The 61,094-nt window shown below is 32.1% G+C and overlaps 3 protein-coding genes and 1 pseudogene across 8 annotated transcripts; 1 reads left to right on the forward strand and 3 right to left on the reverse strand.

The window, feature by feature from the left end:
* Positions 1-1,077: 1,077 nt before the first annotated feature.
* LOC113849005 (methyl-CpG-binding domain-containing protein 11-like) lies at positions 1,078-5,930 on the reverse strand. 3 transcript variants are annotated; one of them, XM_027478539.1, is made up of 3 exons: positions 5,711-5,930; positions 5,512-5,604; positions 1,078-2,249 (listed from the first exon to the last, which is right to left on the reverse strand). In XM_027478539.1, exons 2-3 carry the CDS (start codon positions 5,596-5,598, stop codon positions 1,416-1,418), a joined length of 921 nt encoding a protein of 306 aa, XP_027334340.1. In that variant the 5' UTR covers positions 5,599-5,604; positions 5,711-5,930; the 3' UTR covers positions 1,078-1,415. The 3 variants fall into 3 exon arrangements, with proteins under 3 accessions (XP_027334340.1, XP_027334322.1, XP_027334332.1); XM_027478531.1 differs by having other exon boundaries at positions 1,184-2,249; positions 5,512-5,608; positions 5,717-5,930; XM_027478521.1 differs by having other exon boundaries at positions 1,119-2,249; positions 5,512-5,930.
* Positions 5,931-15,901: 9,971 nt separating this feature from the next.
* LOC113852382 lies at positions 15,902-18,502 on the reverse strand. The gene is made up of 6 exons (XM_027482606.1): positions 18,445-18,502; positions 18,083-18,307; positions 17,852-18,001; positions 17,540-17,785; positions 16,601-17,275; positions 15,902-16,512 (listed from the first exon to the last, which is right to left on the reverse strand). The coding sequence occupies exons 1-6, from the start codon at positions 18,500-18,502 to the stop codon at positions 15,902-15,904; spliced, it is 1,965 nt and encodes a 654-aa protein (XP_027338407.1).
* A 4,520-nt stretch (positions 18,503-23,022) lies between these two features.
* Positions 23,023-26,662, forward strand: LOC113852798 (annotated as a pseudogene).
* Positions 26,663-36,477: 9,815 nt separating this feature from the next.
* LOC113846789 (nuclear pore complex protein NUP1) lies at positions 36,478-53,451 on the reverse strand. Of its 4 annotated transcripts, XM_027475441.1 has the most exons (9): positions 53,138-53,442; positions 50,413-50,468; positions 43,615-43,781; positions 42,908-43,121; positions 42,488-42,790; positions 42,324-42,401; positions 40,964-41,074; positions 40,400-40,933; positions 36,515-37,232 (listed from the first exon to the last, which is right to left on the reverse strand). In XM_027475441.1, the coding sequence occupies exons 1-9, from the start codon at positions 53,382-53,384 to the stop codon at positions 36,789-36,791; spliced, it is 2,154 nt and encodes a 717-aa protein (XP_027331242.1). In that variant the 5' UTR covers positions 53,385-53,442; the 3' UTR covers positions 36,515-36,788. The 4 variants fall into 4 exon arrangements, with proteins under 4 accessions (XP_027331233.1, XP_027331250.1, XP_027331242.1 ...); XM_027475432.1 differs by having other exon boundaries at positions 36,478-37,232; positions 40,400-41,074; positions 53,138-53,445; XM_027475449.1 differs by lacking the exon at positions 50,413-50,468 and having other exon boundaries at positions 36,478-37,232; positions 40,400-41,074; positions 42,908-43,025; positions 53,138-53,451.
* Positions 53,452-61,094: the final 7,643 nt, after the last annotated feature.

Raw genomic sequence — 61,094 nt, forward strand, 5'->3', positions numbered from 1 at the left:
TAACATTCAGAATAACACAATGGACATGTACATGGTACACTCACATAAAATACTTAAAGTTGTAAAGTTTGGTCGAAGATGGTTAGTTGGTGCAAAAAGTTATTGACTAAATGACTAATGAATTAGGAACATGAGTAAAATTTTTTTAAGTCAAATAACTACTTTGTGTATACTATATAAATTTCATTTGTACGTACTAATAAAGTGAGAGAGATCAATCAATCAAATACATTATAACTTATTTTTACTTTTACTCTTCATTTACTTTCTTATATTTTACTTTTATTTATAGTCATTTTCTTTATAATTTTAGTCTTTACATTTATATACACTATTATTTATGTTTATTTACAATCTTTTATCTTTATATTCTTTAGTTGATTATAATCTTTACTTTGAATTACACTTAATCAAATTTTTTTTTTGGATATCTTGAAAATGCATAGCTAGAAAATAGATTTCTTACTTTAACATAATTGTCTAATATCTTAAAAAGATCATTTGTGTTCAGTCATTAATTAATTTATATTAATTAATATAACTAAAAACTCTTTCTGTCATGTCAGCCCAATTTAAACTTAACCCAACCAGCCAACAATTTTTTACGATCGACATATTGTTTAATATTTTTTAATTTTAATGTTCACTGTTATTTTCTTTCTCGCCTTTGTCGTGCTGAACGCGGGACTGCATTCTAGTTGCAGAATTGAAGTTTTGGCGTAGGAGGATGGTTAATACAATTGGATTAATAACACCGCATCCATGTTTGACGAGTGAATCCTGTTTCCCTTCTACCTGACGACTATTGCAATCTGGATTCACACACGAGTCACACATTCATTGATTTACCTCCAAATCAACTTTACCTTATTGAGCTAAAAGACATGAAAATAACAGGGCAGTCAAATGTCTAGAATAAACCCATTCTTTTGTTTCTTTTACCCCCACCAGGACCCATATTTAGTCTATTGATTTTTCTCTACCAAAATATTTCCTATTTGTTTAGAAAATATTTTTTTAAAATTTTTTATTTTCACTTTTATTGGACCGTACTTCGTACTGGAGCAAACTACTTGACAAGATCTAACGTAATGGCATATGGTAAACAGAACTACTTAGTATCACTGGCTTTACATATATGATTACATTACAGGTCCATACCACATAATGTTTGCGTATGTCTTACAACATAATGCTACAACGGCACCTATAAGCTACACGTCTGTCCAAATACACCCGAGGATGGTACATTACAGGGCTACTCTATAATTGTATATAGTTTCAATAAACAATGAGATAAATAACATTAACAAGAGCTACAGTCATTTTCAAACAGATCTAAAAGGGTCAGGATGAGAGGAGAGCCACCGAGAGCTTATTAATTTATCCCTGCTCCAGGCTTTGATCTCACCAGTTCAAATCCCATGATTGCCATTTTCGGTCAACTCTGCTTCAGCTGTCTTGTTTATCTCTTCAAGCTTGTGATGTTCTTCACTATTCACTTTTGTTCCTTCTATTTCCTTGATATCTCCTTCAGATTCATGAGTACTTCTGTTGTGTTCCTCTTTATTCATTTCTTCCACGTCAACCGTTTTATTAGCAGTAGTGCATGTTTCAGGTTTCTCTGGCTCCTTAGATCCACAATATTTTTCTGTCTCTTCCTGTGGTTGGCCAATCTTTTCTTCATCTTTTCTCAGAGAAATTTCAGAACCCTCAGCTCCTTTGTCATCAACTTTATCTTTCAATGCATGTAGTTTTCCATCAGCAGTATTGGATTTCTTCACATCAATAGGTACCCCGACATTTTCTCTAGCTTTAGCCTCTCCAAAATGAGTGGATTTGTTGACTTGGGTATCCTCCACACTCTTTTCATCTAGATTTGCCTTTACAACATTCTCTTCCTCCTCTGTATCTTTTTCATTCTTGACGTTATCAGCTTCTTGAATTTGCATTTCCTTAGTCTCTTCTTTCTCTTCCTTGGAAGTTTCCTGTTTTGAAACTGATGATCTTTTTCCGCGTTTCTTTGGGGGCTCAAATTCTGGTGGAGGAGCTACCTTGGCCTTCTCACTGATTCTTGCTGATCTTCTTGGGGTCGCACCGGTGCCCCAATCAAATTCTGATACAGGCGGACCACCAGGGTATGCTTTCAAATATTGTTCCAGTTGCTTCTTGTTATTGATCTCCTCTCCTGTTGGTGCAGTAAAGACAATCTCATTTTTCTTTGGGGTACCAGCCTTCTTTGGGAAGAACTGCAATGAAACACACTGTATGATTAATCATCTAACATAAAAAAAGGCAAGAAAGGTTGAGTCATTATTGACTTTTAATGCCTAGCATGAAGAATGAAACTCTCTTCTCCTACTTTCACATCACAATTACATTGAAAGCCCTTGAATATGTCTTGCAAAAGAAATAACATTTATGATATGAATTGCATATACCTTCAAAAAGTCGAATAAAAATATTGTTTATTTCTCTTTTATTATCTTGTTTTAAAGTTATTAGATATGTCAGGCAAACTGTAGTGACTTTAATGGTTTCACAAAATTTGAACTATAAATCTTGATTTCACGTTCAGTTTCACCCATTACAGAGAAAAAATTAGATTTCATAGCTATGCAAGTTCTATACCAAATGTCAATTTCCATCCTTCATCTCTTTATTAATCTTTTTTTTATTTCAAATCATAGAGTACAAGTAACATCTTGCTATTAGAGGGCAGAATCATTCTTTCTGGTGTCTAGCCAAGTATCATTGGCTGTTACAAACTGTTTTTTCATGGGGGTGCCTCAGAGTAACAGTGTGGAAGAGACTGGTGAAGGTATTCAAGGCTTTTACTGAGATCAAGAAACCTAGAAAAGAACAAAACAAATGGACACATACGGAATAAAGTTATGAACTGTTTGTCACTCTAGGAACTGCAACAATTAATAATTAAAGGAAAAGAGGACTTAAAAGTTTTCTAAGAAAATAAAGTAAATTACACTGATTTTCTGTAAGTTTAGAAAACACACACACATCCCCCCTCTAGTTATTGTGCAGTCAAGGATTGTAGTTGATTTTTCAGGGGTATTTAAGTGTTTCTTGAAAATAGGGTTAGTGTACAGAGCTTGAAAGCGCTTGACCTCTACGCCATTAGATCACCATAAATATTATAATAAATTCTTATATATATAGTAATTGGAGATATCTTTAAGATAATGCAAGTAAATGATGCGAGTGCAGAGATAAAAATTCTTATATATAATCTACACAAGTTGTATGTCAATATATAATTAATATATAATCATTTTACAGTAAATAATTGCATCAATGTTTGAGGCACATAATTATTTTCCAATTTAAAATTACAGTAAACTATTTATTTGCTTAGTCTAATACAACTTGTTAAGGAGATAAAAGTCCCAAGCTCTCAACAGACATAACAAAAAAGGAAATCACATAAAGGGCGTTTCTTCACACATCATCACAAATCACAAAAGCCAATTTTATTGTCAAACTGATATACTCTGGCATTTCAGAAGTATATTACGGAAATCACTGAAGGAGCAAGCACCCAATTACAGAACACAGCAATAGAGAGATATGAGAAAGGTTTAATTAATAGAGAAAATATGGAAATTGTTTTTAAAAATTGATCACTACCAATAGTTAAAGTTATAATGGCATTAGACTTTTCAACGTTGTTTGGAGGTTTTTTTCATCTAGGTACCAAAAAGAGGCGTAGATTTATTGTGTATGGCCTAAAACTAAAAATAGTGTTGAGTATAAGGACCAAATTTTTAATTTAAACATCAGGTACCAATTTTAAACATTTTCTTTAAGTAGAGACAAAACATGTTTTGTTCATGTAAGGGACTAAAATGAAATAAGGGTGTTTGGTACAGGGGACAGTATTAACCTCTAAGAAAGAAGGAAGAATACAGATACAACAAATTGCTTTCCGTGTCCAGATTCTTCCTACCTCCCCTCTGCACCCTCTCAACACCCCCATGATGTCTTCTTGCATGATCCCAGGCTCTCCATCAATAACCCCTATGCTTCTCCAACTAAATGCTTATTCCCATTCCTGTCCCTGTTCCCTTCTTTCTCTTGTAGATTGGAGGCTCATCTGTTGTGGCCCATTACAAATTCTTTTAATGATGTGGCAATACATTAATAATGTAAACAACTTCAGACAAGCAGTGTGGCATACAGCACCCCTAAATGATTACTGGTGAGGCAATGACACAATGCATTAAAATACCAGAGTCAAGAATAGCCAGTTGAATGAATTGATGCCCTGTAAACTTTTTAAGATTGATTCAAGAAAGAGAATCAGATTTTTTTACTCACTATTGCAGGGCTTGCATAACATCTTAAAATCATTAATATTAAGAACAAAACATGACATGGCATTCTGTCACAAATAAGACACTAAACGATTCAAGATAATTTTTCTAACTTCTGCCACTTTATTTTTTTCACCTTCTTTTGAGAAAAGGAGCCATTAAGCAATAGGGAATGATAATATAAAAATAAAACAAGTCATACACCATGAAAAATGGAAATTTGCTAAAGATATATTGGAAAACATAAAACGATGACTTCACTCACAACTCACAAGCCTAATGTCTAACATCACCGGCTTAAAGGAGCTGATCTAGAATAACACGCAGCTTGCCTAAGATTTTCAACATAAACAGTTATGCAATTTATTCAAAATTACTAAATTTAACAACAGCATGACCTGCTGAATTTTTTTATGCCCAAAAATTTCATTTGAGATCAAAGCTAGAAAAAAATCAGATAATTTGGCCAGTATAATAGAGCTAGCACATAAGCAGAACATCTTAAAAGCACAACATTAGGAACCAGAACATCTAAGAAAGTCTAGACCGGTGACTTTACTCAAATGATTCCACTTAAACTGCTTTTTCATTCCTTTGAAAAGCTGTTCTACATGTTCATCAATCATTACGTAAGGGAAAACTTGGAACTGCCCCTGTATTTTGACCCATGTGCCTGTGCTTTGGTCCAATGCTGAACTGAAAGCGAGACTACTTCACAAAATATTACCAACTTCGAAATTAAAGGCATTATCTGTATCAATGGAACTATTAAATAAAAACCTCATAGAGTCGATCAAAACTCATTTCCTGATATAGAAAAATATGGGAAACGCCCATAAAACCCTAACTAATACTCCACACTCGTCTGCTAGATAACTTTTTAAGATATATTTCACGTGAATTTCAAAGCACATGCGTTCAACACGACACAATTGAAAACAAACTAGCCAAATACACAAAAGACCTAATTCTTGTATCGTCAGAAAGGCAATAATCACGCAGTAGAGACAGAAAATCGAAAATAAATAAATAAATAAAAAAGAAACTCAAGTGGACGTCAAATCAAGGAAGGGTAGCATATGAACAACAAATTGTGTTAACTTATGCAGAAACTTCCCACGAAATGAAATAGTCAAAGCGAAACAGTTCAAAACTAACAGAAGGATAAACAGTGGCGAACCTTCTTCTTCCAACCAGGTGGAGCAGGTAGCTCCAAAGAGAAGGTTTCGTCGCTCGCAGAACCTTCCTTCTCCACTGAGCTCGTCATTTTTAACTGCAAAATTCAGCAAGAAAATTTTCCAATATTTGTTAAAATTAAAAATATTGAAGAAAATGATAAAACAGGAACGCAGAGGAGAGGAGAAGAAATTAAACATTACTTATTATTTAATTATTCTGTTTTTCTATTTTCCTGGGTTCCAGGGGCATTGGGCTGTTGTAACTTGTAATGCTTGGTTTTGTGTTTCGAGTTCTGAGTAGGAGAGGAGAAAGAAGAATTGAGAAGCAGTTATAGCACACGTTGTGGAATCGCCAGAAAATATTAAAAAAATGTTGAGAAGTTCAGGTCGATTCCATTTGGGTGATGGGTACATAGTAGTGTCACGGCGCTTTCTCCTGCTGCCACCTGACCCCGGTAATACTGTTACTAGTAATTATTAGGTGCTCGCTGTTGTGTCTTGGCATTCCACGAAGTGTTTAATTTTTTTTCGATTTTAGGAATTTTTTTTCTTGTTAATTGATTTGATGAATTTTATTGTCAGATATTTTAAGTATAAATTAGATTGTTGGATTGTGAAATTCATATCATCTTCTTCTGTAACATTAGAGTTAATTTAATGGATAAGATAAGATAACATGATAACTTATATTTTTTTTTATATTATAAAAAATAATCATTTTCAAAATATAATTTAAATATTTATATCAAAAATTATATGAACATTTAAAAATTATATATTTTTATAAATTTATAATTTTATAAGAAAGTATATTTTTATAAAATAATATTTAATATTATTATTTTATAAGAAAATTATAAACAATAAATTTTAATTCTAAAAATTTTGAATAAAAGTGTTATAATTTAATATTAAATTTAAATATTATATGTACATGAAAATATTTTTAAAATTTTGATACATAAATATATATTGAAAAAGTGAAAAAAATAAATAAAATTTATTTTAATTTTAATAAAAGAAAAATTTTCATTTAAATATAATTTATATCTTATTTTATTATTTTTTATTTATCTCAAATGTTAAAAAATAATATAATTTTATATATTTTACTATTGCAATATACGTTAAACATAAGATAGAACAAGAACTTAATTTTCTTTTATCATATCTATCTTTATCAACTTCTATCCTATCATTTTATTATCCTATCTTTATTACTTTAGAGCTTGTTGGTTTTAGTGACTAAATATTAATCTAATTGCATGTTTAAAAAGAAAGAAGACATCTATTAACTAACTTTATCTATGATGAGAAAGACAAATTCACTATAATGAAAATTTGATTGAGCTCAATGATTAACTAATTCCTTGTAACATTTTTAATGGTGTATAAAGTAAATAACATAAATCCATATAGAAGACTCTTTCTTAAATAAAGATCTTACATCATCTCATATACAAAACTCACTTCTTATTTAAAAGTCAAAGAATAATCAACACATATTATTAAAATCATGATAATTAATAGCAACCTCTTCATCCAAAATTAAACAACTCAAATTTAAACAAAGAAAAAAAGTCACATTGCATCAAAATAAAAAAATCATATTGAAGAGTACATTAGCACCATTTCTTATAAGATATACACAATAGCAAGGAAGAGAAGATTATGATAACTGTGATAATAATGAAAATAGTCATCAATCTATTAGAGGAGGTTGTAGTAGAGGAAGAGGAAGAATTAGATGCAATTTTAGTAAGATAAATGATAAGAGATATGATAGTGTTGAATATTTCAATTGTCAAAAATATTATTGTTATTTTTAAGAGTGTAGAACAAATGTTGTAGAGAAAGATAATCTTATTGAAAAGAAAGAATAAGATGAAGAACCAACATTATTACTAACGCTTAGTAATAAATAGAAGGATGACAAATGTCTATGATATCTTGATAATAAAGCAAGTAATTATATATGTGATTATAAGGAAAAGTTTGTGGAGACAGTTAGATGAGATAGTGAAAGAGAATGTTTCTTTTGAAGATTATTCTAAGGTGTGAAAATTCAAAGAAAATATATTATTTTAATTTTTTTAAAAGATGATACTCATAAATTAATCATAAATGTTTATTATATTTTTAAACTACAAATTAATATTTTAAATTAAGATTAACTTGTTGAATGAGATATGAAATTTTTATAAAAAATTATTATTTATAGTTTAGAGATCAAAATTCTAATTTTATTACTAAAATGTTTATGTCATTAAATTTTATTGGGACCTAGATTTTCAAGGAGAAATTCAAAATTAAAAAAAATATTAACATTTTAATAAGTTTTTACCATACTGTTATTTTATCAATATAAATATATGATGTCATCAACTTTATTTTAAAGACACATAAAAATAATGAAGTAAAAATTATTTTAAAATTATGCAACTTAATAAATAATTAATATCTATAATTTAAATAAAATAAAATAAAAATATTATTTGTTTATAATTTGATGTAATAATTAATAACTATTAAAATTAACATATTTATTAATAATTTTTTAATGATATTTTGATATAGTCATAATTAAAAATCAAAGCACAAATTATTAACTCTTATTAATTAATAAAGAATTTTATTAGAGAGAAGGCAAAATAATAATAACATTATATAAAGGTGTGTTTCTAAGAGTGAAACTATCGTTATTCTTGACTATTGTCATTCTAGAGTGACAATAAGGCACTTTGCCCCTACTAAGACTCGCTCAAAAGGTCTTACAAAATAGTTTTACAAATGTCAAAGGTATGATAGCGTGTCTAGAAGACATAACATGCTCTTTAATAATATTATAATTTATGAGTTGTTTGATGTATGTGGTATAAATTTTATGAGACTCTTAACTAAGTCCTTTAATATATGTATATATTAGCTATGGATGATGTTTCTAAATGGGTGGAGACTGTGGCATTACCCACTGATGATGTTAGAGGAATTACAAAGTTATTTTTATATAGTTTAAAACCTTTAAAGCAATCATTAGTGATGATAGCACCCATTATTATAATAAATAACTTGAAAACTTTTTTGACAAAATATAATGTCATTGACAAGATTGATATCATATTAAATGATAGCTTAATTATATTTTAAAATAATAATATTACAATATCTTAAAACTAGCTTGTTAGGAGAGAAGATGATAATAATAATTGTATTTCTGCACGTATCCATATAAACACTTTTATTAGAAACTTATGTTGTAACTATGCTAGTAGGGAGAAGAGAATTTGGTCACATGTATGCTAAGGTTTAGCATCTAATGCTAAATTTTTAATAAAAAAATTAATAAGCATTAAGTAAATGGATGGAATCATACCTTATTAGTCTAACCCATTTATGCAAAATTCTACTTTAACTATAGTTTAACTTTACTAGTAGACTTGTTCATTGTATGTGAACCCATAAACTTTTCTAATATTGGGTCATGACATTAAATATAAATATTTTATATTTTATACTATAAATAATGATTAATATTTAATAATCCATTACTATTACGTGAACATTAAGAATGTCATTGATTTGACATAACTTATCTTAGTGATAATATATTATACGATTGATATTTGTCCAAATATTTAATTAAACACAAGACATGTGATGTGTTACCTTATCTAGTCTAATTTATTTCCATATACCCGAGTACACTTTTCCAAAATAAATATTTCATATTTGTCTTATTTAGTATGGTTATACATTTCATAGTTTAACTTTATAAAGAGGCCTATAGATAATTTTCTTATTTCATTGAAAAGACAAATTCCTTGTAGTGCACTCACAATCCTCAACATGATTCATTTTATATCCAACCTCTATCTTTATGATCACCTTGTTATAAATGATGTTTGATAAGATTAAAATAAAAACTACTCGTGTAAGAATCATAGTGACTTTTAGTCAAATAATTTTATACACCAATATTACATTGAGAACTTTTTATATGACTAATGAAACGATTCATATAACACTTGTTAGTGTATGGATTAGGAGCATTTATGGTTTGAACATACTATTTATATTATGATTTTTATTTCAATAAATAGAGACATTGTATATTTATTTCTTTTGAAAAGAATATAATGACGTCCTTGGAATATATAATAGATACAACTTTGTATAATATCAAGTAAATGATTTGATTATGAGATCTTAATTAATGTTATTGTTAAAATGTCTATGGTCAAGTCTTATATTAGGATAATGTAATGCATTAAGACTAGTGTGCAAGTGTACTAATGATTAAATATAAAAGGTATTGGATATAAAATATTAAGTCCTAAGGCACACAATTTAGAAGTAATGATATAATGTTGTATGTGAACCTTTGACCTAAAGTCACTATTATTCTTACATAGGGGTTCTATGTTCTATGAATCTTGCATGCCCTACTGCCTTATCATGCAGTTAACCCAACATAGAAACACCAATGTTTGGGTCTTAGTTTGAACACTAATCTTTGACATGATTATTAGGAGTTATGAGTCCATTTTTAGAAGCTGTGAGAGGTTGACAATACACAGTCACTAATTGAAGTCATTTTTGGTAAATAAAAATAAAAATAAAAATAAAAATAATGCATTACTAAATAAGTTAACCAAGGTTATGTTCTTAGAGACAATAATCATTAAACTAAGTTGAATTAAATGTTTCCTTTTTGTCAATTTTTTTGGCTTTAATCAACTCAACTTCATCTCATTCATCAAATTTTATATGATAATAATCTTTCTATCAAGCATAACTTCTATTACAAACAAGAGATTGAAAGTTGATTGATTATTATTAAAAGTGTGGAACAAAATAAGAAAATTAACAATTATGACTAATAGATTAAATTTTCATTCAATTTAATGATGAAGTATCATAGGTTATTAATTATTAAATTTGATATTAGATGATTAATTAAGTACTAACTAGATTAAATGAAATTTCCATTGTGAATAGCACACAAAATATCCATTGAATTAAAGTTAGTTAATCAAGTATTTTTTAATTCTAATTCAATTATCATTAATCATAGAAAGAGAATACAATCAGGAAGAATGAAAATGAGAACTAATGCTAGAAATTCAGATCTTGAATTCCATAATAACAAAGAAAAATGAGGGTAATTCAAAATCTAATTCAAAGGTATTGAAGAAGACAAAAAAAATAAGTTATTTATAGTAATCCTATTTAGGTTTAATCTAATTAATACAATTTCAAAGTATAATGCATTGCAATACAAAAGATTTCTCCGTGCAGGTGTAGTGGTTCATTGCATAAGCGATATATCTCAGCCCCCAAAGTCTTATTTCTAAGAAATTATCCATCATATTAAAGCCTTGGAACTGAACTTTCTAATAAAACCAAAGTCACCTCAAAATTTGATTTGTAATTTAAGATATCTTCAAAATATTAAACATAAGTAAAATATGCTAAGAATATGAAATTAGCATATTTTGATCTTTCAATTCCAATTAAGATCTTATCAATAAATGTAGTAAACTCAAAGTAATTAAATATTAGTATTATACTATTAAGTTGTTTTACAATTTAATATGTGTGATTAAGATATGATTCGTTAAATTCTCTCTCACTTAAGTTTCTGCATTTCCAAAGCAAAAGAAAAATTTAAGAATAAAACTTATATGTCATGAGAATAAAAGTGCATACAAATTATATTTAAAAACTTTCAAATGGATCTTAAAAATGTATAATTGTGAACAAAAGAAGGAAATTATAATCCAAATTGTTAAAGGAGATAAAACAATTAAAAGTCTATTGTAAAACACACAAGTAAACAAGAATTATAAACAAACCATATCATAGAGAAAAAAATATAGTAGAAACCTCTTAAAATATGTACTCCAACTCTTAAGTGTTTAGACTTGTACATACACTTAAATGCGCATCATCAAAATAGACACAATCATAAATTTGATAGGTCTCTAATTTCCTCTCCCTAGAGTACATATATATAAAGATTCAAAAAACTTTTATTAGGGTTTTTTGCCTGTATAGGGTTTAATCAAAAACATTTTATCCGTATGGGGTTCTTTGACAAAAAATTCCCTGTCTAGGGTGATTTGTGAGTGTCATCAAAACTGCTGGCGACACATGATCAGGTATCGGCTGAAAGAATGCCGACACAGGTGTCAGACCCGACTACTGAGAGCGGTTCAAAAGGAACCGCTCTCTAATATAGACATCTTAGAGCGGTTACTTTCAAACCGCTCTCATAAATCAATTTTAGAGAGCGGTTAGAAAGTAACCGCTCTAAGAAGTGAATTTTAGAGAGCGGTTGTTACGGAACCGCTCTCTAAAATGGACTTTAGAGAGTGGTTCAATTCGAACCGCTCTCAAAAGTCATGTTAGAGAGCGGTTCACACCAGTGTCGGGTTGTTCAGGACCGACACACACTCATTGGTCCAGGCCCTCCATCTTTGTTCCGTTATTCATCTTCTTCGGTGAAATTTTTTTGCAAACATACTGCAAACGCAGAGGTGGAGGTGGAGTGGAGAAGCAAGGCAGATAGATTGCATATTTTTAAAGCTTTGAAAGGTAAGAAAAAAACATTATAGTGTATATTAGATATAAATATAAAATATTTATTCTTGCTTCCGTTTTTGGTCCCAAGAATATTGCAATCGGTGGTGGTCCAGGGTATTGTGAGAGGGACTTTCGGTGGTCCAGATTCTTAGCAAAAGGAGGTTAGTAAAAATTTATATTTATAGTGATTTTGTTATGCATGTAAAAAATAGAAAAATAGGATTATAGAAAAATAGAAAAATAAAAAAATAGTTAAATTAAAATATATAATTTTCTTGTTACTTATGTAAAAATTAATTAAATAAGAAATATAAAAGAATTAAATTGAATAAATATATGAGGAAAAATTATGTGTGATTATTATTATAAGGTTAATAAAATATAAAATTATGAATAACAAAATAAAATTGAAATAATAAGAATGAAAAACATTAATTAATAAATTTATATTATAAGAATCTGCAGTTGTTAAATTTGTAATAATATTTCAACAAATATTATGTCACATAAATAAGAAATAGTAAATAAATTAAAATTGTGAAAGATTAAAATATAGTTATGCATCAAATAATTATAAATTAGATTAATTTAAAAAAAATTAGAGTAAAATATAAGGAATTAAGTGAAATAAAGATGAATATATAAGCAATGTAAGTTAAATAAAATTGAAAATATTATTTTAAAATATAAATGACTGAAAATAAAAATATTTGATCAATATTAATTTAGACATTTGAATATTTTAAAAAGTTTGTAGTTATTTAAATGATTTTAATCAATAATAATAAATTACAATTTTATGCATGTAAAAAAACAAAAAAAGGGAAAGAGAAAAATAGGAAAATAATAAAATTAAAATTAATTTTTCGTTTTATTTATGTAGAAAACTGTATTTAAAAGTAAAAATGATGATGATATTATTATTGTTATACAAATATTATTATCTTAAAATAACAAAAAAATATAATTAGAAAAATATTATTTGAAGGTACAAATTGTTTAATACTAAAATGATATTGTTTTTATTAAATTTGGTTGCTTATATTATAAATTTGAAGTTAATAGTTTACTTGTTTATATAGATTTTAGATGGCATCATCTTCGTCTCGTAGTAGGGTGTTAAATCCCGGCCCCGAGGATGGTTCATTACTGCGCTATCAGTCTATTCATGTTTCAGAGCATATTTAGGATGGTCGTGAACACCCAATATTGAGAGTGAGAAGAGGTCATTTCATACATGCTGGCATGGAGGGAGTACCAGTAGAGATTATTTCTCATTTGACAGTAGCAGGATTTGCTGGAGTAGCACAGTTGGCTAGTATTCCTATTGACCACCAATTGATTACAGCGTTGGTAGAAAGATGGAGGCCATAGACCCATACATTTCACATGCCCCCTGGAGAGTGTGCTATTACTCTCCAAGACATTGCTATTCAGATGGGTCTTCGTATTGATGGAAGACCAGTTATTGCCCCTACAGGAGGTGACAGGGCACAAATTGTTGAAGATTTATTGGGAATTAGACCACCTAATTCTGCATTTATGGGGAGCAGCTTGAAACTTACTTGGTTGGATGAGCATTTTTCCCATGTTGGGTTGCACAACCAAAATCCCATTCAGCTAACTCGCTTTGCAAGAGCATATATTTTAGAGATAACTGGACAATATAGTTGGGGAAGTGCAACGTTAGCCTTCCTATACAGAGAGTTATGCATGTCCACGAATATTGATCGGTCTGGTATTGGAGGATTGACTCCACTTGTGATGCTGTGGGCGTGGGATAGGTTCCCATTTCTATCTCCGGGTGATCCCCCTTACACACAGAATAATCTTCCTTATGGTGCACGGTATGTCTATAATATTAAAACTTTCATTCAATATTTACACAACAGTATTTTATTACAAACAGTCATGCTAATATTTATGTTTTTATAGGTGGTTAAGATTTCAAAATTTTAGGAAGGGGAGAAAGGATCTAGCTTACTTTAGGTTCAAATTTGATCATTTGAAACGTGATCAGGTATGCGTTATTTGTTTATGATATATGTTATCATCAATTAATAATTATGAATAATTACAATAATATTTTGTACACTTGCAGTTTGTGTGGCAACCATATAGTATAGATTTGATGCATACTTTGCCTGCCATATGCACTGAGGGCATGCATATATGGAGAGCTATTGTGCCGCTTATTTGTTTCCAAATATGTGAATGGCACCAGCCCGATCGTACCATGCGTCAATTTGGGATGGTACAACATATTCCTCATGGTCCTTATCAGCCAGACCAGTTACATGACATTACTCTTAGAGGGAAGACTGCTGACAATTGGGAGTCAAAGTTCAGGGGCGTACTAGAGCATTGGGACAGGAGATTAGATTGGGTTGTGAGTAATGAACCGCAAATTGGTCTATTGAGTTTGAACTCTGAATACATGCGGTGGTACCATACTTATACTAGACGGTGGATGAGCAGAGATGCTGCAGTGTTTGCATTACTTGTACGTATAGATCATTCTAGTAAACGATTTTGTTTGTTTAATAGAATCTAATATGAATCTAATGGTTATGCAGGGAGATGCTCATGAGAGGGCCTATTACTTGTGTAATGATGGGAGGGACACATTTTCATTTGAGGAGATGAAGGATTTGTGTGAGACGATGTTAGCCTTGCAAAATGAGCAGGAACGTATCTTAGAGCCTTCATCCTCATGTGATCCTCCTATCCAGAGTGGAAATCTAGATGAGCCTCTGATTAACATTGGTATTGGTGAACAACATCGGGAAGGCAAAGGTTTGCAACGTCGGCGAACGTCATTTCAGGTATTGTTACCTTATGCTTCATTGGGTCATTTTACTTAAATTATAACATGTTTCATTTGAACATACTTATGTGTTTAAAATTGCAGGCCACAGATTTTACATTGCCCCCTTTTCCCGAACGAGGAGATGGTGTTTATTATGTCCCACCACCTTTTCCGTTTCAACAATCACAATGGACACAGTCATCTTATGTTCACTCATCACAGCAATCAAACGTCCCTCCTGCATCTCCATTTTTCAGCGGTGAATTTTATGTTCCTGACGCTAGCCTTTTCATGACACCTCCTCCATATGAGCCTATGTTTTTCACACAGAGTGCACCCGGTGTAGGCACTCATCAAAGTGGATGTAGTGAGCAAACAACATCATTGGTACCTGGGCATGACTGTGGAATTGATCTTAATGCTGAATTCATTGCAGCCTCAGATGCAGCAGGAGCTGATGTGAGACGTAACCCTCACCGTGGAGCGCGAGATCGTCATCGACAGTGCATTCTCACACCTCATGAGGAGGGACCTCACGAGCAGTCATTGAATTCTGATTGAGACTATGTTATGATACTGTATTTAAAAACAAATAGATGATGTTAATGAATGTTTGCTTTTGTTTAAATGCACGACTCATTTATAATTTGCCACATTCTACACATTCGACATCAAACAAGATTAATCAAACAACATACATTAATAAGACAACATACCACAATAAGACAACATACATTAATAAAATCTAGCACACTTTTTACAATCATACGAAACTAGTCATGATTAATGTTAGCATTGCTTTGTTGAGTACAATGACGTTGATTATGACCTGGTTGTCGACATAACCTACATCGTTGTCGCGGTTGTGACTCAACCCAATCCATTTCATTTCTAATTCTACAAGCCTTTGGTCTTCCTTTACCTCGTGCTCTATCTTGATCAGGCAACAACTTCTATTCATCATTTTGTAAAATGTTTGCTTCATTTCCAAGCGGCCATCACTGAGATGAGTATGCATTCACAACATACTGCAGAGTATATACAGGATCAACATACTGCCAAAAGTCTATACTTACAGTAACACAAGCGGCTATGACATGTGAACAAGGGTATCGGTATGCCTGAAATTTGCCACATTCACATTCACGTGTAGATAATATCACACTCCACTTATGACCCCCCCTTTGTGTCATTGGATTAAAAGCCTCTTCAATCTCGAACCTTGTACTTTGTATGTCGTAACGACGAACCTGATGTGAAGATGCTTCTTCTTGATTTTTTTCTATAGCTTCAATTAATTTACGACAATACCTTTTACCATTGTTCATGTCATTGATTGCGCTTTCACCCCGTTTGACAAAATATTCGACCAATCTACTATAGGTTGCTTTCACAAGGGCAGTAATTGGGAGATTTCTTGCCCCTTTTAAAACTTTATTCATTGACTCAGACAAATTAGTCATCATGTGACCATAACGCCGCCCTTCATGATCATAAGTCAAGCTCCACTTTTCCTTTGATATGTTGTCAATCCATGTTTGAACTTCAGGAGAATGCGAACGAAATTTATTAAGACCAGCTTCAAATCTTTGCTTGCAAGGTGTATACGCTACATTTAAATAAGTTATATAGTTAATGGTGAAAAATAAATATATATTCATAGATAATGTAAAATGTAATAGTGATAACATACTTACCTAATTTCATAAGCATACTCTTCATTGCGGAATTTTTGAATCTTCTATTGAAATTGCTTGCAATGTGACGAATGCAATAAACATGGTAAGCATTAGGAGGTTGCCACCCAATATATGGATTAGACACAGCACTTTTAATACTTTGATGACGATCAGATATTAAACAAATTCCAGTTTTATCAGTAACATTTAGACGGATCATGGCTAAGAACCATTCCCATGTTGATAATGTTTCTCCTTCAACAATGGCAAATGCTATAGGAAGCACACTGTTATTGCCATCTTGAGTTGTACCAATAAGCAATGTTTGCTTATACTTACCATACAAAAAGGTACCGTCTACCTGTATTATAGGCTTGCAAAACTTGAAGGCTTCACGACATTGCCTAAACGACCAAAATACTCGATGAAAGACTTTGAATCTATTATCCATTACATTACCTCTCACATAATCATTGGTCTCAATTTTGTAAACTGACCCTGGAGCATGTAATTGCATGTATTCTAACCATCTTGGTAATGTTGCATAAGATTCATCCCAATCACCAAATATTGTCACAATTGCTTTTTGCTTTGCTTTCCATGCTTTTTTGTATGAAACTGAATACCCAAATTGGCCACTTATTCTCTCTTGGATTAATGAAACGGGAACAGAAGGTTCTTCTTTGACCATACCTGTCAATAAAATTAAACAATACATCTCAGCTAATGATCATATCCAAATCATTTTAAATACACAAATAAATATAATCTCAATTGAGTTTCACATACCAATAATGCATGAACAAATAAAATTTGAATCTAACTTTTTGTGGTCTTGAGAAATCATAGTATTAACGCAGGTATGCATACCACCCCATCTCGTAATTTTTCACTTATTTGAATTTTTGGGTAGCAATGCTCTTACTTTTCAAGGACACCCGGAAATATGATTCACACACTTGACAAAATGAGTTGATGCTTTTGACTCAACCACAAAAAATGTTTGATGTTTCTTCATTGCATAATGTTTTATCGCCATCTTTACCTCCTCTTTAGAGTCAAATAGTTGTCCAACATATAATGCATCTCCTTGTACCCATGATTGTGACGAATGCAACTCCAAAAAATCCAATTCTTGATCAGGATGTTCCCAATTAATAGCAGTGTAGTGTGAACTTATGTTCCAAAAAAGTGTTATAGAATCTGTATTAAACTCAAGAAATGTTAGTTAAAAATATTTAACAATTATTGTATTATATAAAATTATACCTGCAGATTGTCCTTGCATAATGTTATTTCTTTCAGTGTTTGGAACTGTCATCATTGAATCGAACCCATCTTCCAAATCAGTATCAGAAGAACTATCTAAAGGAATTTCTCCTTCATCTTCATAGTCATCATCGTACTCATCTTCGTCATCTGTAGATGCAGCAGCAAATACTTATTAATAAATTATAAAATTTTAAACATCATATAATTTAAATAAATATTATACATTACCTCCTCCAATTGCATACTCTTCTTCATTGTCACTAACAGACACAGTTGGGAGTGATACATTTAAACATAACAAACTTTCACCTACATGAGAAGTTTCACCAACCGCAATATCCACATATAACTCAACTACTCTTTCATGCCGTTCTTGACAAGCACTTATCATACAATCAATGTCTTCATCATCACATACATCTAAAATTGTGTAATTTCCACTCCTTGAATCAACTAAAATTCGTGAAATTAGTCTAGAAATTACATTACTATTGCACAATTTCAATTTTGTATATATTTTTTTTTCAACATCTCAAAAGTAATTCTACGTTCTATTTTAATCATTTTCTTATTCCCTTCAAATATGATACCCTCATTTTCTTCGTACACTCTTCCATTCCAGTATAAAATAACCACAATTTCAGTCATCCTGTGTATCAAATTAAAAAATACAACCAAAATTATTACAAAAGTTTACCTAAACAAATAGTAACAAAAATAATTACCACAATATTAAAATAATATATTTTTACATTTATATTTTCAATAATATTATATTAACATTAAATAAATTAAATTTATTACTACAAATATTTTTATTTTTATTTATTTATAATAATATTAAAATTATTAATTCAAATTTATTTACAATAATAAAAAAATTTAAAACAATAAATTAATAACATTCTAACCTTTTTTTTCCAGCAGAACAGCTCATAATTGCGTCTCCTCTCCTCACAATTGCGGAATGCAGCAGCAGAATACACCTCGGCGTTAGCCTCTATATATTAGGGTATGAGAGATAGTGTCGGCATTCTTTCAGCCGATACACAAGTGTCGCATAAATTTAACTGACACACATGACTTTTGAGAGCGGTTCAATTCGAACCACTCTCTAAAATGCATTTCTTAGAGCGGTTCAATTCGAACCGCTCTCAAAAGTCCATTTTAGAGAGCGGTTCCGTACAACCGCTCTCTAAAATTGATTTATGAGAGCGGTTCCTTTTGAACCGCTCTCAGTAGTCGGGTTTGACACCTGTGTCGGCATTCTTTCAGCCGATACTTGATCATGTGTCGTCAGCAGTTTTGACGACACTCACAAATCACCCTAGACAGGGAATTTTTTGTCAAAGAACCCCATACGGATAAAATGTTTTTGATTAAACCCTATACAGGCAAAAAACCCCTTTTATTAAGTATAAATGGAATTTAGATATGGGTGGATAAAAGAAAAGAATTATAGTTATGAACCAATGAAATCAAAGGAACAATGGGGAAAAAGTTTAAATAATTATAAAAACACACAAAAAAAATTATATATAATAGAGAAAAATAATAAATAATAAATAAATAAAAATAAGAGCATGATAAATGAAAAAATATTTATATCTTTTCAAGATGGACCACTTATCCTCACTATTTATTATACATATTTAATATAATATTAACATTAATTCCATGGGTATTAATAAATGCTTTCTATACTTGATCCTACATTGTAATTCATGAATGATAATTGAGAGTTTTAAGCTATTCATTGATAAAATTTTCTATTATTAATTTCATTTTATTCATATTTTAGAAAAAATGATCAAGAAGTGAAAGCCTTAAAGATGTTGAGAATTGAAGAAAAAGAAATCAGAGATATACACGGGCAAGTACATGCCCGTGTATATGAGCGTGTATCTTACTGGTCACGTCAATTGAAGTGTATCATCAAGACCAAAGATATACACGGCCAGATACATGGCCGTGTACATGAGCGTGTACTTTTATGGAAAGCTTTGAAAGGCGTCTATTAGAAAACAGAGATGTACACGGCCAAGTACTTGGGCGTGTACTTTTACGCGCGTCAGAAATTTAACTTTTACGAGAAAATTAACCCTAGGATAATTTCTATAAAAGGAGAACTGAACTCAAACCTAAAGAGAGGCAATTTTTGGAGACGAAAGACTCAGAGACGGCAGGAGGATAGGATCAAGCGTTTTAATTCATCTCTTTTGTAATTTTAATTTCAAGATGTTTAGGTTCTAACTTTCCTTTGAGTATCTAGATGTAATGAATCGTAATTGACTAAATTTTCTGGAATTCTTCTAATGCTATTTCATGTTCTTTTCTCTTGGGTTTAATTGAGTAGTATCAATTTTCTCTATCTTGTTTTCTTGTTTGAATTTGAGTAAAATTCCTGCATGAAATTAACATTGCTCAATTAAAAAGACTTGAATGTATTTCTAGAGATAGAAAGACGTGAGTTTTCTGTATTAGGATTAACCCTAATTATGGAATTCATAATGAACTTAATGCAACCTAGGGGTATTAATTAAGGAAGAGATTCTGATTAATCAACTGAGGGTTAGGAATCATTATCCTTGAGAAAGGTATTGATTTAAATTGGAATTTCCTGCAGCGATAAGGGTTTGGAACTAAGTAGAGGAAGAAGAATTTCAGTTATTTGGAGACTTAGGGGGATTTACAGTCTAGATACTTGCCTTTTTACATTGAATACCTTTAGTTAAAATTTTCTATAATTTATTTTCACTAGAATATCTGTTCCTTTTAATTTATTATTCTTTTACTTTTAGCAATTTCATCAACAAGGTTTATTTTTCATATTTATTAACAATTACGCAATTAAGGAAAAGTTTCTTAATAATAGTCCCTGTAGATACGACACTTGGTACTTTAATTTTAATTTCAATAATATTACTTCGACAACGGGTACACTTGCCCAGTAATTCAATTTTTACACACTAGGTATAAAATACCCTTTTAACCTTCAAGTTATTATAGAAATTACATTCTATCTATCTTTTTTTTTCTTTTTTTTTATTACACAAAGAAATATAACAATAATATCAATATCTAAATAAGAAAAAAAATAACAAATAACACTCTCGCACTTATTTTAAAACCTATTTCTGAAATAATTTTAATTTCTTTTATCCTTTGAGACTAATGTATCATAATTTTTCACTTTCTTCACTTGTAATGTGGAGATAAAAACTAAGAAAGGGTTATATAGGTTCAAAAGCTATAACAAATAACATAATTTTTTTTAAGATAGGTTAATATGGCTAAGTTATTTAAAAACAAAGAAGGCCTAAATTATCTCAATGTATAAAAATGTACAAGTAGTTTAAAAAAAGTCATTCTACCTAAAATTATCCAAAACTTAATTCTCAAACAAGACTTATTATACTCACATGCTAAGAATAAATTACATTAACAACAAAAAAATAAGAACAACATAATCCTACAAAAACAAAATAAAAAAATAAAAAAATAAAAAAATAGAACTATTAAATCTAAAAAAAACAGATATAGTAGACATGAAATAGAAATTTTGTAAAAATAAAAAACATAAATTATGAAAAAACAAAAAAAATTGCAAAAAGCAAATTAGAATTATAATTTAAAGATAATAAAAAATTATAAAAAACAAAAATCACACCAGAAAATCACCACCAACAACAACTATAAAAATTATAATTTAAAGATAATAGAAAAGTTTGTAGCATAAAAAAAATTTGTAGCAAAAAAAACAAGAATAGAAATCACCTCCCCTACACTTAAATCACACATTGTTTGCAATATAACATAAGTATAGAAAGATTAAAAAAAAAAAGAAGATAAGTGCAATAAAAAAAGAGGAAACGAAAAACTTTCACACTATGGTAACAAAACGGTAAACATTGCCAAAGAGATCTCCTTAATGTCTCTTTCAAGTGCAAGACTCCCATGTAAGGGCTTAAATATATATATGGTCATTTACCTTAAAACTCTTGTTAGCAGAGTTACTTTAATTTCAACAACAGTGTGAAAAAATTAGTAACAATAAGATGATTAATCCACTTAAAACAAAGTTTACCTAACAAATGTTAGTATTTCATGAGAATATATATATATATATATATATATATATATATATATGTGAGTTTCTTAAGTATTTCACAAATGCTATTGGTGTGCTAGTGTTAGATCTGAAAAGGGAGTAAGAATTGTTTTGGTAACGTGTTTTGCTGCTGGTGTAGTTGAATTAAGCTTTGGAGTATTTAAATTTAATATTAAATTTTAGAATTAAGAGTTAATTACATTATTCACATTGACTAATAGAGACGTATACAAAGTTCAATTATTATCAATAATGTGTGACTTTTGGAATTCAATACTAATTCCAATGGTACAAGGATTTTAGTTGTTTTGGACACGATCATTTATGTTAATCCCGTATCTAAGCCAAACTCTTAATTACTATGAATTTAAGTAGTTAATAATATAAATTTATTAAAGCTTAAATAATAATTTTGTTATTGTAAAAGCTGTCATATTTAAAATTACTCTTTAAAATGAAATTTGTTAGAATTTAATATTGAACAAATTAAGGTAATAATATTTTTTTTATACTTTTAACTTTTATTTATTAAATGCTAAGTTTGCTGATGAAATTCTAACTTAATGCAAATTATAGTCACATTTTTCAATTTACACAAATATTTAAAATAAAAACTTAAAAAAATAGTTTTTGTAAAATTTGTTTTATTTAATTTAATTTTTTTAAAAAATTATTAAGATTTAGTCACCTCCAAATAAATAAAATAAAAAATAAATTCCGACTATTTAATACAACTGATAGAGTTCAAACTTAACACTAACTTATGTCATAAACACAGGGCGCACTTATTCTAATGCAAACACACTTAGATTGTTTAAAATTATTTGACAAATTTTTTGGTAAACTTATACTAAATGGTAATTTAAAAAGTAAATTACGTTGTAGGGCCAGTAGGGGTGCAAAAGCTTCCCTTTCCTTTCTCACAAGTTTTACGGTTGCCATAAATATTATACATACGTATAACATAGCTCGGTATCTAAACAAGACTCGAGTTTGCTTTCCACATTGGCTTCTAACAAATTGCTAGGGAGAGCTTCTCATTTCTCAATCAGTTTCTTACAAATACGTTCTCCCACTTTCCCTTCTTTTTTTTTTCTTTGACAAAAACGAAGCTCGTGAGACATGTCAAGCTGCAGCATCGATGTTGCCCCTGAGCAACTCTGCTACATCCCCTGCAACTTTTGCAACATTGTTCTTGCGGTACCTTTGATTTCAGAAGCTGTATCTCTTATAATTTATTGAGATAGATCCACTTTTCATCTCTTGCATGCTAATTAACCCTCCTTATTTAAAATACACCTTCCTATTAATTATTGTCCTGCACATATATACAAACTTGATGTTCTTTCGCATCCAAGGAGAAAAGAATTCTTTTAGATCCTGAACAGGAATCTATGTATATATACTTTGTGTATTTTTTATGGTATTATTTTAATAAATTTCTATTCCCTCTTTTTTTTTTTTTTTTTTTTTTCTGGGCTTCCTTGTTTTTCTTACTTTACAGTCAAAGAAGTTTTCATGGCCACGCATACCCACTCTTTCCCACTGTGCAAGCTAGCCTTTCTGGTAACCATGGTGGTATATATCCTCTTGAAAACGCCAAGACTGATATTATAAGATAGAACTATTGATAGGACAAATCCTTTCCACTGTTAAATTTCCTATCTTGCCAACCTGTGACTTGAATTACTTTTCCGTTTTACTAAACTGAAGTATGATGCACTAAGCACATAGAAGAGAAGCCTTCTCCAATCGGCTTCTTTGGAAGAAAAGAAACATGAAAATGTAAATCTTTTCAAGAAAACCTTGGATTTGCAGCTTTCGATTTTAGGGTTTTATTTTCCTTTTTCAAGTAAACCAAGCTGCACCCTTTTCTCATCTGAACCACCCGTTTTCATTCTTCTTATAATTCTTCCTTTCTTTTCTCGAGATCGAATCATTACAAGCATGAAATCATTATGTGGTCTGTGTTTCATATTTCTGGGTTTCTAATATTTTTATATTTTTATTCTTTTGAACTTAGTAGGTTTATATATTTATGGGCAAATTTCTGATGTTTGAAAAGCTTGACAATACTATTTATGCAGGTGAGTGTTCCATGCAGCAGCCTCTTTGACATCGTGACTGTTCGATGTGGGCACTGTACCAATCTATGGTCCGTGAACATGGCTTCAGCGTTTCAGTCACTGTCATGGCAAGATGTTCAGGTGTTCTAATTTGCACGCACGCTCACACACTTTCAACGCCGTTTCTACTTATAAATTATGATCTTTTATGTTTCAGTTTCGGTTTGATGAAAATAATAAATAAATGTGCTTAAATCATTAGTTATAGTAAATAAATACAAAATATACACATTGCCTCTTTGATTTCTAAATCCAAGGCTTTCTGGAGAGTTTTCTTTTTGAGCAAATCGAAGCCTTTCAGGCAGGTTCTGTTTTTTCGTGTGCAAAATCGACCATTTCAAAGCATGCAAATTTCTCATGACCTAAAGAAAAAAAACTGTACATTTCTGCCTTAAAAGTGGTTCGCTTAGACCTGAGTCCTATTAGGGTACTGAAACCCTAGCTATACCTGCAGCCGCCATAAAAATAGACCTATTTCCTTCTTTTATATTTTCCACTTTTATTAGAGGCGTCAGGCCTGGGGCCTGTCATTACTCATCGAAGTAAGGCATATTAAATACATATATTTAAATTTTATTTTATTTTTATATTGTGTTGAAACTTGATTGGATAGACTGGCTAGTATGTGGGTATGTAGAGAGTTCTTTGCTATGTTTAATTAATGATTTCTTTTCAAGATCTTTGTCCTCCGCCACGATGCAATCATGGTGTAGATCCCTAACTCTTGGCCCTTCATTTTAAGTTTGAACAACAGTCAATCTGGGTTTCATCTGCTGCAGTAATCTGTGATGAGAAGTCGCATTCTCAGCTACCTAGTCAGAAATTTTAAAGAAGTTTTCGTTTTCTCTTTCTGAGAAAAGCATCATTTCGAATCTAACACTTCTTTTACTAATGCGTGTGAGATTTTTCCCCCATCTAACCCAGTACCAATTTTTGGCTTCTAGTCCCGTATACTTATTTATCCATTCTAGTTAATCTTCCCGTTGTTTTTTTGTTGCTTTTTTTTCTTATATTTGGGTATGGGTATTGATGATCCTTGCTAATTAGTTTCCACTTTTAGGCTTCCGGTTATTCCAACCAAGAGTATAGGATTGACACTGGCTCCACTTCTAAATGCAACGAGATTCAAATGCGTGCACCCTCCACCCAAGTAAATGAGCAAAGGGTTGTCAACAGACGTGAGTAAAAACTCTCTTGGATTTTCCCCATTTAACATACCAATCTCAACCCATCATAACCTCATAGTCTCTCTCATTTCTTTTACCTCAAATTTACCTATTCTGTTGTCTCCCAGCTCCCGGGAAGAAGCAGCGTGTACCTTCGGCTTATAATCAGTTCATCAAGTAAATAATAAATCCTGACTCATATATATATATATATATATATATATATATATATATATATATATATATATATATATATATAATTCAATTCAAAGGTTGACGTTGAAACATCTCTATTTATATGCAGGGAAGAGATTCAAAGGATCAAGGCCAATAATCCTGATATCAGTCACAGGGAAGCTTTCAGTACAGCTGCGAAGAACGTAAGTTGTAGATTATAATGAACAAAATAATTAATAAAACCAAATTTAATTAAAACGCAGACATCCATATCTATGACCATATGTAAACTACATATTGTATGTTTTGATTACTGAAATTATTTTGTTTTTAGTGGGCACATTTCCCTCACATTTTGGGCTGATGTTAGAAAGCAACAAATCTAGCTAAGATGAAGAATGTAAGTATTGAAGCAAACCTTTCATCTTTTTCACATTTTCTTCCTTTATATACTTATATTCTAAAATAATATGATATCCCCATACCGGTTATTTCTTTAATGGATCACTATCCTTTAGTATCAATTGAAGTATTTAAAAGTAATACAATTTTATTATTATTTTATTTAATTTTATATTAATAATATAATAAATAATTTATAATAAAAATTATATTTTTAATCATGTAAAATCAACATCAATCAAGGTTGATGTTATTCCCTCTATTTCAAATTTTGATGGTTATTAAGGTTTTTATATAATGACTAAGGACAGTAATGAATAAATATTTTAATTTGAAGATTACTTTTATTAAAATTTATTTGGTACAATTGTCTTTGTTTGCTGAAAAATATTATATACTAGATTCAAAAATTAGTACATTTATTGTTTATTTGTGACTGAAATAGAATAAAAAAGAACTAATGTTTTAATGGAATTTTAAAATGTCATTTAATATGAAAAAAATATTTTTGTTAAAAGGACACTTAATTTAATATAGAAGGAATAATATTTTTTTTATTTGATCTCTATCACGTGTTGAGCAAGAATAACTTCACACGCCCAGAAAAGAAAAGGAAAGAAATCAAAGTGTGACATTATTGATTGTGGTAATTAATACCATAGGATTTTGCATGAGCCTTCATCTGATGTGATTATGTTTAATTTGATTAAAAACAGGATTCAGAGAAGCATTTGATGCATGTCAAGGACGGTGCTGCTGAACAAATGAATCTTATTTTCATATCACTGGAGAGTTCGGTTTAATTTGAGTTTATCTTGTAAACATGGCCTGACATTTCATGTGTTTAAGGACAGTTAGCTCTTTTACTTTGTCAAAGTACTTGACACTTACTTTTTGAATGGATGCTTTCTACCTAAGTTGAAGAATGCTAGTTTTCCTTGTCACCTATAACAAGTTATATCTTCAATATTGATAAAAAAACTGCAGGTGATATCTTCCATAGCTGATTGAAAACGGGGCGAAACAGGTTATTCGAGTGTTTTAAATTCAATTTTTAATACTAGTTTTAGTGATACTAATGAGAATCTAGTTCGTTAACTATTGTGAATACATTTAAATTTCATAAATTTTATAAATTTACAAAAGACTAAATATATTTTTATTAATCATAAATATTTTATTATAATAACTAAGACTAAATTAAAGAAATAAGTTTTTTAAAATTAATAAATAAATTATAAAATTTAGAAATTTAAATTAAGACAAAATTAAAAAAATTAAATGTTTAATGTAAGAAAAGTTATATGAGAAAGAAAATATCTCTTCTTAAAAATGCTATTATTTAAGAATGAAAACTCATGGATGTATAAAAATATATTATTTGTAAATGTGCATGTATATGAAGAAAACACATTATATAACTTAGGTCATGAAAACAAAAATACATTGAAGAAAGTGTATGATTTTATTTAGTTAAAATATAACATAATTATAATTGATTAAAAATAAAAGTTCATGCCTGGAGAGTATATATTACGAAGTGCACAAGAAGGTTATAGCCCGACGCTGGCTACCAATTAATAATGCTGTATGGCTTGGTCTTGTTGATATATAATCAATTTAGAGCATCTATTGTCAATTTGTTGGTAGATGAAAAAGTAGTAATAACAATAAAAAATGAAGATTTATAACCTCTTATGATCATGATACGCTATTTAGTTTTTCATCTATCAACAGTTAAAAATAATTAACTATTACATACTTAATAAAAACCTTTTTTTTCCTATTAGAAGGTAATCAGAACAATGTTGTTACAGACACGTACAGGTGGTTTACTGTAAACTATCAATATACTGATTTGCGTGTGTAGAATATGAGAAGAAGAGGTTCTAATTCCTCTTCTTGCAAGTACAAACAAACTAGTATATATCTCCTAGAGAGGATGAAATTATGGATTTGCATTGTGAATAAGTATAAGAAACTATGATTTTCATCACATGACTCAACTGAAACAACTCAAATATAGTAGGGATGAGGGTCCCATAAGTATCCAATGTAACATTAAATCAGAAACGGAAGATAAAATATATGTTTCTGTATAACCTATCAGGCTAGCTACAAATCATATTCATATGTTGATGTATATCTTGAATGTCAAATCTTAAGGAAACAAATTCATTTTATTAAAATTTTATTTACAAAGAATGGTATGGTTAAAGTTTGGCCACTTGATTTTTATTATAATGACTAATTTTTTGCTCTAAAACATTTTTGAGGGACATCAGAATCTATTTAATTGATTGAATAATTTTATATAATAACTGTCAGTATGTTTGCTAAGATAAAAAAAATGGTTATCGTAAACGATTTTGAGTATCCTTTATATTTATGAAATAAACCTTTTTTTTCTTATATATATAAGGATATAACTTTTAATTTATTTGATTAATTTAAGATTTTATTTGACAAAAATAGAGTGTTTATACTTGCTAATAGTATTTGAGCTTATAAATTTTTAACTTGATATTTTTTATTTTACATTATCACTAGTGTTATTAGAAATCCTTTACACTTGTATTATAACCAAGTTATACATGTCATTTTGTCAGTCGCTAGTACCCGAAATGATTATAATGTATAATTACTTTTAGACACCCTATTCATGTATATCATTATCTGTGAAGGCACAACTAGGAGATACAAAGAATGAAAATAAACTAAGAAAGAGTGTTATTATTATTACTGGGTGCATGATAAAAAAAAGTGTTATATAAGCAAGTATAATAAAATATCATTAACAATTTTTTATTGGTCGCAAAAATCACCTTAATTAATTAAATAATTAAGTCAATTTGTGAAAATAACTTTAAAAAGTAATGTCATAAAAATTCATGAACTTAAATATCTTGAAAATGGAATTACAAAATGTTAATTGTTAAATTTTTTAATGTGCCTAAAAGTTATAATAAAAAAATTATATGTACATTTTTATATTAAAAATTATAAAATATTATAAAATATAATATGTTCATAACGTTTAAAAAAAGTTTATGACAAAAAATGTAATGAAAGATTTTATAAAATTTAATGTACTAATACATTAAATTTTATAAATTTTTAAAATTTATTTATTATATTTTTTTAGATACATTTTAAAAAAATAATTATTAATTTAATAAAATAACTTATGGGATGCTGTAAGACACCAATGCTTCGTTCTCGTGAATTCCTGAAAGCGTGAAAACATTACTCCCGAATTACGAAGTGTTGTATCGATGGTAGGGATTACGTTACCAGAAAATGTCGTCGCAAACCTAGGCAGCTGACAGTACAATTCTAAATGGGTCTCTAGTGGCACGGGGTTTGGTCGAGTTCGAGTTTTGAAATTCACAACTGATTATACTCTGTACAAGTTAATAATCAACCTATTTGATCATGCATTTATTGTTTATTTTAAGTTTCGGATACAATGATTTTTGATTTCTCAGTGGATTAACTCAATTAATTTGTCCTAAAATTGACCTGAATGAAGGCTTGTGGATCGTGAGGAAACGCATCGGTGACAGTTTCACGAGGAAACGCATCGGTGACAGTTTCACAGGAAACCACTCATTAGAGCGCATGTCACTTGTTCTGTACAAAACGTTATAATGTAATTCCAAAACTTTAAGACACTACATGAACTTTTTTTCTCTTTCATGTGGGCTGTTGGTCTACTCAATAATACCTTTTGTGCTCCACACTCTCTGTACGTAGGTGCTACTACCTCTCTTCTAAAGCTAATTTAGTGTTACTATTTTCTTGATAGTACACTTTCATACTAATCATGGGTGTTACACATTCAATTTTCTCTGCCACGGTTCATCTATTAAGCTGATCATTTAAATTGACCAAACTCTTGATGGGTAGGAGAATTTTAAGTAGAGATCTTCGTAATAAGTAAGACACTGTAATGCAATCTCTAAATCTTAAGATAATGAATATATTGATCTATCTTTTTGTAAACTCTTAATTTGTTCATATCACATTGCAGGTGAAACTAATTAACACTTGACTCTAACATGTTTAACATAAGAAGTAAGAGAGTAAGTAAGAAAGTAATAGCAAAAATGAAGAGCAAAGCCAAAAGGAGGACACAAGCTCTGACATGAAAGCAAGGCTTGCTCGCGGATGAGGCGAGCCAGCCATGAAAGGGTTTTGCTGCTCAGAGAATCACCTCTTCAGTGATTTGGTTCTCATGGAAGCAACTATTCTTCATGACAAAAGAGAGAGGTTCACAGCAGCACATGGTTCCGTCTTTGGTTGCTTAAGGTGCACAAAAAAATCAAATAGTAACTAGTATAAGAAAATTACCATCCAAAACCGACTTAGATAACCGTACAAATCCAAACATTTAATTTGTTTGAATCCGAACCTCCCGAAAACTATCTGACTAGACCTTTTAGGCTATTAGTTAACTTGGTTTCGGTCATACGTTGAATTCATGCTCACCCCTGTCTAGTGCTCTGGGGTATTTTTTCTTCTATCATTTTCTCATTATGTTTTTATGTGTGCATTAGGTTTTTCATTAAATTGAAGGAGGAAAGAAAAATAAGGGTACTCTCTTTTCCTTTACTTGGTAAAATGTATTTTTTTAAAGAAAAAGCAAAATATGTAAGAAATGATTTGATCCTGGTCAAACAGTCTCCAGCTTAACCTTGGTCTTTTTTAAATGGCGTTCGTGGACCAACATTTTGGCCTTATAACACCCCACCCCCCATCTCAGCATTCAGAGAATCTCCATGACAGCACTAAAAATGAAGCAACCACTTTTGCATTTGCTTCAATTTACTGGTTAGAACGTTGATTATTACTATTGATCAACTTGGCTTCTGTCGAGGTACAATATAACAACAGTACATGTTCCCTCATCGACAAACAATTATTATAAGTCAATCAAGGGCGAAAATAAAAAGAAGAAATTCTCCATTGATTATTTGTCAATTATAAAAGAAAATGTTAACTAATATACTCTTGTAGTAACAATTAAAATATAATTTTTTAAAAATGCTAATAAATTTCTAATACATTATATATTTATTGATTTTGTAGAACATTAGTGCAATAAAAATATAATTGTTAAACATATTAGTGACTGAATTTTCGTTCGATAGCTAAAATGTCAATTAGTGACTGAATTTTGTTGGTAGTTAATTCATAATTTTTAGTCATTAACGATGGTCACAATTAAATTTCACGAAATCAAATTTTATAACCGAATTTGTGGTCGTCAATAGAATGATTTTTGTTGGTCGCTAATATAAATGCATAATTATTTTTGTTTGTTTATTGTTGGTCAAAGACATCAATAACAAAATATTGTCATTGTAGACATTGGTCTAGTTGGACTTCTTGGCTTGTTTGACGGTGAAACAGTGCCAGAAAGTTTCCCAAAATCTAATGCAAATGACAATAATGATTTCGAGTTTCACTCATGTGTTCATCTTGAGAGATCTTCTCTTCTTACTGATGAATTGTTTGACGGCAAAAAAAAAAATTCAATATCTAAAGTCATTATCGCAACTGCATTCTCCTATAACTTTTTCTTCAATGACATCTCTAAGATAAAATAAAAATATTGAAACGTAAGAAAATGGTTAAGGGAAAGAGAGACTTGGACTTGGACCCATTTGTAGCATAAATGAAAAAAACTTAGAAAAGAGAACAGGCAGAAAAATTTGTCTTTAATGTTCTCAAAGCTTGTTAAAAAATAACGTTCCTTCTCTTGAAACAAACTAAAAAATGCACAAAATTAGTTCATTTATGAGGTAAACAAGGAGGGGGCAAGAGCATAGGTGGCATCTCCTTCAACGTATGAATAGTCGAGGCCGTCCCAATAGGATTTCAGCTAAGGGCTTCTAAACCATTTAATGTTGTTAAACGGAAGATTTTTGTTTTAAAGTGAATTTCAAACTGGAACTTTAAAGTCCATTTGGAATGGATTTTAGTATTCCTATGCTTTTTTTTGAAATTTTTGCCAAAGCAAATTTAGTAATTAATGTTTCTATCTAGTTTTTGCTTAAGAAAATATAAATTCACTTAAAAAAACTTAATCTCTTTTTATGTAATTTTGCTTTAAAAAAATGATTTCGCTTAAATAAACTTAACAAAGTTTCAAGTAAATTTTTTTTTGAGTAAATTTAGACGGTTTGAATTAGTGACCAGATGTATTTTTATTTTTATAAAAATAAATTTGGTCACAAAATTATTATTATTTTAATTTAATAACTAAAATAGCTACTGAGCATATTTTAAATTTTTATAATTGAAAGATCGTTTGTTTGTTGGTAACTATTTTATTTTATATAATCTAGCAATTGAAATAGTGATTGAATGCTATTTGATTATTGTGATAAAAGATTTAATTATAAATTTCTAATTTGACACTATTATTTAGTAATTTTTATTAATTACTAAATTCAATTTTAAACATTCTTAATATATATATATAAACAAGATTTTCTTATACTAGCGTAAATCTAAATTTTTTTATACTTGAACCTTTCATTTAATTTATATTTAATGAATTATAATTTATTACTTTATTAACTATTAGATGTAAGTTAAATAAAAAATTTAGATCAAATATAAGAATTTTTAGATATAAACTGGTATAAAATATATATATATATATATATATATATATATAAAAACTATAGTTAATAAAATTAAAAATATATTTAGACAATACTTTTAATTATTAAATATTTTTTGTATGAATATTTACTTTGATAAAACTTTAATTATATATTTTTATTTTCATTTAATTTTGCAATTAGGGCTAACTACACATTAATATATAAAAAAATTAATATATTTAAACAAAATCTTAATCGATTATTAAAATATACAATAATGATATTTTTATTCAATTTTGTATAGAAATAATTCCTCATGAAATTGTGGTGATAGATCTATTTGCAGGTACAAAAGTTAGGATACTTTTTGAAGGTAAATCAAGTTGAATATTTAAAACTTTCAATTAACTTATTCAAAAAATTATTTTATTTTGAATAAGTTAATTCATTAAAATAAATTTAATTTTAAAATTTGAACGTGACTTTATTAAATTATGTAATTTTACTTATCATGTTTAATTTATCATTATTTTATTACTTTTTATTCATTAAATTTTCATTTGAATATATTTTTATTTATTAATTTATTGTTTAACAAATCGGCTAATTTTTGTTAAATATTAAAAAATAATATTTTAAAAAAATTACAAAAGTATAAAAAAAAATGGTAAAATCAACGTTGCTGGTCAGTTAGAATGCAATGTTTCAATTTTTTTTTATAAGTATTAATTGCTATACTAGTATATTGGCTACTAAAATAGTCAAAATTCATCGTTTCTTATTGATAGTTTTGAGCCTATAACTCAAGTGATGTAACTTGAGTTTCAACTTTAGTGTTTTTCAAAATTTGATATTAGTAATTTGTTTGAAATAGCACATTTGTATAATTAAGGTAAAAAATTAATATTTCTATATATTATTCATTTAAAAACACTATAATAATTATGAATAAATGAATTAACTGGTTGAATGTTGTGTAATCTAGAAAAAAATATAATAATATTTTTTTCTTTAACATTAATTTATTAATTTAAATAAATAATAAATAATAAATAATAAAAATTAAGCTCATTTACAATACATACATGTATTTATATTACGAGTTTGTTGTTAACAATGAATAGTTTTATAAAACAAAATTTAAATTCTTATATATTTTTTATAATATTTTTATTAAATCATTAATTATATTTTTTATTTTTTCTACTGGAATGACATTCAGGATGGGAGTATAAAGGTGTTATTATTCTCTTAAAATAATAACACTGTAAAGTACTTTAATCATTTAAATTTTTTTATGTTATTTAGTTTAAATCATTTATGTCCTGTTGAGTCTGCAATTGTTCTGACAATTAGAATCTGAAACGTCAAAATCGCGTCTGTTAAGCATTCATATCGTTTCAAAGTCATTTCATCTTTGACTTTCTCGCAGTTGCACTGACTGCACAGAACCCGAGCCCCCTCCGCAGCACACTCGCCCTGCCTTCAAGTTAGGAGGATCTTGGATTCTTCTGCAACGCACTATGTGTATTCCTTTGATATATATATATATATATTGTTTTATAAAATTTAATTTTAATAAAAATTTATTAAAAATACTATTTTTTTTTAAATATGATATATGATATCATTTGATCAATTGTAACTTTTATGTATATAACACTGATTAAAATTAAAAGACTAAATATTATATATGTTTATTTTAAAATTTATATAATTCATATTTTTTTTATATAATGTAACTATTTATATAATAAAATTTGTTTAGTTTACTTTTACATAAAAAAAATTCTCATTTAATATTATTAAGTAATAAAAAAATGTTTATACTATCAATATATTTTAATTAAATTCATTGCAATGATGCTTTAGTTATGCTCCTTTTAGTTCATTAATGTTTTTTTTTATAAAATTTTATATAAGGTAATTTAGCCTTATTATAGGATACCATATATGAACTATTTATTATATTTTTTAATTTATACTTAATAATGAAGTTGATAAAAATAAAAATTAATAAAGATAAATATTAATTGTAGAATTATGTTTAATAATATAAATAAATAAAAAATAATTACATTATAATACTTTTCAAAATATAAAAAAATTAAATTTAAAATAAAAATAAAATTTAATATCTTTGAAAAACGGCAGTATAGCTTATTCTAAATTTATACATAATGTGTTTGTGACATTTTCAATTTTATCAATTTTAATTAATTAGTTTATGATAAAACAGTCCAGATAATATACTAATATTTAATATATAATAATATAAATTTATGATTATAAGGACTTAATTAAGTATATACTCTAATATAAAAAAAATCTCAGAAGAAGTTAAGTCCTTTAACATTTATTCAATCGTTATAATTTTAATATGGCATTGATTCGTTATTTTAAAATTTGAAGGGGGGGGGGGGTATTGGTACTTTTTTCATTTAAATTAATTTAAATTATTTAATTAATAAAATAAAACTTTGAAGGGAGTATTGATACTTCTTTCATTCAAAATTGATTAATAAAAGGCCTTTGTGATGTGAACTGAAATATTTTTATAAAAATTTTAAAAAATAAGTGTAAAATTGTCACCTTATTTTTTTAAAAATATTTATTAAATAATAGTAAAAATAAAAAATAATATATTTCTTTCTTTCTAAGTTTCTTGTATCATATTTTAAAAATATTAAGTACAATAAAAATATAATATTTTTTTGTAATAATTTATAAAAGCATAAATAATAATACAAAATATTTTACTAAAATGAATATGATTTATAAGATCTCGGTTTGACAGGGGTGTAGTTGATTTTTCTTGAAAAAAGAAACAAAATAAAATTTTTCAACAAAGTTCAACACTGCCAGTAGATATTTAAATCTTTTGAACATATTAGCAAGGGTTTGATTCTTGATCATGTACGTAAAAAATATTATATTAAAAGAGACTATACCCATATAATTTATATATAAATAAATACCTTGAATATATAATAAAATATAATATAAAATCTTTCATATAGTTTTTATATAATATATAAATGAATCATGATTAGGACGATCTTAGTTTAAGTAAAATAAGAAATAAACTGAGTTGAAAACTATAAGAATTTTTTTTACATAATTATCAATAATAAGTGCCAAATTGAATTTGGAATGAAATTATAGAGATTAAATACGTATTCATTCCCTCATGACAAAGGGTAAGTGGAGCTATTTTATGCAAATTCGTGATTTATAACTGGGGTCACAGAATTTCAAGTTAGAATAGAAGTATTTTTTTCAATCTTATTTATAAAAATAAAAGACTAAATCACAAAAATTAAAAAATAATTAATTCAATTATATTTTTTATAAATATAATTTTTATTAAAAAAATATCTATAATAGTAAATGGTGTAGTTAGTGTAATTATTGCCGTATAAATATATATTTAATAATAAAACAAAGTATTAAAAAATTCAAAAACTAATACATTTCAAATATATCATTTGTTTCTTATAATTAGAATCAAGAAAATACTCAATGTTGTTTCTTATAAAAAATAACCTGGATGGAGTATAATAAACTAGTGCTTGGTCGTCAAAAACAGCTGTAAGACGTGATTCCTTTGTGCTATCTATGGCAATGAAATCCTTTTACACTTGAAATGAATGAAAAAAATACTTTACATTACAGAAATTCTCAGTTTTCTTTCTCTCACCGTCAGATTACATATCATAATAATAAAAAAACAATCCAGAGAGATTGAACACCCATAGTAAGAAGCTGCTTTAGTCAAGTGAAAGTGAAAATCATTTTAGCCACAAAGGCCAATAGTAGCCCGCTATATTAGTCAAATGAATACCATTATGGATGCTCGTTTCTAAAGGTGGGCAGATACAACGCACCAGTCCGCTATCTATTTCCGGCTAGGCCTAAGTCACCACCTATCAACGAAACCGAAGTTTTAAAGAATCTCTGACCTAAGGTTTGAACAACGTATAGATGGCATTATTTGGCCTCCTAATTGAAGTTCAAGGTTAATGATAAAAATTGCACGAAGATCCAGATTTGTATCTATTGTGAAAATTATCCTTTACAAATATAACGAAATCAACTGATCGCCAAATTTCCCCAGTACTCCAACAAGTTCACTGTGGAATAAGAAAAATCACAATGAGGGGCACTAAGGACCACAGAGACCACAATTTCTGATTAAAAAAGGCTTAATTTTACTCGTCGTCTTAAAAAAAAAGCAAAAGCACACTACAATTAGAGACGGTTAAAGGGTAAAAATGCAATAATCAGATAAAAGAAAAAAAAATAACACAAAAAGTGGGGCCCATTTTGCCCGTTTTAACAGCAAACAGCATTTTTTCCAAATGAAAATGATAGCCTTGGATTCTCAGTTGAACCGAAGTTAAACTTTATATCTCCAGCATCATTCTGAACAGCAGTATTGCTTGTAGAAGGAAAGGAAAATACTACTGCAGGACTGGACTTTTTTAAACCAAAACTATATGGCGGTTCAGTAGATCTTTCTTTTAATTGGCGCTGATCCCCAGTAGAAAGTAATGGCATGATGGATGGTGTTGGAGGCTCAGAGAAAACAGAAGAGGAAGTTGAAATAGGAAAGGTAAATCCAGAGCCGTTATCAGATTCTAGCGTCCATCTTGATTTAGGTTTCTTGATGGAAATAGGAGGTAAAACAGGTTTACTGGCTGCAGAGTTAGTGAGTGGTTTCCTTTCTTGATTTACTACGCAAGGATGACTGCCACATGGGAGAGTCTTCAAAGCATCCTGCACGGTGACACATCAGATACTTGGTTCTCAAAATAGCATGCCAAAATTAATATATAATGATATGTTCAAACAAATCAATAAATTGACTTCTAGAAATTTACTTTACTGTATCACCTATGTGATAGGAACTAGTATTACTGAGAAAGAAACAATGGAGTCTAGCAACTTACAATAGAAGGACCCCCCAAAACTTTCACTATATTTCAAGAAGCCTTCTTTCATAACTTTCCCTCCTTGATCTTTGCTCCCAATTCTCTCTTCTATCCTTTCTCCTCTACTCCCCAACTACCCATTTTATTTTGCTAAGTAGCCGTGGGGTTCCTAACAATACCACTCCCAAAAGACTCACTTTGTCCTAGAGGTGATGAGAAAACATGCCTAAGAAAAATGACCAAATTTAACTCCAGATACAAAGGGTTCCACCAGGGACAAGTGTGTTTGTCTAAACAAGGGTCCCATGGACCTCCTAATACCAACCAGATTTTCTTTTCCTTATGATAAAATAAGAAAATTTTAGGATTTAGAGAAGAGCATTAAAAAGGATTATTCTGTAATCACCACACTCGAAAGGATTATTCTGACTGCAGCATCAAAACAATTATAATATATGGCTTTCAATACACCACTACCTAAGGGCATTCTTCAGTACCACTGTTACCACATCCAATTGTCCAACTATCCATCCATCCATCCATCAACTCATTATTGGGCTTAACGGTTTTTCTAACATCCATCAACTCATTACATTGGATGCTATGATATCTTGTGATTTCCAATAAAAGTGTACTATATATAGGTTCTTATTGCATGTTCTTGGACACTTTAGAAAAACCATTTATTTAAAATTGGTCCAGTAACTGACAAAATTCTTGAGACCAATGGATGTGTTAACCGTTATTCATTTTAACCCCCTCAAGAATTTCAAGCTCATGGCTGAATAACGTGATCTGAATATCATTTAACTGGAAGACATGTTTGTGATGGCTATGCAGATGTTCAAATCGCTATTGGCCATTTAAGGTAAGACAAGGCAGAAAATGGGGGGCTGTGACTCCAAGAATATGGGTTCTAACTCATTTGATAACTGTAGTAGTTACTGTGCCAAGGGTTTACAGGGATCTGGGCTGGTTGGTAGCTTGCTTGCACCAAACTTATCAAGTGTTGCAGTAGTTAGTCATGTTCTGGGAGGCTTTCCGCAGGTTTTGATGACTTCTGTAGTTATTAGCCAAGTTGTAGACTGTTTTTCTGGGCAAGAAAAGCTTGTTTTCTTTTGCTTTTCTGGCTTTTCCTGTCGTCATTGCTGAAAAATTAAATGGGCAGAACTAATGCCATGGAAATATGGTTTCTGGGACAAGGCCTATCTCATCATCTCACCCAAAAAGGCTTCCAATATTGCTGCCTCTGAAAAGGACGATTGGCAAAGAGTTTATTATCAACTCATTTCAGTGTTAGGGCAATCTATCAAACCAAAATTAATGATGCATTTCCATCTTTGCAAGCAATCTTATGATATCCAGATGACATCCAGTTTGTTTATCAACTCAAATTGTTTATGCTAATGACATCCACATGACTGACCTTGGTATACCCACCTATGTGAGCAAACTGCTGCTCCCCCCACATTTCCTGATTCTTTGCAACAGTAAGCATTCTACTCTTTATCCTCATCCAATATATAACTTTCGAGTTATCACAAATTGTCTCATTTCCATTATGTCTTTGCTCCCACTATATTGTCCATTACTGTACCGATCAGATCTTATTTTCGGGCAGCACTATCTCATCCATCATGGTGACACACAATGATTGATAAGTTCATTGCCTTAGAAGTCAATTGGGAGTAGACACTTGTCCATGCTCCTCAATGAAAATCCATAGTTGTTGCAAAAGCGTACACTCAAGTGTATGTCTAGATTATAGTGATACCCTTTCTCCTGTGGGTAATATGGTATCTATTTGTTTACTTTTATCTATGGCCACTATGAGCTATTGGTCATTGCATCAACTTGATATCAAGAATACTTTCTTCCGTGGTGACTTAGAAGAGGAAGATCTACATGGAGCAACCACCTAGGTTGGTATAGTTTAAAACATTCACCTCAAAGTTGGTTTAGAGAATTTAGCAAAGTCATCCAACAATTGAAAACGAGTCATTGGGAGACAGATCACTGTTTTATTCAATGCTCACCACAAAATAAACAAATAACGCTTGTATATGTGGATGGTATTGTCATTACAAACAAGTGATGATCAGCAAGGAATTAAGGAGTTGAAGCAACATTTGTTCAAGACATAGCTATTAATCCCGAATAGTGGCATGTAGGGAATGGCCCTAAAAGCACTATGGTGGGATAGTGCTTAGCAGGATGACCACTATTTATATATTTTTTATATAGATATATAATCTATACATAAATAATAATGTATATAATGCTAAAAAAATACTCATTCATAATGCATGGCTTATAATAAATAGACAAGATGATGCCATTGCTTGCTGTCCAATGTTCCTTAGAAAAAACAACGGAGTGTCAACCAATGAAGGGGAGAAGAAAAAAGTGGGGTTAGGGTTTTAATGTATTCTGACAGGTGTGATGTCCATTTTAGCCTTTAAAAAACCCTCAAAACTGTGCCTTTGCAAAAAGGGAAAGTAAGGCTTATTTCTCTACATTTCAAAAGGGGGGAAGTTTATTTTACCCTTAAAAGACCCTAAGAAATTTCATTTTGAGGGAAAAACAGGGAAGTTGGCTTATTTCTCTGTAGCAAAACAATAGCACCCCTAAGAGCCGCATTTTGTGCTACAAAATAAGTCGCAATGATTGCGACAGCAAAATGATAGAAAACTCCCTCAGGTCTTTGAGCCTGCTAACCTCCCTACCATAGGTTCCCAAAATCATCTTCATCACTTAATTCCTGGTTGCCTTATCCCAAACTTCTCTCCTCTTGAGGCTCATACCCTTTTTTCCCTCCGTTCCCAACCTCCTTACTATATAGGCAAGGTTGTTACAAGCCAATTACATATTTCATCATCAGTTCTCTATTCCCAGACTATTAATTTTTTTCTTAACTATTGTAACCATGGGGAATACCTAACATGCAATCAACTTTTTTTAATAAGAATAACAATCAAATTGTGATATTTCTTAGAACAATAATTCAAGTACCTCTTTTGAAGATGTCAATAAATTTTGAGAACCATCAAAATTTTGCGTAGTGCTTGCAACATTACTGAGACTGGGGATGCTGCTGCAAACATTTATGTCAGATGTTAAAGTTCCTTCTTTTCTCACATTCATAGATTTCTGAGTACTCTCCTTAGGTTGCATATCAACATGGTAGTTCCCTTTAACATCATTTCTTAGTGTGGATTTCTTTCCATAAATCCCATCATATTTATAAGGGCTAACATCTTTTAATTTAACCAAACCATTATCTTCATCTGACAAGATAGTACTGAAATCAGTAGAAGATTCAGGATTCTTCCATTTCATTGCCATCTTGAGCTCTGCAGATTTCTCTTTAGGTGTGGGAATGTTTCTATCAATATGGTCCAATATCTTCTTAGCCATCAAACTGGTATGCATGTGTGCTGTTGGCAGTGGCACACCCACCTCAAAGCTCAGTGGTTTGTGAATGCAACTTGTTGCATCTGGATCCATGCTCTTTGCAATAGATGTGAATCGTTCAACAACACCAGAACTTTCTCTCTCTGAAGGGCCATTCAGAGATGAATAAGCTGGTCTTCTTGAAGAAGACTGTGTACCAACTTTATGCCTAATCCTACGAATAGGTCCAACAGATCCATATCCACTTTCTGATGCACCAACTTTGGATTTATCCTGTGTCATAATTAAGTTAGAAAAAGGTTACCACCAAAAAAGTAAAAGATGAAGAAACCAACCAATTTAAAGAATAAAAACAGAAACAAAATAAAGCAATTAAAGGAAGAAATATATTTCAAATAAAGGAAAAATAATAAATAAAAAAAGTTCATCCAGAAATTTAGAGTCATCAAATAACTTCAGCAAAACTCAGATAAATAAGAAAATAACACACAGAATTTCCAGGTTTCAAATGCCTAAATGGGATGTGATTGTTTCAATATATGGTGTCAGCATAGACATTCGACACCACACCCATATTCTTAAGCTTATACGAAATAACTAATAACCAAGTAATTAGGGAAGAATAAAGAATAGTGTTGTTAGTGTATGGCTTTAATAGAACTTCGTGTACCTAGCCTTCGGTTGTAAAAGTAATTTTCTGCTGTAACTGCTTATATATCTGACTGCTATGAGTACCTGCCTTAGCAGGCTGCTTAACTCAATAATAGTATTGCATCCGGTGCTTTGTATAATTTTTGGTAATATTCATTTAATAACCCTTTAGCTGTCTGATCTCTCTTAAATTTCTCTCTCTTCTCTCAAATATTAATAAGTGTTAAGAATCACTAACATGAGAGAGAGAGAGAATAGAGAGGAGAGAAAAGGGAATAAGAGAATTGAGTCTATGTTTGATAGAAACTGAGAATTTTCATTATTGAATAATTTAGTACAATATTATGTGATATGTATACACTGATAGCTAATCCCTAATAACATGGCAGATCACAAACTAACTCACTCTACTAGTTACAGCTGTTATAACAGAATATAGAAACTTCTAGATGCTTGCTTAACAGACTACAATTGTAATAACTCTAACACATAGAATGCCTAAGAATAATGCATAAGTTCCATTTTTCCCACACAACTCGAAATATCAAAGTGAAGGCAGTAAATGTCTAGCTTTTGGCTTGTACAATCAGAAGTTTGGAACTTATAAAAAGATGCAAAAATATGAGATAAAAGAAGTATTCTTTTAAAACAGTTAATATTTAAAATTTATGCCTGTTTATATATAAAAATTTTAAGTCATTCACAGGGAAACAGGAGCAAAGATAAAGCAAGACAGGCATATATACCACAGGACATGAAAGGATCAACAGATTGATTTACACTTACAGTTTCAGTAATTTACAGATTGTTAAAGGAATCAATGTATTTCAAATTAAATATATAATAAAAAGATCACAATGGTGAAAGATACCTGCAGATACAGAGTAGTTTGTGATTGATGGCAGGGAGTTGATGAAACATTGCTGTTACCTCCTTGTGTATGAATAAACTGGTGAAAAAGAAAAGAAAAAAATTAAAGTTTGGATATAACCTGAATGATTAAAGCACAAAACAAACAATAGAAACAAAATATACCTTGGACTTAGACTTTGTTAATAGAGTTCTGGAATAAGGAGTACGGGGGAAGTTATGAAGTCCAAATCTGCTCCTCTGACTTTGTGGTGTTACGTAAGCCTCTGGCACCACAGCACCAGGCCAACATGTTGATGACTTCTTTGATGGTGATGGATCATATGGTTTTATAGCAGCTTCATCACCATGCAACACACTGTTTTTAACAGTATGAATCATGCTCTTAGAACTGGGGCCTGCTCCTGATGCAAGGGAATCCATATATGCTCTAGCAATCTCAATTGAAGCACCAATTTCATCTTGAACCTGGAGAGTTGTTAAACACACAATTCAACCCTGAATAGATCTCAAGGATAGGCAAAGAGCTTGATCATAATCTACTGGTAAGTGCGAATGGTTTAAACACAAAATTGTAATACTCACTTTTGGCAGACCAAATGGTGATGGGCTTCCCCTTATGGTTCCAGTCAACACTTCTTGCCTTTGTTCATCAGAAACTGTTGGAAGCACATGTGCCATCGCAAGCCCTGAATCATCTTTCCTAGAAATTAAATTTGCATTTTCCTTTCCTCGTTCAACATAAGAAAGATCCATTGCCCTTGAATTTAATACCTTCACTAAATGATCAAATTCATCTCTACATGAGGAGATTAAAGACTTTTAGACATGGTACATCCGTTGATAAAAACAAATGGTTCTCTTCGCTAAGGGTATGCTTAAAAGGGAAGGGATGGGAAGGTGAATTTATCATTTTAGGTAAATATTCTCTCATTTGAAAAGAAAATTACATCGAGATAAAATGAAAGATTATCATATAACCTTCTAATTGACCCTTGTTTATTTTTATAAACATTTTATAAAACTCAATTCAAAAATAAAAAATGCACCTTCCACTTCCTCAACCCAAACATAATCTAAAGAACAAAGGAAATTCAAGTAGTTTTTCTAACAGCATGAGCACACATTCAGCTAGGGCTTGATTTGTAAACAACAGTGGATGTAAGTCTAGCCATCCCTCATGAATAACTTAATTTGATCTACTACATGAATAACTTCCATGGTATAATTGAGAAACGACCAATCAAGCAAGGGAGAAAAAAACATTATTATTATAAATTAAACTGATGTACCTAGAGAATTTTTTCCCTTTCACCAGCCCCTCAATATCAGAAAGCCTACTTTTATCAGATTGCTCTCCTTTTTCATCCTGCCTGGACAGAACCAAATCTGAACTGCTTTTCAGTTTACCACTGATGCCACTAGTACTGGCCATTTCAGTTGATTTGGATGCCAAAAGCTGCAAAAGAATAACCAGTCAAAAAGAAATATGTGGGGTGAGGAATAGTAACCACCCACTCCACTAGATTATACACAAAAAAAATAAAAATAAAAAATTGATCGGAGAGTGCAGGGAAGCAATATGCAGAAAACAACTAAGTGGGAAGGGAAATTGCTGTTATAAGATGGAGATTTTAGATACAAAATCCAATATCAAGGACTGTGACTCACATGACAGAAATAGTGAACCAGACAGAATTGTTTATTTATTTTAATCAGAAAAGGATTCTATATAAACAAAGTATAAGCTTTAGGATGAAGAGAAATGGAGGGAAAACACAGCTGAAAGAGTTACCCACATACATGGGCATGGCAAGATCCAGATAATCAACAATTAGTTATAACTTATAACAGGAATGAATAAGGCCATAAATCACAAAAGGTGGTAAATGGATAATAAAAGGATGTAGAGAATTAGGAGAATGGAAGCATAAAAGAATGAATGGACACTGGGCATACAAAGTCAATTAAGCTTAGCAGAACACTGATAAGGAACAAATAGCAGAATGAAAAGAAAAAGACAAATGAAAAGATTTTGAAATTAAAAAAATACACAGTCGATCTATCTGAAAATGTACTAAGATTATTTTGGTGAATATATATAGATATAGATATATACATGATTGCACAGAGTCTAAAACATACTCATAAAAATGGCAAAGATGGGTTTACAACTCTTCTAGTAATAGCTTCTGCTTCTTCAACTTTCTATGATTTTAGGATTTAAAAACATCCAGGCAGCAAAGTATATAGTTTTAATTGGTAAATTTTGGGTCAACTCATAAAAAACTCTAGATGCAGTGGTAAAGCTAAAAATAAGCAGTATTTTTGTTCTATTTTCATGTGAAGGAAAATCGTTCCTTTCTGGTTTATTAAGAGTTCAGACCAGAAAAGTCTTTGCCATTTGCTGCAGCAAAGAATTACCACTCTGGACCAGTAGAACTGAATATTAAAATTGTAGGGGGTACCACTTGGATGTTGCATGCATATACATTAGCTGAAAACCAGGAGTAATGGGCCTGGTCATAATATTTTTTAATTTAAAATTAGCTGCATCAAAGCACTAAGCTTAACCACTACAAAGCACTAAGCTTGACCACTACATGACATACTCCATAAACCCCTACTTAATTGGGACAAATGACACAATCCATGAAAGAATAGATTCTGCAAATAGAAACTGAAAATCAGGTGCTGTTATGGTTTGACCCAAGTGCCCTTCTCCATTGATATATAACTAGAGGTTTATTAACTTACCAAAGCTTTGGCTACCAAGAATCTTTCTTAAATCCACCTGAGAAAGAAATCATGGCATTAGTGTTGGCCATTCAACATTGGCACCCTTATCTCTTGGGAAGTCCACTTATGGTGCATTCCGATCATAGAAGTTTTAAATTTTTGCTACAGTAACATATTGCTTCATCAGACCAATAATATTGGATTGCCAAATTGTTGGGTTATCAATTTAGTGTGAAATATAGACCGGGAAAGGAGATCACTGCTGCTGAATTAGCAAGAATCAGTTCCTTTCCTCTGTGGACTGAGGGGAAGAAATTGATTGAAGATGTGCAGCATGACCCATTTCTTATCAAGATTGATTTTACCAAGAGAGTGGTCTTTGTAGTTGCCATGGGCTGAATTGTGCTATAACACTACATGGAACATTTCTATTAACACTACTCCCTTTGAAATTGTTCATGGGAGAAAACCACCATCCATATTAAGTTTTCTACCTAATGAAATTAAAATGGAGGCAGTGGCTCATGCTTTGATTGAAATGGATGAAGCTTTGAGACAACTCAAATACCATTTGTGTAGAGCTCAACATAACATGAAGAGGAGACCAGATCAGCATAGAAGGAATGTTTGTTTTCAAGTGGGGGAGCAGATACACTTGAAACTAAGGCCTCACAGGCAACAATCAGTGGCTCAAGGGATTAATCAAAAGCACTCTGCTCAATTTTATGATTCTTTTACAGTGACTAAGAAAGTTGGTATTGTGGCATATCAGCTAGCTTTGCCACCATCTTCCAAAATTCATCCAGTCTTTCATGTTTCACAGTTAAACCAAGTTGTTGGAGATTGAAGTGTTGAGCCTTCTTTCCCTCTGGGATTGGAGGGAGACTTGGAGGAATCAATGGAACTAGAGGAAGTGTTAGCTCTCTGATCAAAGTTGTAAAATGGTGTGCCAATACCTCAGCTCCTGATTAAGTGGAAGGGAAAATCAGAGGAGGAAGCAACATGGGAGGAGTTTATCATCTGTGATCAATTTCCTTGGTTTAGTATTGAGGACACGACTAATTTTCAAGGAGTAGCAATTGATGAGACTCTTAGGCATAAAATTTCAAGGGATGAAAAAGTGTTACTGAGCTGGATCAGCAGGTTAACTGTGTGGGGAAAGAATTCAAAGTATATTCTAGGACAGAAACAAGGGGGACACATGGTGAAGGATATGGAGGAAAGTTAATTACACTGAATGAGCAGGGTGCTGGATACCCATGAGCAATGTTGTCAAATGGCCGTTATGGCGGCGCCATGGCGGTATGGCGTGGCGGAAATGACGGACGCCGTTATGAAGATGGCGTGGCGTGGCGGAATGACGTGGCGGCGCCATGGCGGCCGTTACGAGCATGGCGGTAACGGCCGGCCATGGCGGAAATCGTGATAAATGGCGTTTTTAAAAAAAAAAATGGATTTTCTGCACTTTTGGGCTAGATCCGACCCGACCCAGCTCAGAATCCAACTGCCTAAATCCAGGTTTTTTTTCTCTCTTCTCCTTACGATCTCACTCTCCCTCTCTTTGCAATCACACTCTCTGCGATCTCACTCTCCACTCTGCTCATCTCTTTGAGCTCCCTCCATCTCTCTCTCTCTCTCTCTCTCTCTGCGACCACTTCTCTCTCTCTCTCTGCGACTGCTTTCTCTGAGATCTCGTTGCTGAGATCTCATTTTCTTGGGCTCTTTGTGTTTCTGTTTTGGTGCATTTCGGTCTGTATTTTAGGCAACTGCAGCTGCATCTCCGGCGACTGCACCATCTCCGGTGACTCCAACCTCCATTTCCGGCGACTGCACTTCCATCTCCGGCGACTCCATTTTTCTGGTAGCTATTTTTTTCATTTTTCCTCTCAGTTTTTTCTTTATTTCCCCCATTTAAATTTTACCCTTTCCATCTTTCAATTTTTACCTCCCACATTTTTATTTTTCTCTGTTTTTTCTCTGATTTTTCTCAAAAAAAAATTCTATTTATTTCAGCTACTCTTAACATGGCTCAACATGAGTCTTCATCAAATTGTTCAAAAACTTCTAATCGTTCTGACCCGGGATGGAAATATGCTCATTCGGTGAAAGATGGAGATACAAACAACATTGTATGTAATTTTTGTGGAAAAGTTATGAGTGCGGGAATCACTAGAGTGAAACAGCATTTAATTGGAAAGAAGGGTAACGTGAAAGCTTGTCCCAAGTGTCCGGAAGAAGTTAGAAAAGAGATTGAGACATATCAAAAGGAAAAAAAGAATCAAAATAATTTTGAGATGCCAAATGTGAGAAGCTTTGAAGGTATAAGCTATGATGTAAGTGAGGATGAAGAGGATACCCAAACCCGTAGCGTTGCCATTGGAAATCAGAAAGGGCCAATGGACTTGTTTTGTAGAAAGCCTGAAAGTGCAATTGAGAAAAGAAAAAAGGAAAAATTGAGACAAACAAATATAAGAGAACGATGTGACAAAGAAGCCAAGACAAGGGTCCATCAATACATAGCTCGATTTTGGTATCAAGCTGGCCTTTCCTTTAACCTCATTAAAATGAAGAGCTTTCAAGAAATGCTTACAGCTGTTGGCGCTTTCGGTCCAAATTTACCAGCTCCAAGTTATCATGATATTCGAGTTCCACTTCTAAAGAAAGAGCTAGAATATACCGATTCCCTCATGAAAGATCATAAAGAGCAATGGAGCAAACATGGTTGTTCCATAATGTCAGATGCATGGACCGATCGAAAGCAAAGATGCTTGATTAATTTTTTGGTCAACTCTCCTGCTGGTACTATGTTTGTGAGGTCTATTGATGGATCTAATTTTGTGAAGACCGGTGAAAAATTATTTGAGATGCTTGATGCTCTTGTGGAAGAGATTGGAGAAGATAAAGTTGTGCAAGTAATAACGGATAATGAAAGCAATTATGTCTTGGCTGGTAAGATGTTAGAAGCGAAAAGACCACATCTTTATTGGACTCCTTGTGCAGCTCATTGCATAGATCTTATGCTTGAAGATATTGGAAAGCTTCCTTTGATAAAGAAGACAATTCAAAGGGGAATATCGGTTGTTGGCTTTATCTACAATCATTCAAGTACCTTGAGTTTGTTGAGAAATTTTACAAACAAGAGGGAATTGGTAAGACATGCAGTTACTCGATTTGCAACTTCTTTTCTATCATTAGAAAGACTTCACCAAGAAAAAGCAAATCTTAGAAAGATGTTTACTTCTGAGGAATGGTGTAAAAACAAGTTATCAAAGGAAGCTAAAGGGAAGCAAGCAACAAAAATTCTATTAAATCCTGTATTTTGGAATAATGTGGTGTATACTTTGAAAATCATGGCTCCTCTTGTCCGGGTGTTACGTTTGGTTGATGGAGAAAGAAGACCAGCTATGGGGTATATTTATGAAGCAATGGAGAAAAGTAAAGAAGCTATCATGAAGTCATTCAAAAATAATGAAAGTAAATACAAAGATGTGTTTGCAATCATTGATAACAGATGGACTTGTCAGCTTCACCGTCCATTACATGCAGCTGGTCACATTTTAAACCCAGAATTTTACTATGACAACCCTCAAATTGAATTTGATTTGGAAGTTACAAATGGGTTGTATGATTGTATCAAGAGGTTGGTGCCAAGTCGGGATGTGCAACAAAGTATACTACTTGAATTACCAATTTACAAGAGCGGTGGTGGTCTCTTTGGGTCCGACTTTGCAAAATCACAAAGAAAAAGCATTGCTCCCGGTAATTCATCAAATTCTTCAATATTTTAATTTTAAGGTTATACTTCATCTTCAGAGTTATAATTTGTCTTTCATTTTATAGCTCAATGGTGGAGAATGTATGGACATTCAGCTCCACATTTGCAGCAACTAGCTATCAAAATTTTGAGCTTGACATGTAGTGCATCCGGATGTGAACGCAACTGGAGTGTTTTTGAGCAAGTAATTTTTTATCTCTCGAGCCTACTATTTTCTTTTATAAATTAGAGAGAAACTGATTAATATTCTTATAATTAAACTCACGTTGCAGATTCATTCAAAGAAGAGAAATAGGCTTGATCACAAAAAATTACATGACTTGGTTTATGTGAAATACAACCAACAATTCAAAGAACGTTACAATCTTAAAGATGTAATTGATCCAATTACACTCAATGATATTGATGAGTGTAATGAGTGGTTGGTTGGAGAAATGAATGATGATGCTCTAGATGAGGATGTTGAAAATGACTTAGTTTTTTATGGTGATAACACTTTAAATTGGGCAACTGTTTATGAAGCTTCTGGAATTGGAGAGCCTACAACATATACTAGGCGTCATTCTAAGAAAAGAAAGAATCCATCAAGTGGTATCACTATCAAAGCTGCAAAAGTTTCCAAGATTAAGGCATGTTCAACAACAAAAGGAAAAGAGAAAATGGTTCTTGAAGATGATGATGAAGAATTAGAAGATGAAGAAATGTCGGAAGAAACAGAAGATGAATTAGAATTTAATCTTCCACAATCTGAAGGAGAAGAAGAGGAGGGATATGCCTTGGTGGATGAGAAAGAGGATGATTATGTTGGAGTTGAAGAAGAAGACTAAATTGATAATCTTTATTTTTATTGTTAACTTGACATTTGATAATTACATATTTTGTATTTAATTATACTTTAGATTGAAGGTTATGTTACATATATTTTTAGTTAATTATTTTCTATTATTTTCTGTGACCTATAGTATTTTTTTATATATTTTATTACATCTGCCATAAATCTGCCATAACCCGCCATGGCGGCCGCCATAACTTTATGGCAGTTTTTTGAGTTTCCGCCATGAACCGCCATCCGCCATTAATAACATTGCCCATGAGGGAGTTTGGAAAAGGAGGAGAGAAGAGAGAGAGAGAGAGAAGCAGGGGCGGGAGAAAAGCTCCTGAGTAATTCAGCTTTGGGCTTGGACAAGGAAACGATAGTTCCTTGAGTTCTATTTTCTTTTCTTCAGTATAATTGATACTTTCTTCATTTCTTTTGATTGTCTTTATCAATGTGTGAATGATTGCACAAAGCCTAAAATGTACTCATAAAAAAGCTAAAGATGGGTTTTTTAATCAAAAATTGGTTTCAGTTTTGTTTTGTTTATTTAATGAGTATGAGACCACATGTTGTTTAGGATTTTACAACTCTTTAGTGTTCTATTATTTGGGATTTAAATAATGTCCAAGCAAGCAAAGCATTAAGCTTTAATTGGCAAATTTTGGTTCAACCCTATAAAAAATACAAGATGGATTGGCATAGCTCCTAAAAATGTGCAGTATTTTTTCTAGTGTCATGTGAAGCAAAAACACTCCTTACATGTATATTACTTCTGCGTGAATAATCTTCAAGACTGTCACCAGTTCTCCATCTATCTATTGCCAACAAACAAGTCGAACAGAAAAATGAGAGACTTGCCATTAACAAGTAAATTATATTATATATGGACACAGATAAAGATAATGGGCATCATATTTAACTCCACCATTAAACGCACTGATTCTTGTTACAAGCTAAAAGCAAGGAGTACCAAATAAATAAACACTAGTCAAGCACCAGAAGGTTTTGCGTTGACCACATAAAGATAGAATATAAATACAAATATAATACAGGATAATATGCTTGGGAAATTGAAAAAATAGTAAGTTAAGGGGATCTGGAGAGTAAAATCGCTTTGAAAAATATTAAATCTAGAAAGTTCCTTCATCACAAAGAAGTCAATGTAATGAATGCTACAAAATTCATGCCATTACATCATTTTCATTGTAGAACAAACATCAAAGTGCTGTCATTCATACATGCCCAAAATAATTAATTTCAATCAGCCAATATCATAGCCATTCAACTTGCCCATCCAATAATCTCTAATAAGTAAAATGTGGGCCTTCTGTAACCTCCTATTCCAGGTACAGACAATACCAAAATTAATGCATCTACAAGTCGGACTAAACACAAGTGACGAGAAGAAATAGGAACCGTTTACAAAGTTAGGCGTGTTCCTAGGTACTGAGGAGATTTATGGTTAGGCCTTTATTTCAATCAACTAAAAGCAATTGTACCCAAACATTAGTCACTGCATTACTTTTGCATAATCTTTTGACCAATAAATTGACTTACCTAGTATTGCATTAATTTTGCATAATCTTTTGACCAAAAGCAGCTTGATCAGTCACTCCTTTGTACATGAATTGAAGGATCTGAATATTTGCTTCAAAGAACAATAAATGAATATTTGCTTCAAAGAACAATAAATGGTTTATGTTATCAAACCACATAGTTGAGCATCAAGTCGCTTCCATTGTGCTATTTCACCATTAGATCAGTGTACCCTTGACCCTAAAGGCATAGCTCAATATCTAAGGCGCAAGTAGCGTAGTTTGTTCCATGTGGCTCATCAATGGAAATAGCTAAGGTAATACAGTTCATGAAAATTAGGAGATCAGTTTTGGGATTTGCCATTTTAAGAGAAGTGTTTGTCTTTGGGAGAGTCTGTTTTAGTAGTCTATAAGGTATCTCAGTTCCGGCCATGTCCTAAACAATATAGAGCATGTACATGTTCAGGTACCTCTTTGAAACAACTGGAAACAAACTATGAACTACAAGGGAATAGTTTGAAAAACAACAGAAGAAACCAGCAATCTAAAACAGGTTCAAACTGGTCAGTAAACCACTAAATTAGGCCAGAAAACAGCTTTGGAGGGTGCCTAGGATGACTCCTGTGAATATATAATCATGTTTTATATGTGCTGAAACAGTGTCTGGAACTGTGGCACATCACATGAAACCCATGTGCAGCAAAAATGAGCAGTGAAAAGACAAATGAAAGAGTCAGCAGCATAGCTTCCAGGCCTAGTTGATTATAAGATTCCAAGCACACGTAAGCAAAAAATGAGGGTTTTCTCAAAAAGCTTCAATACCATGTTATGAGAGGGAAAAAAGAGGAAGACCCAAAAAATTGTGATCGTTGGTCACTGTTTTCTGATTTTATTACAAAAGGAGAGAGCCTTTACAGCTGTACAGTGCACTGTAAAAGAATACTAGAATAAAACTAGCAGTAGCAAAACATGAAGGCAACCCATATATAAAAAAATACTGTAAAAAATTTTTAAAAAATTAAACAAACAAGCTGCAGCGTACAAATCCACAGTCTCCTAAGATTCAAAAACTTAAATATTATTATAATCCTAACTCTACCTCAGAATCTTCAATTATCGAAAGCCATCAAGAAAAAATATCCACCTTAGTCCTCTGAATCTTTGACATCCTTAAAATCCACACAGTATTCTTTTTCCAAGCATTCTAAATGCTCAAACAAAACCCTTTCTATTGCTAAAAGACCAACAACAAATTTTATTTCTTTCATTAACTTGTAGAAGATCTCTATCTCAGGAGCTTTAAATAGTTGTCCAACAGGAAGTCCCCAAGATTAGAAATAATGAGAATGCATCTCCATGATGTGAGTCTCCAAATAAAAATAAAGTCACTCCAATAACCCATTATAGCAATTCCTTAAGTAGGCTTCATATACTTTTGTCATTACAACTAAATAAAACAACTGATATTGTGACAAAGGGTTCAACAAAATAGAGCAAGAACTACAGTGCAACTAATAAATAATCACTTCAAAATTAAAATCCTATCTTCCATCATCAAATTAATGCTTTCTGTTCAGGGAAAGATTTGTAAAAGTGGCTGCTTCTGAGAACCATTGCGTATTTAAACTCGCTTGCAAGTAAGCAACAAATCTCAAGCAAAACAAATCTGTCATTTAATTTGACGTTGAAACACTCACATTGTTTAATTTCTTTATAATCACCACACCAAGTACGAGAACACTCACAACAAAAATCATTCATTGATTCAGGATAGACCTTTAGCAACGAAATACACAAAATCCAAGCAATCCTAACTATAAAGACGCAGTTATTTATATTGCCACAAACCAAGACATGAATTTGCTTTTGAAGAATAACAGAAACAATCATTCAAATAATAATTTATTTATTATTGTTAATGGATTAAACGCGAGAAAAAGGAATATAACCTTGATCTTCGACATCAGAGGTAGGGCTAGGGAGAGCAGAGAGTGGGGGCGCCGGGGAGAGGAAGGAAGGGAGAATACGGGTGGCTCTGCCGGCGATGAGGCGGTAGGCAGGGTCGACGAGCTTTGAAATCCAACGGCGGCGGACGGACTCCGTCGGACAGGCGTAGGGGCTAGCCGACAGCTTTCTGAGCTCGCCTCCGGCGCCCCTCTCCTCCGGTGCCGACACGGTGGTTTGATCGATGTCCATGAAAGTAACCGAAAAGTTGAAAAGAGAAAAAGAAAAAACAATCAAGGCAGGCAAAAACTGCAGCCGTAACTCGGATGAAGTAAAGGCAAATGCTTATTATACACACACTGGTTGTCCGTGGGTCCGCCAAAATTATTTTAAAATTTTTTTTTTGCTAATATATATACCGATTTCTTTAAAATATAAAATAAAATAAATATAAAATGTCTTCTTTATGTAAAATTTTAAAATATATTTTTTTAAACTATACTTTCATTTTTAATCTATGAAATTTTAAAAATATTATATTAATTTTTAACTTTTTTTTAATAGAACATTTTTATCTTTAAACCCATACATTATCTATAAATAATAAAATGCTAACATGTTATGTAAAAAAATAAATATGAAAGTTGACAAAACAATGTTGTCTTAATAGAAGGTGGTAAACTCACTATCATTACCAATGTAGATGACCAAAGAATAAAACCATTTGTGGTGGTCTATACAACTAGTGGATCAAATTGTAAGGTGAACTTCAAAAACACATTCTTTATGAAATGGTTTATTAGCAGGAATATGTTAAGGTGAATAACTAGTCCAGCCATGTCTCTTATAGGGTTATTAGTGATGAGAACAACAATGTCAAACTTGAATGCTTGCTATAGACAAGCAGTTTGTAGTTGAAGAAATATTTGCATAAGTCTTTTTCTTTTATTATTATTCCTTTTTATTTCATGATACTTCTATTATTTAAAGTTTTAAACTTTTGAGAGAGATCTTGTTTTTTGTGTTCCCATGTTATGTAATTCACTATAAATTTTGAGAAAGCTTGTGGATGATGCTTCCAAGTTTTTGAATAAGAGTGACAAATGTTGTTATTATAGTGTTTGCTGCTTACTTCAATGATTTGAAAAAAACTATAGGAAAACAACGAAACAATCATGATGTTTGACCTTGAAGAAAGTACTTTTGATGTCTCAAGCATTTGATATCATAAAATTTTGTTAGTCTTTTAGTCAATGTCATTCTTATTTTATAGAGAGTGGTTTTATGATCCACTTTATTTGTTTTGTATGCTTACTTATTTGTTAGAATGATATTTTACCTTTTTAATTTTAAATGTTGTTTAGCATAAGTTTCTTATTAAATGATTTAGAATATTAAACAATTCAACGATCTGCATTTATAGATTTTGATATTTCTCTTATCCCCTCACTTTAGGAAATTTATTTCATGTATGATTGTATGAATGAGATTTTGTTTTCTTCTTTGCTATTGCTTAGCAATGATTTTCTTGGCACTTTTCTCTCAAAGTTTTGTAACTTTATGCACCTTTTGAAGATTACATGTCTTAAAACTCATGACAAATAAAATAAAATCATTCAAATATTTGAAATTGACAAAATCAAGCCAAATATTATTTATAACACATATATGCACTTATATATAAGTTTAGCGATTCATATTTTGATAAAGTATAATTTTTTCTATAAATTTGGTTTAGAGGCCATTTTGTTCGAATTTGTGTGCCTTGGGGTATTCAACATCCTAAAGGCTATGAACAATTTGATGAAAAAAAACAAGCAAGATGTTGCTTATTCAGCTTTTGCTACAATGAAAGAGGTTGACTACAATTTATTTTCATTTATCTTGAATGAATTGATTCAATTACTTTATTTACTCTAAATTTATTACATAGATTTCAACTTTGGTTTACTTATGATAGAAGGTTGCTCAAGAGTAGGCATTATGTAACACCTTAAATTTAATTTTAATAAATAAGGAATTTCACAAAATTTTTAAAATAATAAAACTTTCATTTTAATCCAGTCTCAGTGAAGGGGTTACAAATTACATCAAACAGTTGCTATAGAACTTATTCAAACACATCAATTTTCAAAATAATATCTTAAGTCTTATAGCAGTTCCATCCACCCCTTCACTGAGACTGGTGCCGATCGTCTTGATTACCTGAAAAATAAATGTAAGGGTGATTACTCTATACTATTTAACACACAACAAGCATAGAGCCTCACTGTGCATATACTTTACACAAGATAAATATAAACAACATTTTCACACAATTTATCACCGATGCACTTATGAAACCAACAGTTATACACATTTGCACTCATGGCACGCCATCACACTCACTGAAGCACTGTGATTACAGATTTCCACTATGAATGGTTGCCGGTTACCTCCACCTCACGGATACCACGTGGGTAGTCACGGGTCGCTCAGCAAAGGTAATGGTCAGAGGTCTAGTTAGGAAGAGAGTGTGTGGCCCGTGGTGCACCCGTTCCACAGTCAGTGTCACCACCACTCTCTTCTCCCCAAAGTATTTTTACCGTCCTTATCTTCCATACCCCCAGTGTATCGCTGAATCATTCACAATACATTACAATGACGCTAACACGCCCATTCACACATATTCCATTCACACACGCAATAATCATTCTTACACATGACACACAACTCACATTTGCATTCAAATACACGACACTAGGCCCACATTTATTCACAATATCATTAATTCACCAATCAATGGCATTCCATCACACACAATCACCCCACGGGGCCTAACTATTCCAGCACACATCACATTGCACACCAATTTCCATTCAACACGCAATTTCTACTCCCTATCTCAGTCACATTGCATTAATTAATAAAACACACAAGAATTATAGCACACTGAGATAGGGTAGAGTCTCCCCTTACCTTGGATTGAAGACCCACACTCGGATTCGACCACGGACGTGCTCCCTACACAGATTTCGACCTCCAAGCGTTCTCCACGCGAATTCAACCCTCAATCAAGCTCACGAACGGCTTTAGAGGCAATTTAATCGGTGAAAAAAGGTTTGGGAACGAGAGGATTAAAGGGATTTCAAAGGGAGAGGGAGAAATAACTCTCCCCCTAACCCTAACCTCCTTTAAATCCTTTTATAGTTGCGATACTCTCGCTACAGCGACACACCCTCTCGCTGCAGCAAAAATATCAGACGAAACTGCACTCTGGTTTCTGCAGAATCTCGCTACAGCGAGACTGCACCCAGAAATGCACCACAAATTGTCGCTCTGTCGCTACAGTAAGAAGGCGACAGTTTTGGTCCTTCTTTTCAAGGTCCTCTCGCTGCAGCGAGGACAACCCAAAATTACTCCCTGCACTTAGGCACTTAGCCCATTTCAGCCCTATCTAGTCATGCATAAACACAATACACATATCCATATACTTAATACACATAAACATCATTATCAAGTAAATTAACACACACACATATATATGCATTTAGATTTATATAAATAACAATAATTAATATTACAAAATTTGAGGCGTTACACATCACACTTGGATATTACTTTAGAAAATATGAGGTGGTTTCCTATCACTAATACATAATACATGTTTATGTTTTTTTGTTAAGTGTTAATAATTGTGCATGGAAAGAATTTTGGCCAACTTTCTTACCTTGATATATGTTTATGCATTTTTTTTAGAGTTAAATGTTATTCTTAGGATAGTATAAATGATAAATCCACAGTTTACTACATTTTTAGCATAGTTTTTGTTAGTAAATGAGTTGTTAAATACTAAATAAAATTGAAAATACCATAAAAATTGCATTAATATTCATAGTTGTGTAGTTAGTTTGGAATTTTGGATTTTATTCTAATTCTAGAGAAATTTAGCTTAAAAAGACTTAATTTTTGTATAGAAGCTTGAGCTGAGACTTTGAAGTTGATATTGAAGTGAAGAAAGTTGAGAAATTGAACTTAAAAGACCAAGAATCAAGTGATAAGTGCTAGGCATAGTCACTTTGGATAAATAAAGTTAACACTTTGAAGAAGAAAATCCATGAAGATTAAGTGTGTAGCAACTCTAAGTACTGAAAGTGAACACTTTGTAATACCTTGGGTTGTATGTGTCAGAAATCATAAGACTTGAGTGTAGTGCTTGCCATAAATGAATGTATTTCCCTTGTCTTAGTGCATTGATTTTGAATTATAACTAAATGTGCTGTGTGTTGAGCTGATGTGGATGAATATGTTTATGTATGTATTGGGTAGTGGCTGGATTCGAAATGGGAGAAATAACATGAGTTCTGGTGCAGGGATTCTCGCTATAGCGAGAGGTCCTAGGGAAAAGGCATGCGACTATCGCCTTCTTGCTGTAACGAGAGAGCGACAGTTTAGGCTGCATTTCTGGGTGAAGACTCGCTGTAGTGAGAGGGCCTCGCTTTAGCATGATTCTGCAGAAACCAAAGTGCAGTTTCTTCTGAGTTTTTCACTGTGACGAGAGGGCGTGTCGCTGCAGTGAGATTTCCAAAACCCTCGACCCCTCTCTTCTTCCCTTCACATTTTCGGTCGATTCCCGCCCCAAATCACTAGAAAACCCCAACCGTGATTCTAGGCCGAGGGGAGTGATTGAAGCCATTTTGGGTAAGTTTTATGGTTTCCTTTTAGGATTTCTTGAATTTCTCCAATCCCCATTCGATTTTCTGAGCTTGGCTGCGTTTGTAGGGAAGTTCTTGTGGATTCTAAGCTTAAATAACCAAGAGCACCTTGAAACACACTGGATTGAGGTAAGGGGAGCTTGCCCTAGGTCATTTTGATGATTTGGGAGTGATGAGAGGTGTTGAGAGAGAGTTAGAGCTGCATTTTTGGATTGAAATTGTTGTGTTGAGGTGATTGTTGTGTTGAAATTGCTAAATTAGCTGAGCTGTTATATGATTATTGCTGAAATTATTAATATGCTGATTGCTGCATCATTCTAGAGCTGAATAGGGCTGTCATTATAGGTGCTGTGTCATATGCTATAATTGCTGTTTCTTGCTGATTTGTTGCTATTATTTTAATTTATAAGCTGTTTCTTTTTGTAAGCTCACCCTTGTAATTGCTGTTGTTGTGATGTTGTGCTGCGATGACCGTACTTTAGTACGTGAACAGATCAGGCAGGTGAGGCTTCAGCTTCCCAGGCTGACAGGAGTAGCTGATGGAGAAGCGAAGGTTTAGAAATTAGGCTATGTTGGGACTTTCTCGTGTATTTGACTTTTGCTGTAATTATTATTTGTAATGACAAATTAAGTCATATTTTGTAATACTTACCTTGTTTAAGGATTTATTTCAAATTACTACTCACTGATTTCCTTGATAATTGTTCATGAGTATCTAATTAGGGTGATTACTGTGTTTTACTGAGATTTAGCGGATTATGTTTATGACCTTGCCTTGGGGTCGTGACACATTTCAGCAACAAAATTCATGAAGGGCCTGCGCATTAACATTCTTGCTACTAAGAGTAATAACGCCCAAGGCTAATTTGCCTAAGAATCATGCGTGTAAACATTCTCACTAAGAAGAGTAGCCACGCGCAAGGAAGAATTTCACAGAACAGTTGCGCATCAACACTGTTACCACTGAAAGTGTTTATGCAAAATAATAGAATTCTGGAAATTATTTTTAAGTGTCAATTTTGGACAATTTGAGTTCCTACTTCAGCCATACAAAATTCTAGATGCCCTTCCATGTTATAACTCTCATTGATTAAAGTGTAAAAGTGGAATAAAGGCAGAAAATATTATAAATAGTAATTAGGAGTTCAGATTTAAAAACTTTTATATTCTTTTTGTCATTTTTCACTTTTTAACTGTTTTAACTTCTAAAGGAAGTCAGAGAAAAGAATTAAGAGTGACTTTCAACATTTTATTGCTTGAGAAATCAGGGTCAAGATCGGATATTCAAAAATATTCTTTTGTTCATTATCTTCTTCTTCTCTTACTTTTCATTTGTTCATTGTAATGTTGTTATAAACTTTTTTGATTAGGGCTTTAGGGTTTAGGGGTAGGGGTAGGGGGTTAGGGTTTAGGGTGTAGGGGTAGGGGGTTAGGGTTTAGGGTGTAGGGGTTAGGGTTTAGGGGTTAGGGGTTAGGGCTTAGGGGTTAGGGTTTAGGGTTAGGGGTTAGGGGTTAGGGGTTAGGGTTTAGGGGTTAGGGTTTGGGGTTAGGGGTTTGGGGTTGGGGTTTAGGGTTTAGCGATAAGGGATGCCGGACTTAAAAGATATGGCCTTCGCAGTTTGGTCTAACTGGTTGCACCCCTCCAAATTCTGAGCGTTTCTGTGAAACGTTTACTTTTTTGACGATATCTTGAGTTACGAGCCGAGTTTCGAGACAATTCGTTTTCTGTTGCGAATCACTTTTCTTGGGCTTCACTATGGACTCCGGTTTCACAGAAAATGGTGCTCGCAGACGAACGCTATGGCCTTCGCAACTTGTTTCACACGGCTGCACTTTCAGCCCCACTTTACTATTTCGGTGATATCTCGAGCTGCGGGATGGGTTTTGAGCTGATTCTTGATTCGTTTCGAGGATCTCGTCAGGGCATCACTTTGGATTCTAGTTTTGCGGAAAATAGATCTCGGACTTGAATGATATGGCCTTCGCAGTTTGTTCCGACTGGCTTCTCCCCTCCAGATTTTGAGCGTTTCCGGGCACCATTTACTTTTTTGACGATATCTCGAGCTACGGGCCGAGTTTCGAGATGATTCTTTTTATATGGCGAAGCTCTTTTATGGGGCTTCACTATGGACTCCCGTTTTGCAGAAAACGGAGCTCGCAGTCGAAACTAATGACCTTCGTAACTAGTTTCACACGGTTGCACTTTTAGCCTCGTTTTACTGTTTTGGCGATATCTCGAGCTGCGAGAGGGGTTTTGAGCTGGTTCCTGATTCATTTCATGGATCTCGTCAGAGGCTTCACTTAGGAGTCCCGTTTAGCGATAAACAGATCCCGAATCTGAAAAATATGGCTTTCGCAGTTTGTTCCGACTAGTTGCACCCCTCCAGATTTTGAGCATTTACGGGGAACGTTTACTTTGTTGACGATATCTCGAGTTACGGGCCGAGTTTTGAGAAGATTCTTTTTTTGTTGTGAAGCTCTTTTCTGGAGCTTCACTATGGACTCAGAGTTTGGGGTTGAGGGTTTAGGGTTTAGGGTTTAGGGGTTAGGGGTTTAGGGGTTTAGGGGTTTAGGGTTTAGGGGTTAGGGGTTAAGGGTTAGGGTTTAGGGGTTAGGGGTTAGGGGTTTAGGGGTTAGGGGTTAGGGGTTAGGGGTTTAGGGGTTAGGGGTCAGGGGTCAGGGGTCAGGGGTCAGGGGTCAGGGGTCAGGGGTCAGGGGTCAGGGGTCAGGGGTCAGGGGTCAGGGTTGAGGGTGAGGGTTGAGGGTTTGGGGTTAGGGGTTTGGGTTAGGGGTTTGGGGTTAGGGGTTTGGGGTTAGGGGTTTGGGCTTAGGGGTTTAGGGTTTAGGGTTTAGGGTTTAGGGTTTAGGGTTTAGGGTTTAGGGTTTAGGGTTTAGGGTTTAGCGATAAGGGATGCCGGACTTAAAAGATATGGCCTTCGCAGTTTTGTCCAACTGGCTGCACCCCTCCAGATTCTGAGCGTTTCCGTGCAACGTTTACTTTTTTGACAATATCTTGAGCTACGAGCCGAGTTTCGAGAGAATTCTCTTTCTGTTGCGAAGCACTTTTCTTGGGCTTCACTATGGAGTCCGGTTTCGCAGAAAATGGTGCTCGCAGAAGAACGCTATGGCCTTCGCAAGTTGTTTCACAGGGCTGCAATTTCAGCCCTACATTAATGTTTCGGCGATATCTCGAGCTGCGGGACGGGTTTTGAGCTGATTCTTGATTTATTTCGAGGATCTGGTCAGGGGCATCACTTTGGATTCTAGT

The sequence above is a fragment of the Abrus precatorius genome, unplaced genomic scaffold, assembly GCF_003935025.1.
Source record: "Abrus precatorius isolate BTA unplaced genomic scaffold, Abrus_2018 Scaffold10, whole genome shotgun sequence".
Lineage (NCBI taxonomy): Eukaryota > Viridiplantae > Streptophyta > Magnoliopsida > Fabales > Fabaceae > Abrus > Abrus precatorius.

What these genes read in the sequence shown, in the direction of transcription:
- LOC113849005 (XM_027478539.1), bottom strand. Translation starts at nt 5,598, where the DNA reads ATGACGAGCTCAGTGGAGAAGGAAGGTTCTGCGAGCGACGAAACCTTC. An exon ending in CACCTGGTTGGAAGAAGAAG is followed by an intron (nt 2,250 to 5,511) that starts GTTCGCCACTGT and finishes GTTTCATTGCAG; the next exon opens with TTCTTCCCAAAGAAGGCTGG.
- LOC113846789 (XM_027475432.1), bottom strand. Translation starts at nt 53,384, where the DNA reads ATGGACATCGATCAAACCACCGTGTCGGCACCGGAGGAGAGGGGCGCC. An exon ending in AAAGGGAAAAAATTCTCTAG is followed by an intron (nt 43,122 to 43,614) that starts GTACATCAGTTT and finishes CTCCTCATGTAG; the next exon opens with AGATGAATTTGATCATTTAG. An exon ending in TAACAAAGTCTAAGTCCAAG is followed by an intron (nt 42,402 to 42,487) that starts GTATATTTTGTT and finishes CTTTTTCACCAG; the next exon opens with TTTATTCATACACAAGGAGG.
- LOC113852382 (XM_027482606.1), bottom strand. Translation starts at nt 18,502, where the DNA reads ATGACTGAAATTGTGGTTATTTTATACTGGAATGGAAGAGTGTACGAA. An exon ending in AGTGTACGAAGAAAATGAGG is followed by an intron (nt 18,308 to 18,444) that starts GTATCATATTTG and finishes CACGAATTTTAG; the next exon opens with TTGATTCAAGGAGTGGAAAT. An exon ending in GAGTATGCTTATGAAATTAG is followed by an intron (nt 16,513 to 16,600) that starts GTAAGTATGTTA and finishes ATTTAAATGTAG; the next exon opens with CGTATACACCTTGCAAGCAA.